Source organism: Vidua macroura, chromosome 2 (genome assembly GCF_024509145.1).
Source record: "Vidua macroura isolate BioBank_ID:100142 chromosome 2, ASM2450914v1, whole genome shotgun sequence".
Lineage (NCBI taxonomy): Eukaryota > Metazoa > Chordata > Aves > Passeriformes > Viduidae > Vidua > Vidua macroura.
The window spans coordinates 88,907,249-88,979,337 of NC_071572.1; positions in this window are offsets into that span (position 1 = coordinate 88,907,249).

The following is a 72,089-nucleotide window of genomic DNA, read 5'->3' on the forward strand; positions in this document are numbered from 1 at the left end:
AATCAGGGAAGTTACTCAACTACACAGCTAGATACTTATGGTAAAGTCATTTAAAATATTGATATGTAAAAATTAATTAATTTTATAAAAAATAATATAGAATACATATCATAAACTACTAAACTAAATGAACTAAAATGAACTTAGTTTAAAATATGGAAATTTCACACACTCTTTTTCTGATTTTACTGTGTAGAACACCATTCTTTCTTTGAGTGGTGTGGTATTTAATTTCTTTTGTATGTCTGCACCTACTGAGCTTCGCCCAAGCTTTGCATGAGACTAGAACTGGGAACAAAATGCATTGACAGAAGTTGTGACAGGGAGATTCCTGAAATGGAAATCTAATAGGTATACTTAGGTCATCAGATGTAGCTTGACCGGATTTGTAAAAGAAACTAATTTTAAAAAACTTTCCAGGTTTGATGCTCTGTTTTGCTCAGATTTTAGGGTCAATTTGTACCTGCTATTCCAATGGTAGTGTTGAGAAGAATGTGAAGATTTATATTAATATAGGTGAGAATACATAACCTAAGCATTAAACTGAGTGGCACTTGTGTTCTGCTAATCATAGACTCATTTAGAATGGAAAACAGCCTCAAGATCACCAAGTCCAACTATAAGCTATTCTGTTTAACTGAGTAATTAACCTGAGACTGCAAGCTACTCCCCTCTTTTATGCTTTTGGCCACTTAACACTGAAGGCCCTGCAGCAGAACTTATTTCAATGCATAAGAAAATCTGAAGTGATTTTTAAAAAACTGTTCACTTACAGATGCTCTGTCAGGTTATTAAGCAACACTTATCCTAACATTAATTTTCATGCTTACGGTGCTCTCCTTTGCAGAACCTCAGAGTGTCCCACACACATCAGTTAATTAAGTTTCACAATGCCCATGTGGCTGCATTGTTTTATTGTCTTAATTGAACAAAAGGGAGAAGAGAAACACAGAGAGATGAAGTGACCTAGACAAGGTCACTCTGTTAATTAAAAGTTTATTTCAGAAAAGAAGATAAGGACATCATAAGGTAAGTGAAGCAAAATGAAGGTGAACTTACAATTGCTAAGGTTTATTTGCTATCATAGAACTAACTGAAAACTCTTAAAATTTGGTTTAGGTAAGCTTCTAAAGGGGGTGCAGAATCAGAGAATGCTGACTTCTCTCACTATAAATTTTATTCAGTTCTCCTGATACTAGGAAGATCTTGGCTGCTCTTCCTGTACTGCACATGATCTGAGTGGCAGCAGCAGCCTACAGGAAAAGCAGGTAAATCTATAGATGTGCACTGTGTTAGAGTGCCCTTGGGCAAAATGGCAGAGGAGGTAGTCCCAGTAAACCAGTGAGAGATATGAGCCCTCCCAGGCTGTCATAGGGAATTCTCAGCCCCAGGGGCTGATAAACAGCCAAAGGAAGAGGCTCTCCAAAGTGTTCTGCAGACTGACAGGCTCACTGCTGGAGGGGTGGGTATGAGACACTGTGTGAAGCTGAGGAAGTACATTAGGAGATGGTAACAAGACCTTTTATGGGCTATTCAGGGAGGTGGGGAATGGGAAAGATCAAGGTGGTCTGGGCAGGAACAAATGTGCAAAGGTGAAGGCTTCTGTGTGAACAGTGGCTGGTCAGCACTGCCTGGCCTGACTTCTCATTAAACTCCATTCCTTAACTATTTTCTTGATACAGGGACTGTGTATTCTGGGGACATAGAGCTGCAGCAGCCTCACCTCTACTGAGCTCCTTGATTCATCAACGCCTAGCAATAAATATGTTTATAGATGTCTGTATATGTAGCCATCTGTTTATATATGTGAGCCACAGTTTTGCTTGTGAGTATTCCTGTCACTCAGTTGCATTTTTCAGGTGGAAAGAGGGGAGAAAACTGCAAATTAGGGGCATTTGGGAAAGCCAGTCAGCCATCTCTGTTGACATCAAGGACCTCCTTACACAGCTGAGCTATCTTTTTTCCAGAAAGGTGGCATCAAAGGACACAGGTAGTAATTTGTTTCAGGAAGGTCAAACACATGTGGTCCTTCAGAAAGATAAAAAAGCCTCATTTTGCATCACTAGGAGCCAATATTTTATATGGCTAATAAAGCTTTCCAGACACTGCTTTCTAGCATTGCAGGTGAGACTCATCTAAAATTCTTGGAGAAGAACTTTAATCAACAAGTTTTTTTCTAACACAAACCTTAAAGAACAAGCAAACTGAACATATTTACATTTTCAGCCTTGCCTTTCATGAGCAAGGCAGGGAGTATGTTGGAAACAAACTGAATGGGGCTTTTCTTCTCAAGAGGAAAATGAAAATCCAAATTGAGGTCAAAACCCAATAATCATTACTGTCTTGGAGTTGAGAAACCCATGTGTATCAGTACAAGCTCTTTTTTTGTGGATTCCTTGCACAAAACCACTGATGACAATCTGTGTGATAGATAAATTACATCCCACTCATTTTGATTACAGCTTTCCATTTCTCTTTTGGAATGACTACCTCAGTACTTTCACATGAGTGAACTAAAGGACTAGAAAAGACAAATAGCTAAGGGGAAAATAACAAAGCAACATAAGTGGTGACAGTAAATTGATGTGGTGAGTAAAGAAGGGTCATTCCCTATCACTGTGTCAGCTGGAGCTGTGGAGACTGACACAAAATTGTTCCAGGAAAAAAAGGACTAGGCCATTTCATACCAGTTCTGTGCTATGGGTAAAGGTTTGTTTATTATGACAAGTCCTCAATTTATATCCCCTTTAGAATATCTGTATTTTGCTACAGTCCATATAGTACATAGAGTAATAACACAAGACCTTCTGAAAATAAAAATGAGACTTGCTATGAAGCTGATGCAGATGAACTGATTTCTGTTAGAAGAAGATAACCTTAGAGAAGAGCTCCCCAAAGTCACGCACCAAATCCTAGCACTGAACTGTTAGAAAATATTTGTTTTGCAATAAACTGTGTAGAGCAGAGGTACAGTGTGGGTTTGTGGAGCCACAGGCTGACGTCCCACAGGACCTCATGCTGAGCATGCTGCAAAAGCTGCATGGTGGCTGCTCAGCCATGCCACACCAGGACATTGTCTCTGCTTCTCAGCAGGGGCTATGCTGGGTTGCCTTTCTGGCCCTGTTCTGGTCCTTGGGAGTGTGCCCACTGCACAGCACATGCATCAGTAGGAATAGCCACCAGATTCTGTCCTGGTCATCAGCTGGTGGAATTGTAATGATCAAGGGGACCTGGAAAATTGGTGCTTGCATTATAACAATGGGGCATCTTTCATATTTAGGCTTATTATTAAAATTTTTATGGTTCCCTCCTGCTCTGGCAACACATGAATAAATTACTGATTAATTTTACAAGTCTCAGTTTTCACTTTGCAGTATTAATATTATCCATCACTAATTCCTGGCAGGTTTGTAGAACTCAGATGAAATTTGTCTGGTATTAAATGGATCACAAAGTGATGAATCAAGGCCAAAGTTCCTGCACTATCTTTCTTCATTCTAGCTAGCATTTATGGCCACCTGATGTGGAAAACTAGCCTCTGTCCAAATGCAGCAGGGTTTGACTGTGAATGGCAAATTTAAAAGCATCTGATGAAAGTGCTTCTGGTGTGTTTGTTTTTTGAAATAGGAAAGATGCCATTTTTCTACGCAAGTTTTTTGAAATACTGGTAAAAAATTTGGGCCGACTCAAGGCCAAGTTGTTGCTTTCATGAGGCCATTTTCTGAGGCAGTCAATTACCTATAAGCCATATGTCACAGCTCGGGAGACCTGAGGCAGGTGTATGTTGGAAGAACCCACTGTTCCATCTGCCAAGTTTGTTTTAAATGTACATAGCATAAACAAGCTTGAAGTCCAGCTGGAGTGCCAAAGCCAGTGTGGCAAAGCAGATGACTCTTGAATTTCTTATGGAAGCAATGGACAGAAAATAACCCCAACAGACTGAGGGAATTTATCTGATCTTGACAAAAAAAAAAAGTTGATGTTTCCTGTTTAATACACTGAACTCTTAGCAATAAAAATGATCATGAGATTTGGTGAGAAGTCAATCTTGGGAAATGGTCAAGGGCATTTCTGTTCATCATGTGCTGAAAACCAAACTCTCATAGATCATTTTGGTTTCCTTGAACTTGTCCTCCAGTTCCCCTGCCAGGAAATGACCCATATTAGTGCAGGTGTGTTCCCCAAAGTATTTCAGTAATACACAGCCAAATCTAGATTGATTTACAGAAACTTGACACCCGGACACCTAGGTAACACCTGGGCTTCAGGCAGCATCCTATGTTCATGGCAGTGTCTGAGAGAAGGAAAATATGAATTTGATAATGATGTGAAGTGAAAAACATCTCCTTATTCTTATTTGACATTTCTTAGTGAATCCTGTCTATTATATGTCATAGTTACACACTTTCTATCACAGAGATTGTCCTTATTCTGTTTATAATACTGAGTCAAACATATTGCTGATGTTATAATTCTAGCTGCATATGTTTAAATATTCTGTGAGGGTGCCACTCACATGGGGAAATGTCAAGGCTTACCATTGGTTTGGTAGATATGCAACTGATTTAATTGCTGTTTGAAAAAATGAGCATGTCAGCAATGAGCTATTCTTTGTCATGGCTCTATCCTGTAGACCTTATGTTCGTTCATGAAACAGAAGGCGTTGTGCTCAAGCCAACCTATTAATGTGGGAAATATGTCTAGGACCAACAAAGAAAGGCCAAGGATAGTTCCATAAACCTGGTGTAAATGCAACTATTTGTAGGCCCTGTTGTTTTGGATTGTGTGAAGTGTTACCCTCTTAAAAGAAGACAGTGTGGCCATGGAGATTCACAAAACTGAGAAGTTCATGTCATGAACCTTTCCCCAGGGGCCTTGCACTTGGGTTAACTAAATGAGAACAGCTAGAGGGAGAGCTGAGCTACAGCCAATTGCACTCAAACTGTAGCTACCTGAGGTTTACTGCCAAGATGAGAGCAATATTTTTGAAGACTGGTCCTGGGTTCTAGATCTGTGTGAAACAGTAATAGGAAGATGAGGTGGAAAATGTGCTTGTTAAACTCTCATATGACAAAGACGTGTGAAAGTGCATGGAAATTGGAAATGGAATTTGTAATTTTATGGAGAAAACTGAGAAAAGTTCTTAAAGCTAATGGAGTATCTGTATTCAGAAAGGACTAATCTGTTCCATAAAAAATGAACGGGGAAAACACAGATTAAGTACTGTCTCAAAAAAAAGGGACTTGAGGTTTGTCATGGTTTATAAGATAACCACAAGTCAATATTTTTAGGCTATGACAATAAGAAAACCAAGCATTTGGTTGGGACAGAAAAAGGGATCCCTGGAAATAATCTTCTTGTTCAGAATGGATATAGTGTTTAGTTTGGGAAGCGGTATTTTGAGAAAGATGTGAAGGAATTGCAAAAGGCTTCTGAATGATGTGGTCTAAGAGTGACAGATGAATGAATTATTATAGTTTATGCCACAAAAGAAAATGCAAGGAGATGATGTGACAGCAGTCTTCAAATATGGAAAATACAGTTGTAGAGGAGAAGACAGAGTGTTGTCTTATATGTTCTCTCTCTAAACAGAAAAAAAGGCAGTGGGGCTTTACTTCCAGAGAGAGGAAATCAATGAAAGAAGGACTCCCTAAGGCCTTTTCAATAGTAAGAATGAATCCCACTTTCAGCAGTGGGTGGCCTACTGATAAGGTCTGGTACAATCCTAGCGCAGAGTCATGGAAAAGCCTTATTTCCACCAGGGGCACTCACTCCTGTTAGTAACTCTTGACATCAGAGCTACCTCCCAGTACAGACAACTAATTTTGGCAACCTTGGACTTCTTTTTTTCAATTTTAAGCCATTTAACTTTGGGAAAATGACCTATAAAACACTCTGCTAAGCTGACTATGACCATGGTAGCTTGATGTGATTCTAAATTACTGTGAACACTGGAGCAGGGCTCTCCCAGAGGACAGCCAAATCACCTTTAATTGTACTGAAGGTAATGGTTCTCGTGCCAACAGAACATCCTGCATTCTCCACTGAAATGATTGATCCAAGACAATGAATAGCTGGTCATGCCTGCTAGTTTATGGCAGCCTTAGGCTGCACTTGGTGTCAAGGGATGATGCAACACAAAATGCTGTGATGTTTGTGCAGATGACACTACACTAAGCTGTAACAAATAAACCATCTTAAATGCCAAATCTCCATGGGAAATAGGTTTTTTTTTTTTTTGTGAAGTCATGTTGATCTAATTTTTATCTGTTGAATTTGGGCAAATCCTGCCTTCATTAGTTACCTTTAGTTGATCTGTTCCTTTTTTAATGTACAAGTTAACTCAGCAAAGATAAATAACAGTTGCTAATCTCAGCAGGGGAGTCTGTAACAACACAGGGGACTGTGGTTATCTGGGGAATTTGCAGTCAGCAGCTCTAGAATGGCTGCATATCAGCAGTCTGGGAAAGTCAGCCTTCCCTCTAAGCCTGCTCTCAAACATTTTGCAATTCCTTCTAGCTTCTTTTTGCTTTCCCTGCTAGCAACTGTCACGTGATGCTGCTGGGAAAATATGTCAGGGTAATCCACCCTTGATGCAACTGCATTTTGGGTACAGCCTGAATGACGAGAAACAGCAAAAAGATCACAAGTATTTTATTTTATTTATTTATATGACCAGGAAAATAATATCAATACATTTTCTTCTCTTTACCTCCCTTCTCCACTAATTTTAGGACTGCTTCAAGCTCACCTTCAACTCATTCAGTTGATAAAGATGAATAATGTGCATGACTAATGCTAAGCACTTGCTTTTTTGCCTGAAGTCCCAAGATTTTGACTCACCTGTGCATTGCTGTTAGAGGCATGTTAGATGCAGGACCTCTGTGCTCAGTATACCACAGCTGCCTGTATATAGTGACTTCCAGAGTCACTGGGATTACCCACATAGTTGAATCAGAGATGAAATATGTCACAGGAGTCACAGAATCCTATATTTTTGATTCTCTGTTTCCTAAAATCGACCTTGGTATCGTTATCTCTCAAAAACATTGCACCAAAGTACCTATGCTGAGACATGGCAGGGATTGATGCAGAATCTTCCCAGAGAGGCAGGAAGATAGGGATGGAGAAAACCTCCCACCTGGACAGGGATGGAGAAAGCCTCCCCCCTGCTTCTCACCCCCCAACTTGACTAGACATGTTTTTGCAAAGGTGAGTTTTGTTTGCCTCAAAACACTGTCTGCAAAGTTAGCTCAAGAAATTACAGTAATTCAACAGAAATGAAAATCTCTTCGCTATCACTGAAGTCACTTTATACATCTGGCAGTAGCAGAGCTTGTGGAGTGGTGAAGTTAATTCAGCAAGAATCAGGCCCAAATATCCAAAAAGCAATTGCTCTATGTGTTCATTCTCTTGCTTTTAAAGTCTACATTTCCTCTTATTAATATAAATTTTCAAGACAATGGCTGCAGTGTGTTTATACTGCTTCCACAAATGTGGCTGCAGATCAGGGTTGTGTGTCAGAGACACCTTTACTCAGTTTATGTGATGGATCATTCCATCACATAGTTACAACAGAACCACCCTCAGCCTCTAAATACTTATCAAGGGTTCTGGCTGCCCCTGCACATCTTTTTTCATGTACATGGCAAACACTGCTGGCCTGAAAAGATGAGGCAATTATCGTCAACTTGGAAATGGTAAGGAATAAATATGCCAATCTGTAGCTGTCATTAAATTGTTCCAGGCATGAAAAGTCCCATAAAATACCACTGGCCCTACAAAATTATGAATTTCTATTTTAACACAGTGGCTGTTCTCTGTTACCCCTTCTTTACTTCATGAGACTGTGAAATGCTCGGTATTGTTGTGGGAACAGTTTGCTTCTTTTATAGATCTGGAAAGGGTGGCTGGGAGTAGCAATTAGTACAGGCTTCTAATGGATGCTGCACCTTCCTGGAGAAGCCTTCTGGCACTCAGTAACTCCATCTTGAAGTGCACTGTGTCTCTTAAGGAAAAGATACAGAGTAGGAGGGGAAAAAATATGGTAGAGAACATAACTAAGCCTCATGAAGGAACAGGACCTCTTGGGTCAGAAAGCCTTGTCCATCCCCAAACAGTATTTAATAAGCTTTTCACACGCTGAGCTCCCCACCAGACTGACCTAGCCGCACCAGTGACTTCATGAGTGACTATATGCAAATTGCTCAGTTGATATTCAGACACTCAAGTTCCCTATTTAATCTCTTTAGGAATTAAAAGATATTCTGGCCTTTTTGTCTTTAGATGAACAGCTGCTGTCTTCAGCATATCTTCTTAGAATGAATAAATGTCTCAATTGCTCCTTTCTTATTTCTGTGTCTAGAGTTCACTGTTTAATTCCAGATTATAATTGCATATTTTTCTGAGGTTTTATCAGTTTCTTGAACTTTACTGAGCTTTGGGTAACCACAGCTAGTTGAATTTAAGTAGTCCAATTAATTTTGCATAGTAGCTGGGTGCAAGTGAAGGTCATTCTTGAATCATTCTTAGCCTGCGGTAGGGCCAGGTATGACAGGGAAGTGGTATTGTGGATTGAAGAAAATCCATTCCCCTTTCTGGGCAGCGAGTTTGTTGCAAAGTCCTTGGAATGGACAGTGGTAGTGCCTGTCCCAGAAAGACCTCATCCTTGGCTGTTTTTTTTTTTTTCAATTTGTGTACAGAAAATTCTCACATTACATATAGCACACTGCACACAAGGTAAGGTTAGATATGCGGTTTTTTTTCTGGTTTTCAGAAGACCTCAATGAAGGCAGGAAACAAACAAAATATGAAATTCCCATAATGGAAACCTAAATGGTGGATTTTTCATGTGCAACCTACAGTATACTTCTGTTATTTCCTTGTAGGAGACATCTCTAGCTATGGCATTACAGCTAATTATTGGGGATGAAATGGTTTGGCTGCAAATAATATAGCCTCAGCAGCAGCTGCTTTATGAACAGTGCCCAGCTGCCAGTCAGGGATAGCAACTGTGAGGGGGTAAGTCATGTGGGGTGTCTCTAAACTTCTTCTGCCTGGCCAAAACATGAATCAGGTTGCTAGTCTTCAAAAGAAAGCATGTTTCCTCCTGTACAATCTAGAAGTGCTTGATTCATGTCAGGACACTACAGAAACTTGGCTTTGATTGGGCTATTCTCCTTCTCAGCTACTATTGCTTCTTTCTTTGAGTCAAATTCTTGAAAATCCATGCCTGTTGTATTCCATACTTGACCTGCATTTGCTTGGAATTGGAGACAGACCTGTAATACCTCTTGAAGTCCCTTCCAACCCAGGCACCTCCAACCTATGCTGTGACACTAACAGTACCTTCTCAAAAACCCTTGGTTTCTGCCTGTAACAAACACAAAGCCCAGTTCTGCTCCTATCTTGTAATCAGCAGTTGCTTTGCCACAAGTGGTCTATGTTTGACTGTTAATAAGTACAGTGAAGATATCTTTTTAAACATCATCAAACTACATGTGAAATTTATATTTTTACTGTTTGCTTCCAAATATAAAACTACATTGGAATAAATCTGTTGTCTTGCATTTCAATGACTTTTATTACACAGACTTTTTATAGAGTGAATACTTTTTGTTTTCTCAAGTTTTTTTTTTTACAAAGATAAGCAAGTGCTTCCTTTAATAAACAACAAGGTTCATATCACACAGCTATTCTGCATGCACTGTTTATTTTGTGTGTGCAGGCATAACTGTGTATTCATTATTTTAAGGACGTGTTAAGACAGTCAAATGAGATGAAAAAGTGTTTGGGTTTTTTAATGGAAAAACACATCCAAAAAAGCTTATTTTAAAATTAAATTCATATCCCTACAACATTTAAGTAAATCAAACAACAAATCAACATTTAAGAAAATTTATTCTGTAAATATTCTTCCTTCCGCTCACAATTTGGAAATGACAAGTATTTCTTGACTTCCAGATTATTGTAGAAATTTTAATTAAAGGCTAAATAGTACAGTTTAACTATTTATATAACAATGCAGGCATAACTGTGATCCCATCAGTGTCCATGGAATAAGAGCCACTGATTTTGTTAGTTAATGATTTCCATTTTAAGCAAGTACAACTAAAAAGGGGTAATCTTTTATACAGCTGAATACCTTAAATTTTTATTTTAAAAAGTTCCCATACAAATCTATTTGTAACAATGTTTCATAGAGTTGGGCTCTGATTTAGTACCTAGAGGTAGCTATCTTGAAATTGCTAGTATTTGTCACAGTAGTTTTTAAATTTGAAACTATGTTAATAGTTTCAAAAAACTAAAAGCGTTTTAGGCAGCTATGTAAACACCATCTGGGCAAAATATTTGTAATTATTTACAAACAAAAAAAAAAGCATCAAGGAAGCTTTGTCACAACACCAAGCTAGCACGTTAATCAAAGAGAATGTGTCCCTCAGTGCTGCCCATATGCTGGTTGCTCTTAGGTCAGTGATGTCCACTGCAGTTCCCAGCTGTTTTGTTTTTGCGCTTAATTATTTTGGTTTCATGAACAAAGGGAAGTCTGAAGGACTGTGCCAACGTGTACGAAGGGAAGTGCCTGGTCATTCCTATATCAATGTTCTTCCTTGGTCCATGGTGATGTAATTAGGCAGCACAGAGGTGAGTAAAACGTTTACCTTTGGAGTGGTGCAGGGTACTCTCCACCTGGAGATGTTGATGGCCTTTGGGTGAGGGGCTTCAGAACTAAGCCAAATGCTGTCTGCAAAGTCCCGAGAAGGCCATGGGGCCATGTGTCACCAAAAGAGAGGTGTTTGTAACCCTTTTGCCACCTAAAGTTTGTTCTCAAAAGTCAGTGTCGGTATAGCATCCCTACAGGCACCTTTAGATACATGTCACTGGGTGGCCGTGATGACACATTCACAAAATCTTACCTGTGATAGTCTGGGCATCCCATCTGGAAAGATGACTCAGGATTTGCAGTATTTTATAGGTGTTTAAGGAAAACAACCTTCTCCTAGAGTTGTTAATGATAACAGGGAAAAGCTTCTACATGCTAAAGCACAAATTCCAACCTGCTGTAGTACAGGTAAATCATCCAGCTGCATCTGTCCCTGAATTAATTATGCAGAGCATTTCCAGAAGCAGAAGGGCCAGTGTCCCAGCTGCTGACCTGGCTGCTTCTACCAGACTGTCCCTGGATGCAGTGGGATGTACCAAGTGCCAGCAGGACCACAGGCACCAGGGGGGCTGAAGGATGGCTGCAGCAGTCTGCCTTGCTGATCCAGTGTGTAGCCCTTCACAGCTTGAGCTTTTTTCTTTCACTTTTGGTCCTGCCAGAAGTAAGGAGATGTTTGAAGTCCTACCGTCCTGTACTGGTCTCCTTGTTCCAAGCTGCCACTCAAGGAAGAGCAGCTGGAGCCTTTGGCTGCAAAATCATTACTGAGTGATACAACCGCCTGCGGTAATTTCCTCGTGCTGTGGGGCCGATCCAAAGGCAGCAGCAGTCAGTGATCAGAGCCCCAGAGTGAATCATGCACCATCTGTGCTCGTGGGCCGACTGTTTGTGTGTGCAAAGTGTTGGGTAAATGTGTAGCCACAGCACAGGAAGGCAAATCCCCCTCACTGGCATGGAGAGGGGCATGTGCCTGTACCTTTTCACAGGTCTGAACGGGTGGGGCAGGGGATGGTGGGGTGTGTGGTGCACCTGAAGGCTCCAGGTGCTGCTCCTTGTGCTGGGTGTGAAGGGGCGGATTTGTGCTGCTGGCAATGGACATTGGTGTTTCCCACTAAACCCTGCTAACGAACAGGGAGATTAGACAGAGCCAAAACTTCTTCTGGGACTATTTTTGGAGCAAACTGGATGAAGCAGCCAGGTAAGGAGGGAGCTCTCCTTTCCTTGAGTGCAGAAGTGTAACAGGAGTAGAGGAAGGTGTATCTGATCTCTGTCCCCCAGTGCTCTCTGCTTAGCACACCTCCTGAGCACACAGCAGCTGTGAGTGGGTCCCTTGGTGCTGGATGTTTGGACATAGTAGGCAGTATGATGAGAAAGAGGTTAAAATTGAAGATGAAGGGGCCTGCATCCCTCTTTATGCTGAGTAGGCTGTGGCAGTCAGTCGTGAGCCAGAGCAGTGTCAAAAGGCAGTGTGCCCTGCCTGGCGCTGTATTGGGGACATGCACAGGAATAGGGGATGGTTTGCATGGCCCAGCTGTGCTTCTGCACAAATATGACCACAGAAATTACTTCTGTGGTGCAAAGGGGAACCTGAAGCCTCTCCGGTGTGGAGGTGGGGAAGGTACACCTGCAAATCTGTATGGGTCTTCCAGGAAACACTGGCAAAGCTTCTCTGAGTACTTCTCTGCTTTTAACACTGTGTAAAATGGGCTCATCTCCCCTGTACAGTAATAAAGGTTTCCTTTTATTTCCACTAAACCACAGGTAGGTCACCAAATGTAAATGCAAATATCTGAACAACTTTGTGTCCTGCTTCACAATAAGCATAGAATCATAGAATCTTTAAGGTTGGAAAGTACCTCTAAAACGGTCAAGCCAAACCATCCAGTCCATCACTAAACCATGTCTGACTCCCACATAGACACATCTTTTTAATACCTCCTGGGATGCTGACTACACCAGTCCCCTGGGCAGCCTCTCCCAGGGCTTGACAACAAGCCTTTCAGTAGAGAAATATTTTCTAGTATCCGACCTAAACCTTCTCCAGCACAACTTGGAGCTCTTTTCTCTTGTCCCTCTCACTTGCTACCTGGAAGAAGAGACCAACCCCCACCTGGCTCCTTTCAGGCAGCTGCAGAGAGTGATGAGGTCCACCCTGAGCCTCCTTTGCTCCAGGCTGAACAGCCCCAGCTCCCTCAGCTGTTCCTCACAGGACTTGTGCTCCAGACCCTTCCCCAGCTCCGTTGCCCTTCTCTGGACACGCTCCAGCCCCTCAATGTCTTTCTTGCAGTGAGGGGCCCAGAACTGAACACAGGATTGGAGCTGTGGCCTCACCAGTGCTGAGTGCAGGGGGACGGTCACTACCCTGCTCCTGCTGGCTGCACCAGTGCTGATCCAGGCCAGGATGCCATCGGCCTTCTTGGCCACCTGGGCACACACTGGTTCATAATCAGGGGTTCACTAATCCAAATGCAGTCAGGGATTAGGGAATAGAAAGGCAGGGACCAGAGCTGTGGTCTGCTGTGTCCCGCCATGAACAGAAGAACACACTGCCTGGGAATAGTCTGTTTAAAATTAAGGTGAAGCATGTCGTCATTGTCCCTTGGGAATTTCTCAGTTTCTAAATGAGTGCACAATTCTTAGCTTTTAAAAGATGGAGAGCTTCAGCCTCTGGGCTTCTGTAACTAAACTATTAAAAATAAATATAGTGTAGAGGAGACAAACCTTTAGGGAAAGAGCTAATTGTTTATTCTTGCACTGGAATCTTTCTGTTTTGCAAGGTTGATTTTTGTCTTGCAATTGACAGTAATTACAGAGCACAAAATGATGGAAACAGTAGCACAGAATAATAAAAATACAGTGTGAAAGATCAATTATGTCCTTATATAAGACTGCCTGCACTTTATTCAACTTCACTTTCAATCATATCAGCAAGAGAGATTGCAGATTTTCCTCTGGGAAATGATTCTTCAGTTGGGAAAATACAATAATTGGGATTTTTTTCCTGATTTCCTTTCTAAAGTCTTGTTTGCTTCATATCCTCCTCTTTCTTCAGATGCTTTCTCTAATCAATTTCTCATGCTTCTTTCTATTCAAAACCTTTAGATACTTGAAATGATACTGGCAACAATGGTGGGAGCAGATTTGACAACTCTCAGCCCTTAAGAAATGCTCAACTGTTTCATTTGCAGTTAGCTTTATTTGTGTATTATTGTGTTATATTTGTACTTTTTCCTCATTTATCTTAAAACTGTGACAAACCATCAAATTCAATAATAATAGATAATGCCCCTGCTTTTTCTTTAAATAACAAATCACATATTTAGAATGTTAATCTCGTGTTGATTGCCATGGGAGAAACTGGTAGCTATGCTTCAGAACATATGCATTGCCCAGCCATTCCTAACAGCAGGTTTTAAATTAGAAAATTTAATCACTAGATTTAATCATGCCATAAAATCCCAGAGCTGTTCACAAATACAGTACTGTTTCCAGAACTGTATCATCTATATGTTTTCATAATTTCACAAGTCAGCCTATACCTGCTACCAGTAACAGGTTTAAAGGTTACTGCTTTCTCATAGATTCAGTTCTCACCTGTCTTCTTTTTCTGGATTAAGAGAAAATAATTACAGGAATTGAGGCTGTGGAAATTTCACTGAATGTGGAGATTGTAAAACAGGAAAAAATATTAGGGAGCAACTCAGTGTACTAGTACAAGCACTGGGTTTCTAAGTCAGCATTTGCAACTTTGATAAAACTTTATTTCCTTCTTAATTTTAATCCATAAACTGAAATTTATATTCCTGATATTTTTTCCATCAGTGCAACTTTCTACAAGCTGTCATCTCCCCAGTCTAAGTGAGACGGTCTTTATGAGATAGGAAGAAACCAGTGGCAAGAGACAGAGGGTACTGTCCTTCAGTGCCAGGGTAATTTTGATCTCAGTGGGCCTCCCTAGAAGTCCTATTGCATCTAGCAAGATCTAGCAAGCAGACAATAATATTGCTCAGGCAGCAGACAAACAAAGAAAATACCAACCTGAAAAAAATTGAATGTTTTTTACATGGTATGTTTTTCAGCTGTGAAACCCATGACCTCAATGAATTCCAAAAGGGATGAGGAAATTCAGAGCTATAAAATGCAGCCCAGTGGTAATGCTCCTCTGTTGGAAACAGAGTGCCAGTAGACTTGGAGAGAGAGTGGGATGTCTAACTTTTTATTAGTATTATTTGTTTCCGAATTAAGTTTCTTTTATTGCTCAAGCTGATTGCATACTGGTGAATCAAAATTAAAAAAAAAAAAAATTGTGGGCTAAACTGGGTGCAGAACAAGGCAGTGGGCAGTGACCCCCTCCAAAGCAAACAGCTTTAAGGTACCAAGGTTACCAAGGCTGGCCCACATACATTTGTACAGCTGATTCACTTCAGACTGGAGGCCTCCTAAGGCATAAGATACAAAGCCAAAGGCCTTGTCCACTCCCTCTCTCCATTTCCTCTTGCTCTTTTCAGTTTCCTCTATCTCATAATCAATTCTTTCAATTAGATCCTTGTAAAGAACAATATCATTTGTACTCCCCTCAAATCACACCAGCCCTGGCTGCAATATGTACAGCCAGCACTGAGTAATTTATCGTGCAAAAGCAGATTTTCTTGTCATGGCTGTGTTGCTGAGACTGTCTTGCACTAGGGACAGGAATCTGTCCTAGTCTTTTTTTCGCCCACTATATAGACCATATTTGAAGTTTACTGGAATTAAGTCCCAAGGTGCTGAATAGCAACCGTTGATCACATAAGCTGGCACAAGTTAGGTTTCTTGTCAAATTGCTGCTTGCTTTCTTGGCTAGAAAAACGGCTAGAGAGATTCTTACTGAAACCTCCTCCTTCTGCATCGTTATTTCCCTATCCACCTGCTCACTCCCCTTAAAGAGAAACACCAGTGTGCTCTGGACCATCCCTTCACCTCCTGCTTCTCAAAACGACAGTCTGTGGGATGTTAAAGAGCCATGTGCAGAACAGCATGGTGCAGCAGCTCCTCCTCCCTGCTCTTCTCCAGGTGTTCTGGCATTCACACACTTGAGAGCAGCCGTGTTGCTGATGCCAGGAGCAGATGCAGGATACCAGCCCAAGTAGATGCTGCTCAATGCACCCTACAACAACCAATAGGCACCTACATGCCATGGCAGCAGAGTGATGCAGAATGTCCATCAGAATTTAAACTCTGGTGCAGCCACATTGCTGAGGACTCAGTGCTCTAGAGCAGCTTGAAGGGGCCTTCGATCTCTGTATTTTTTCCCCCTATAAGCCAACCATGCTGCAAGACCATGCTGCATGACAGAGATACCTGGTCTCTCACAAACAGCAGTAGATAATTTATTATTTATCAAGTGCAGGCATCACACCAAAATGCAGTGGAAATAAGACTCAAAAAATCCAGGAACTAGTAAACCTCTTATTCTTTCAATGTATGAATAAAGCTGAAGCCTGGTTTTGACACTTTCCCTGCCCTTTCCTTTTATTTTTTTTTCCTTCTTTCTTCAAAATGTTTCCTTAGTCCAACTGATTTGAAGCAATCAGAAAATATTTTTTTTGGATTTTGTTTTCCTGAAATGTGAAATTAATAAATAATTTTGAGTGTTTTTTTCACCTTCAGTAATTATTATTGCAAAAATGCTGTGAACTCTGAAGGTCTGCCTGAAAAAGGCCAGAAGGGCAACTCCTGCCTAGGGTGTTAATCACCTCTGATCCCATAGAGCCACCAGTCATATTGCTGGGACTGTCAATGGGCTCACCAGCTCATGCTTTTGTTGAGGGCAGGATCTTTATGTAAACTTATGTTTAGGAAAATTTGATAGAGGCTATCAATTCTTCCCATGGCAATTGAATATTGATTCATGAAGGACAAATTCTACACAGTATGTAGGAATCCAGAGCTGCAGACAGGCACCATGTGCATTTTCAAAAGCATGCAGGTCTTTTTCAGTGTCACTGTAAACCTGTAGAGCATGAGATCACTATATTGGAATCAAACAAATTACACTAAGAAAGTATCTTTAGGTGTTAAATACTTTGAAAAATTTAACTCCAGGTGATTTCTTGGTAGGATTAAATCCAAGTATGTAGATGATACATTGGTTTCAAAATAAATCTCCTCAAGACCTCAGAACTTTCTTCACTCTGCTGTCTTGCCTTCCTCCAAAGTAATCTGTACAGAGCTAATGGCATTGTATTTCTTTCTATAGCAACAACTTCTGAGAAAAAAAAATAGAAGAAACAGAATAAGTTCAATTATGTGCCATGGATGACCATTCATGTCATATCAGGTAATTGAGTCCTTAAACAGGGTTGAAAGAGGTTTCCTGTCTTTATGGCAGAATACAAAAAACATGAAGAACCTCCTTGCCAATTAGAAATAAATACAGGAATATTGACAGGAACACAAGATAAAATCCAAACTTGGCAATTCCACATATCTTGGTATGCTAAGACAATTCATGAAAGGCATTTCATAGCTACTTTCAAACATGACCCAAGCTGTTGCAGTGGTTTTATTTACAGAGAATATTTTTTTCCAGCAGTAACCACTGAAAAAATTCTCAGACAACATGAAGGTTCTTTAGAAAAATCTATGCTGGGCTAGTTTCTCAGACTGCTTTCTCACTGAAGCAAGATATGTTTTTGAATGAGCTAGATGGGGAAAACACAGCCTTATTTTGGACCAACGTCCCACAGGCTGGAAACACAATTGAAAGTGAGGTGATTCAAGTCAGAATTAGGGATTCTGCTTTAAACATGCTCCTTCCCTGGTACATTTCTATCAGTGACTCTTGGATAGCCAGTGTTTCCTAGAGCAGGGGAGCCTTTTTTCCTCTTTTACAGCTTAATATCAACACTCTGTTTTTTTAAAAAGTGATCCTCAACTCTAAAGATGTTTCTGCTCCCATTCTCCATCAACTCTAAAGTCAGCAAAGCCCAAAATGATGAGTAGGTTAACGCTACAGCAAAAAACTAAGCTCATTTCTTAACCTACAAATACCTATGGTTTGTTTTGACCCTAGAATTTTGAACTTATGTGAGAGGTGTGTAGCTAGGAATGGAAACAACTTCATTTCCTAATATGGTTTAGGATTATCTCTGAAGCCAGTCTACACAGAAAAACTCAGGTGAGCTTCATCCAGTTGTAGAGAGCCAGCACAGGGAAATACAGCTACAGGACAATATGATTGTGTAAAAGCATTTTGGAAATTCCATCAAGGTGACAAAAAATAAGTGGTCTGAACATAATGCAAAGGGATTTGCAGGTTGTGCCTCAGACTTCTGAGATCCCCATATAGTACATTCAGTCTCCAAGAAAAGATTTGCCACTACATGAGAAGCAGGATACCTAATCAAGTGCCCTAAGACTCCTGCAGTCATATAGCATGTCTACAACTCCAGAAATGTCAAGTCACAAGAGCTTTCCTTCCTATTTCTTTGTATTGCAAAGAAAATCAAAATTAGATTTACCACGGGTATTGCAGCTGCAAACTTAAACACAGAGGTGTTATTATTTCTTCATAGTAAATGTGAAATACAAATCTCTCAGCTGGATATTGTTATTGGATATTGTTAAATTCTTTCATTCGACCTAGCAAGATTTGGTTGACATCCATTTATTTAATAATTTAAAGACTTTTTTATTCTTTTTCTACTGCAAATGACTAATTAATCCCTCTGGCAATTAGAAACAGCTTGGTATTTATTTTTCTAAAAGTGCAAGAAAACTGATAGCAACAATTGTACGTGAATTTTCTGCTCTGTGTTTGGAAGGAAGAATCAGTCAACAACAAGTTTGCAAATGTTTTGCTCAAAAGCTTTCTACAGTTTAAATAAATGTTGACTGGGATCTTTAAATTATTCTTGAAAAGTATAGCCTGGATATTGTAATAAATTGGAATCCTATTTGTCTCCAAGTTTTAATTCTGTCTAATCCTTATTTCTTTGACTTCTGAAGGAGAAGATGACAGAGAGTTTAAAGAAAAAACAACACACCAAGTAAACATGGATTATTTGCCATGATTTTTTATAGCCCACAGACTCAAATCCGAGATCTATCTCTGTTTTATAATGGCTAGGAAAATAATTTCACCACAGTGAAATGATCAAGAGCTCCACAGTATTCAGTCACAGATATGTGGCAAGTTAGCTAAAGCTGAAATAGCATGCTATATGAAGAAAGAGAAAATAACTTCTCTTTCATTTACCCCATTAAATTATCTGCCAACAAGAGTGAGGGGGAATAAAATGAAGTAGCAGGAAGAAAGAAACAGAGGAAGCAAAGGAGCAAGAACCAAGGAAGGGAGCAGGGTCTGGAGAACAGTTTACTGTGCTAAGGCTTGTTAAGCTCCGTGGTGTGTTAGGGCTGAGAACAGACCTCTGCTCTCTGTCGCAGCAGAGGCTGAATGAAAACACTGCTGGCAGGTCCTCATGGTGTGGTTATCTTGTCCCAAAGGGGCAGGTCTGAAAAACATCTTGGCTTCCTCGGAGTCCTTGGTGACTAGTGGGAGGCAGCCCCTCTTGGGAGCCTGGGCGTTGACCTCACCTGTGTGACAGTGGTTATTCCTTTATGCTGCAGGGTCTGCTACTGATTCTCTGTCATCAAGGAGTGATTGTATAATTTTTATTTCTTCTTAACATTTCATATCTCATAGCTGTAGAGTAAACCAATAATTTCAACCCTTTTGACTTGTGGAGAAATGAACAATTTTCTGGGAAACGTGAGGGCCCTGTTCAAGGACACTGAGTGAGCTGGTTATAGGCTGCTTTTTCTTAGCTCTTTTCCCAGACCCCTTAGAAATAGTCCCTGGACCTCCAAAGGAGTTGTAGAACAAAGACTGTAAAGCCAACATGTAGGTTTTGAGGTGAAGACATTTGGGGGTTTATTACAACAAGCTTGGTAAAAAGGAGCCCAAATATCTGGTTGCAGGTGAGAGGTCATTGTGCAGTCTGTAAATAAACTGCTAAAACAAGTAGGAGGAAGACACAGCACAGAGGGTAGAAGCAAAGAGGAACAAACCATTCTAACAAAAAGCAAAAGGCAAAATGCTGCTTTTGACATAGGGAGTCCTTGAGTTTGTTATTCTCCCAGTTCCATTAACAGAGAGAACTGCTAGCTCAGTTGGCAACAAAATAAATAAGCTCTGATGAGCAATATGGTAAAGGAGCAATCCCTCCTGCCTCTTCCTGGGGTTCTGATTGCTGCAGAAGAAGATTCACAGGCTTAGATTGAAGGAGTTTCTCTCAGGAAACTGCTGCTGCTCCCAGGTGTGCTGGTAGGCTGATCTTCTGACATTTGACCCTAAGGTTTACCCTCAGCTGTTTCCAAGGGGCTGTCTAGATAATCACCCAGGTGGAATGCTTCCTTGGCACATCCATGGGTTGCATGCTCCCTGGGGAAGTACCCAGGGACCTGATTATTTTCTGGCATTGATCACAATTCTGATCAGATCCCAAAACCAGAAGAAAAGTGTATCACCCTAATTTGAATTCAAGCTGTGTGAGCAGCTAAATCTCTGAGTGCTGTAAGGAATCTGCAGTTTAGAAGTCCCATGTCCAAAGCTGGTAGTTAATAATGACACAAAACAATAATTAAAAGGGGGGGGAAATGTTTGCAGAGCTTAATTAGATGACAACAAAAAGTATAGCTAGCCTGTTTTCTCTTTCCTCCTCAGGTATTTTACCAAGTGGAAAGAAATCAGTCATCTACAGATGTACAAGTTTAAAATCTGGATTCGATTTTTATTCTGAATAATAGAAATAAAACCTCATTTGAAATAACTGAAATTCCATTCTATGCTGTCAGGAAGTCTTGGCTCAAGAGGGTCAGACCAAAGTCACCTCACCCTGTATCAGCCTTATTTCTTACATCCTTTCTTTGCCCCTGGTCACTGTAGTGGACAGGATAGTGGGCTCTGTGGGCCTTTGAGTCTAACACAGATGGGCTCCTGTGTTATCATAGAATCACAGAATATCTTATTGGGATGGACCAACCTCCCTGCCATGAGCAGGGACAACTTCCCCTAGACCACGCTGCTCCATTCAACCTGGCCTTGGACACTGCCAGGGATGGGGCCTCCACAGCTTCTCTGGGCAGCCTGTGCCAGTGCCTCACCACCTTCACAGTGAAGAATTTCCTCCTAATGTCTATCTAAGCCTACTGTCAGTTTAAAACCATTATGTTCTTGAAATGAATTTTCTCTTCATCTGGCACAAAGGAAAATAACCCTATTTGCTTCAAATTACCTAGTCATTAATTCCAGGGAAGAGAGGGACAGTATGTTCTGGTTTCTAGAAACACCAACACCCTTCACATAGGAAAACAGTCCCTGCTGAAACTAAACCCATGTTCATTCCATTAATGGACCTTCTATAAGGAAGCAAACAGTCTCCCAGAAAGGCAAAAGGCGGCCTGCTGGATTGCACCATGTGCCCACTCGTGATGACCTGACCAACAGGATACTAAGCAGATTTAAATGTTTTCCTCTCCAACAGAATGCTTCCAAACTGGATAGACAGCTCTTGCTAATTACAGGCTAGAGCATATTAGCCCCTGAGGTGAGGACTGCAGTAAGGCAATGCTGCACAGTGGATTATTTGCTCAGAAACTCAACTATTTGCTGAAAGCATTCTACTACAGCACTTCACACACCCCTGAATCTGTCCCTTAATCTCTTAACTCAGTACAAGAATTTAGTCCAAAAGGCATCAGTAAAGAGCATAAATTTGTTAAATCTACTGACTCTGATTTACTTTTTGTTGAGAATGTATCTGGGTCTGTAGCTGCTCTGCAAACATATCTTCATTAATGTTTGCACTCTGTGCTCAAGTTCCAGCTGCTCTGATTGGAAACACTGCTCCCGCCTCCCTCCCTCCCTCCCTCCCTCCCTCCCTTCTTCCCTCCTTCCCTTCCCTTCCCTTCCCTTTCCTTTCCTTTCCTTTCCTTTCCTTTCCTTTCCTTTCCTTTCCTTTTCCTTTCCTTTCCTTTCCTTTCCTTTCCTTTCCTTTCCTTTCCTTTCCTTTCCTTTTCCTTTCCTTTCCCTTTCCTTTTCCTTTCCTTTCCTTTCCTTTCCTTTCCTTTCCTTTCCTTTTCCTTTCCTTTCCTTTCCTTTCCTTTCCTTTCCTTTCCTTTCCTTTCCTTTCCTTTCCTTTCCTTTCCTTTCCTTTCCTTTCCTTTCCTTCCCTCCTTCCTCCCTCCCTCTCCCCCGCCCCCCCCCACCACTCTTAAGGCCTATACATCTATGGCCTACGCACCAAATTCCTGGTTTTCTTCTAAGTGGAAACTGACTTCTTTCTAAATTAAAAAAATCTCACAAAGCACTCACAAAACACTGAACACATAAAGCCTGAAAATATATACACTTATCCCCAAACTGCCTTAGGCAGGAAAATTAATAAATCTAAATATCAAGCTGGCTTTTTTTTTAAAGCCATCATGGTTGCTGAAGTTGTAGAAACAGTAATATCTCGAAATGTAATTTTGTGGACATTAGTATGATATAGTCTCATTTTTATTTTCTCAAATGAAGCCACCAAAGGGATGAAGAAAAGAACAAATTTCACTGCTCATCCATCTGCAGATATCTTAAAGCACAGTTAAGTTCCAGTGCTCAGCTCTCCAGACATTCCCTTGCAAAAGTTATGTGAAACAAAGGTTATGTGAGCATTTATCTATGGACCCTTTTGCTACAGAAATGAGCAATAAACAACTAGCCAAGCTGGATCAGAGGGAGCTGGACAGATCCTGACCTCCTGTTACACCGGGGAGGGGTTGACACTGCCCTCTCTTCCCTACAGACTAGCTGCAGTATCACCAGAAAGATGCTGCCCTAGTGAAGCACAAGTGGAAGTCTCATAGTGAGTTCTGCTCCCTGTAGCTTTACTCCCTGATTTGCCCCATATGCCAGATGTTGGAGATGGTTTTAGACAGGCATGGAGGAAACAGTCTAACATTTTCTGTAGCCTTCATCCTCTAGGTACAGAACATGAATACATGGCACAGCTGCACTTTGGAAAAATTATTCTCTGTGCTTGATTATTAAAACAGCAAAAGGACCAATTTCACTGTGGTCACATGGCACATGTACATGTTTTGCACTGGGAACTACTCCAGCTTGCAAGTGATGCTTAAAATATGTTTTGTCGTTGTCACTACCTGCATGTCCCAGCTGGTCCAAATCACTTCAGCCCCCTTGTGCCTTCAGTCCATCATCAGTGTTATCTATCTCAGCACAAGAGGTCTCAAACACTCCTATTACATCCAATTTGTCTGTCCAGCTAGGCCTAATGGATGTGACTTTGTCTCCAAGCGCTTCAGTGTGCTGTAGAAACAACTACGCAGTCTTTGTAGATTAAACAAAGAGAGAAAATAACTTCCAGGTCCTAAATACCTTTAGTAGCCTGGCTGAGGTGGAGGACATTGCTTTGGAGCTGGTTTGCAAGGCTGGAGGCAGAGTGCTAGAGTAGGTAACATACTCAGTATTCCTTTGTTCAATACTTTGTTTTTCTCATGATCTAAATGCAGTTGTTCCTTTTAGAAAACAGTATCATAATTTGGATTTTACCTCTAAGAAAGCCAATAGTGGATTTCAATACAATTTCTTCCTATTTTTAATGAATGCTTTTTGCATTTGAATCTTCTGTTTTTAAGGGATATGCTCAAAAATGAAACAGTTACATATTTTTTCTGGCTATTTATTGCTGTTTCAGTGGCGCATAATTTTTAATATGCTGAGCAACAGCATACTGAAAGTGGAGTCAGCTTTATTGTAAGGCCAGATGAAATTGTCCAGACTGAAACTTTATGGTTTTTTACAACCAACAATAGTAATTACCATATTGGAAGTATTATAGTACAAAATAGATTGTGTTGTGAGAAATGAGGCCAGATGGAACTCCAGCTGTCTCCTTAAAAAAGAAAACATTAGAATCCAATTAAAATATACTTTGGATTATGTTGCAGGAAAAGTTGTGCAATAATTAATTTCAGACCTATACAGCTACTATCAGTTTTAATTTACAGCTTAACTCTTCAAGTTATCTTTGTGCTTGGTTTCAAGTAGTGCTGTGGTGTGGTTTTTGCTTTAAGTTTGTGCTTGCCCACTATTCTCCTCCCTAATTTCCTCCCCTCCCGAGTTACCCATCTCCCCAAGCCCTTCCCTAACTTCCTCCCTCCCAAGCTGTCAATCCTCTCTATCCCTACCCCTTTTTCCAGAGTGTTCCTTGTCTATCTTGTAGTGTTCGATACCCCATTTGTTGCTTTGTATTATCCCCCTCCCCTGCTCTCCCTGATAGGTTTATAGAATGTTAGTCCTGCCCTGGATTCCTCCCCTGCCATGCCCTCAACCTCATTGGTTGGTTGCCCTATACCACTCCCCCTATACCACTCCCCCTATAAAAACCTCTGCAGACCCACCCCCCCCCAGGCTTTGTCTTGGGGTCCCAGGTCGTGGACCTAATAAATCCATCCCGTTTTACCCCAAGTCCCATGTCATCGTCATCTGTTCCTGCGCCGGACCAAGCAATAACTGGGAATAGCAGAGCTCATGGGGGGAAGGTCGCGCCCCTGCTGTCGCTGCCCAGCATTCCACAACAGCGCACTGCGACAAAGTAACAAAAGTAAGAACATCATTCTCTGTCTGGGCTGTTCCTAATTGCTTTCAACTACAATGGCAGGGTAAAGTCCTTGCTAGTTCATTGCTGGATCATGACTGAAGTTTTGTGTGTGTCCACTCAGTAGCACAGTGGAAGGTACAACGCTCTTCACATGGACCTGAGGGCTTCAGTTTCCTGCTTGGTGTTGGATCTCATGTAGTCATGGTCAAAAAGTTTTTTAAGGGACACTTTCCATTGAGAATTCTGATTCAATAATGCAAAAATTCTCTGCAGAAACAGGTAGTTTTCAAATTAATTGCCTGATTTCCAAGTGGCCTAAAATGTTGTTACTGTATTCTGTTTTATGCCCATACTGTGATAAAAATTGAAAGCAATAATTTTTAATTTGATCACAATAAATAGCTTTTCTTCATCCCAAACTACATTTTTAGAAAACATTTGTCTTGAAACTTTAGATCTTCATACATTAGTCCAACTGAAACCCAAGATGGACTTCAGAAATCTCAAAAAACCTTTACTTCCCCCTAGCATCTTTGAAGACAAACTGGTTATCTGAAGACATATCTCATATTTTTCCCATGGCAAATCACTGCTAGGGTTTTCAGTTGCCCTTATTCTTGTACCAGTGAAGCACAGATACACTGTCCAGTTTAACTGTCCGAGAATTTATGCACTGGGTCAAAATGTTCAAGCCTGGCTGTTTATAGAGACATGTAAACCCACACTTAGCACTTAAGTAGGTGGCCTCATTTTCTGAAGTACTAACTATTTATCCAGGGGCCATGTTTATTTAATGTCAGGCTCTCAAGTGTTCCAGCCTTATCTCTTTGAATTTCATGATGTTAGAAGAAACAGACTACCACAATTTTTATGCTAAATATACATGGAAATCACCCTGAGAGCTATATAGTACACAAAAGAGAGAAAAAAACAGAAACAATCCCACCACGTAGGTTTTTTATGTGTTCATGCTTCTTGGGCTGTCTCCTTGCTCCAGACAGTGAAACACAGAATGTGATGCTCTGTCTTTGACTGATCATTGATTCTGATCATTGAAAGAAATGCAGAAATTGTTATAACTTCATACCGACTACATGAAAAAGGAATAAAAAGGAAAGACAGGATGGTTGATGGAGGGCTATACATATTCTTACCAAGCACATGATTGTGAAAAATACTGTAAACCTGAGGATTCTGCAGAAAAATCTAAACAATCCTCTTCAGTAAAGGCTGCAGTCTTGAAATTACATATCCTGTGGGAAATTCCATTTTTAGATAAGTCAACTATGATTTATTGTGTTTCTGATAATGATGATTGCTGGTATTATTGTTTATCATAAAAATTATGATGCTATCATCCTGGCAATACAAGTTACAAGCATTCTTACCAAAAAATCCTTTCTTGTAGCTATATTGCAAGGCTTAATTCCTTAATGCCTCTGACACTTGGCTGAAAGATGTTACACAGCTGATTATTATGAACAGTTGACAGTCACACTTGGCCTTCTTTTCCTGTGGTTCTAATGAAATGGGAGGCATTTTCTTCCCACAAAACAAAAAAGCCCAAACCCAAAGCTCCCCCCCAAAACAAACAAACAAACAAACAAAAAAAGGAAAAAGTTTCAACATTTCTTAGTAGTTAATATGCAACTAAAAATAGCAATGCTTACAGTAGTAAAAAACCTGCTGGAGTATGATGCCGTGGAAAACTTACAGAATGACATGCACATTTAGGCAACTGCCTTTTGTAGCTGCCATTAACAGTTTTCTTGCAAGGGAAGAAGATTGGAGAAAAGGCAAAAAGTGTTGGTGAAAAGGGAACGTGTCAGCAGGGGCTGAAACAGGGCTTAATGTCACACAGCTGTCTAACTCTCTTTGTCATCTACCACATCTGCTGTAGGTGAATATTAAAACTGCTACACAGAGAGATCATTAGAAGCAACCACCCATTACCATGCCATCACCTCTCAGCTCATTACTGCTTAGTCTTTCTGCTGTAGTGCCACTCCTTCAGAGGGTTTTCCTTCAGGTTCCTGGGCAGACAAAGGAACAAGCAGAATATTGATTTTGGCAACTTAGCTACTGCTGAAGCTGAAAAGTTCAGGAGTTCATTCAGAAAGGTACAAAAATACCATGTAGATTCCTTGGCATTTGCCCTGGCTACTCCTGCTGCTGTTGCTTGTCTGTGTCTCACGCCGAAGAAAGAAAAAGATGAAAAAAAAAAGGGAAAAAAAGAGTCTTTTGAAGTCGATGTCACAGACAAGCAAAATATAATATGTGAAAAGGCCAAATTTGCTAGGAGGTGCCAAGAACAAGGGCAAGCAGATGAAGCTTTTATTACTGCAGATCACAGTTTTGCTGAACATTGCATATACTGAATGTTAAAAGAAGAATTAATAAGAGGCAGAATAATTTTTGGCAAAAGAGGCAACCAGTTCATCAGCAGAACTTACACTCAGGCCCAGATCACTCGCTAACAGCGGCTTGAGCAAAAGTGATGCTGACCTACATACTGGCAGCACAGAGGAGATTGCAGCAGACCAGTGAACAATAGGAACACAAACATGAAAAGAGCAGCTGCAAGCACTTTTAATACCAGAAGTAGTGCTCAGTGAGTGAGGAAAAAAGCTAAGAAAATAGCTAAGAAGCTTTAACAGGAGACAAGATGGAAAAGCTGTGGGAGTCATGGCAAAGAACTATGACCTACAGGCCATGAAATCCTGTGAAGACTGAGAATGTAAGAGATGCCACGAGGGACGTGTTCTCGGAGCAGATTGGGTAGCAGGGAAATGATCATTAAGCCCCGTTTCTATTCTGCAGCCTGAAAGGACAACACTTTCTTAGAAATGCACACTGAATTCGCAAAATCTTGCATTTGAAATGAGCATATTTGACAGTTCCGTGAAAAGATAAGAACAGTAGGGTTTGAGATGATAGGAAATTGAGTGTGGCTTACAACACTACAGAATACATTTTCAGGCACTTTTCTGGGAGCCTCAGAAAAGGACAAAAAGCTCTTCCACAAATTATTTTGTGGTGCTGATTCTTGCACTGTGCCTAGAAGAAATACTCACTTGGCATCCATCTGGCATATTTTTACCGCCTGGAAACCTTGAAATGAACTATGTTAAAATTTGACAATAAATCTACATTCAAAGACCCTTGACTTTCCCTTCTACCCTGCAAGTGCATAAAAAAGTTTAACAGAAGACATAGTCTTTCCCACAAGTTTGCATCTTGATAAGGAATGATAACATATGGCTGGAAATGTGACAGTCATCTGACCCTCTCAAAACATGTCTTGTTGCCCTTTATTAACCAGGCTGGTTTTAAGGAGCTGGGTAGGTTTTTGAATCCGTATGTGCTAGACTGTTGGGAAGCAATTTGTTTTTCCAGATTCAGTAGACTGATATTTTTTGCACTGTATTTTACCACAGGCTAAAGAACCTCTTCATGAGCTGAAATGGAAATAAATTGGACTGGTCAGAATATGAGCAAAGATCAGAAGTAAGCCTAAGAGCAATGCAAATACATAATTGAAAAATGGAGTGTAAAATATACTGCTGTGGGTTTCTAGTCTGTATGCATATTATATATATTACATGCATTTATCACCCACTTGCCTGGTCCATGGCTTTGGTTAACGTTGTGTGTAAGATTATGGCCTGGAAAGAGAAGCAATTAGTAGCTTCATTTACTATTTTGACTGCAGGTAATCACCAGTGACACCAGTACTGGGTCCATTCATGTTGTTTCAGAGACCCCATTTCCTGGTCCTCCCATGGTCAGAAGGACTGACCAGAAGCCTGGGCCTGCAGTGTGGGTGTGCAAGTGAAAGAGCACTCTGGAGACTGTGCAGAACCTCTGCCAGGCACGGAGGGATAAAATTTTCCTTTCCTGTTCTGGGAACATGTTGGTTCTTGTGCTGGGGAGACTGGGGCAAGCCTCTCCCTGCCAGCAGACCCTTCAGCTGTGGGAAATGCTCCTCACCCAGTCGTGGTGACCTGACTGGGAACTCCCCACTGTGGTCACAAGGGCTTGCATGCTGAGAGAGTAGAAACCATCCCAACTGTGGTAGTACAGGAGCATTTAATTTGTCTTGCATACAGTTTATTGTATGTTGTAACTGAAGGGAATAAATTCCGATCATTAAGCAAACCCTTTGGAACTGTGGTTTAGAAACCATTCCAGAGAACCAAGGTCCAACTTAAGTTGTTATGGCACGTAACAACTACTGGGAGCTTACTGTTTTGTTTTCTGCAAAACATTTAGAATTAAAAAATGAGAAAAAAAAATTAGTTTTTTATTGAAAAAAACCCACACGACAAAATCCACTTTCCACATGCTTGAAGGCTAACGAAAAGTCTGCTTTTTTAATTATTTTCATAAGGAAATGGGTTTGTTTTGTCACCCTCTGTGCATTGCGTATGCATTGAGAGTGTGTGTGGAAATATTCTTTTCCAAAGATTTTGAGTGTGTTGGCCATTCCATTAGAGTGGCAAAGGGTTAGAAATGTCAGAGGTATTCAGTATTGGTGAATTAATACAACATGTATTTTAAGGCACACCTAGCCATTAAGTATGCTTCTATAAGTTTTTGTGACATATTTGCAAATATTTTAATATTATCATTCGTGCATGGTTCTCCGCAGACCATTAGCCCAATAAAATCAAAGGCCTAGCAAAAAATTACGGCAAAAATACACAGCAAGGTGGTGAAACAGAGTATCATAAACAAGCAAATGATGGCAAGAAAGTCACTAAAATGGCTGCATTTACATAGTTTGAAATAAAAATTAGTTTTAAGAAAAACAGAATGTATCCTAGAAATTAAAGGATTTTATATTTATCATTGTGGTTGGCAAGGCTTTTTCAGGGCATGCTCTGGTAACTGTAGAATATTCTCAAAGGAAAAACTCCAAGTGTGATGTCAGAAGAATAAAAATTATATTAATTTCAAACTTAGGTAATGATAATGTTAAAAACAAAAAGCAAAATTGGATTTCGTAGGGATTGTGTTTGTAAGTGAACTTCCTAGGAAGCTGATGCTGCTGCTTTATTTATTTATAATGTTTTCTAACTGGATGACATTATGTTTAGAATCGGCTTTCTCCTTTTTTCTTCTAAAGGGGTTCATAATTTAATAAACATCTTTCATTCTGTTTGTTTCCAGTTCTGACCCTGGCTACTTGGTATAACAAGACTTTGATGGCTTGCATGGGGATAAACCTAATTGCTAAGCTGCAATGCAAGGTTTTCATGCTGTGGAAGCTCTTCCAGGGAACATACAATTTGCCCAAGTTAAAGAGCACTATAATGTGAATCTCACTTGTGTGATTGTTCAATTTTAAACAGGGTTTGGGCTCAGCAGGTCCTTTCAACAGATTTTCCCATATCTAATTCTGCTGCTTGGAACATGCTATATGGAAAATCTCTTAAAATTGAAACAAACTATTAGAGTGTTGAAGAATGCTTCAGTGCAACTAAGACATTTCAAGATGGTAATAGTGTTTATTGTTTGTAGTAGAGTATTGCCTACAGGTCCTGGCACAGTAAGGAGTGGCACTGCATGAAGAGTTCTTCAAGGCCAGACTAGAAAGTTTGTTCTTTCAAAAATCTTAATCTAAAACATGTATTAAAAAGAGAACTGTACATGCAGTTATCATGCTGTAAGGTGAGGAGGGGGCTGATGAGCGGCTCGAGACTGGCTGAGAGCAGTGCTCTTTCCAGATACCTGCAGCCAAAACAGCATGTTTGGCCTGTGCCTAACACCCACGAGCATGGGCTGTCTCTCAAGGCAGTCAGGAGCTGGAGGAGGCATTCAGAAAATGGGAAGCCAGGCTGAAGGGTCAAGGATACCATGTATACAATATTCCTGAGTGGACTTCAAGAGCATTCATATATTGCCAAGTAAAGTCGTGAGATGAAAACTAAATAATACTGAAAACAAAGACTGCAAAAGCAGAGAACAGTTTTAGAAGGGTTGTTAGCAGCAAAACCCCCACTAGAAGCACCCAGAGACTGCGTAGAATATGCATGAGCAACAAATATGATATGCAGAATGTGTCCTGGAGTTCAAGTCCTGATTTGATATTCCTTCCAATTCCTCAGATACAGGATGATTACGATGCTTTTTCCATTCAAAATGGATGTAAGCATTGCTCTGGAAGCCAAATTCTGTCTCCAAAGCAGGGAACTGTCTGCATTTACTTCTTCCAGACCTAAGTGTACTTGTCAGTGACTTAAGTCTGTGTCTCTTTTTTAGCCTAGTGAATCCAATTTTGTAATCCATTTTGTACTTTCCTACCTTTCTGTGTGTCAATGCTCTTCTGTTTAAGGAGAAATGCACAATGTGCATTATGCCTTTGGGTTTAATTTGATGACAAATATCTTGTCTCTCTTCTCCACTCCCCCCTTCCCTGTAAGTTTCCCCACTGATCCTCTGCATTTTTTCCCCAGATGTTTCAACCTGCAGAGCAGAAGTTCTTGAAAGCGGTCTTACTGAGTGATCAGTTATCACAGCTTGAAAATGCCTGCTGAGGTGTTTGACACCCAGCTACCATCCCCAGAGTGGCTGGCTGCTTCATTGTGATGCTTTAAAAATGGGTGCTAATGAAGCAGATTCTCAGAGCTGGAGCGCTCTGCAGACCTTGCTGCTCTCAGTCTCTCAAGTTGAATGCTCCTGAGTCAGAGATGCCTGCAGTCAGGAATCATTTCCATAAAGCTTTTCAGCTTCGCAGTGTCCTCTGCTAGGTTCCTAGATCAAATGCTCTTATTTAACTAGTCTGAAGGAAGGAAAATTATTCAGGAATAATGCAAATGAAAAAAATATGGAAGAGGAATACGAAGCATAAACAGTTCTTCCATTAGTCTTCCTCCCCAGACCCATGCACACAAGATGAATAGCAAAGATACCAGAGAAGAATCACAAACTCTTTCCTTTTACAGCTCTTCTAAGGCAGAAATAAGGAAGCTCTTTGTCATCCCTGTCACCCAGCTCTTTAGCATTTTGGTTCTGCCAGCACTTAGAAATTTATTCATAGCCTAGAATATCTTGTATAAAATTCAAACTTACAGTGAATAATTTATCCGAAAGCCTCTATTAAACATTTTTTTTAAAAACAAAACAAATCTTAAGACTTTAATTAAATAGAACTGAGATTAAATTAAAAAAGGAATCTAATTTCCTTTGCATGAAACAAGGTGGCATTGGAAAGTGTAACTCAGCATTGCTTCATGTGAGCGTTGCTCAGGGTATTGTAGTGAGGATATTAAATACAATGAGGAGGCCTCACAGTATTTTATGGATAAAGAATCAAATTTAAACATAAAAGTGGTAATTAAACTGGGATTTCAGCTGAGTGTTATGCATTATAGCAATCTGATAATTGCGAAAGTATTTAAGGAAACTAATATACTTTCAGCTTAAAAAAAAAAAACTCTTTCTGATACACTGAAAAGTGCTATGTTATTCACCCTTCTCATTCTCCATGCTTTGCAATACTTCCTTTATAAATAGAAAAAATTCCTATAATACAGTTTCTGGACACTTAGGGATATATTATGGGCACCTACTATGGGTGTGTTCTTTAATCCCTAAAATTAATTCTTTAATCCCTAAAATTAGGTCTGTATCAAGATTTGGTGCTCCTGGATAAAACTGGGTTAAAAGGTCGATTGAACTATATATATCTGGTTCATATCTGGTCTCTAGCCTAGAGCATGGTCTGACCATCACTTTCTGGCCAGACTTTTACTGCAGAATTGGTCTCTCTAATATGTTTTCCCATACAGTGTGTTATTCAAACTATCCCTTTACCACTGTTTTAGGTCAAATCCAAGTGATTTTTTTTTTCTTCCTTTCTTTTTTCACTGAAATTAAAAACTAACGTAGGTGAATAACATATTGTGTTTAACCAAATTATTTGTTTTTCTTAGTGAAATATTTAATTTTATTTTATATTTCCTCTGTTACCTTTTTTGTTTTAATATTATTCCTAGGGAATTTTTAGGCTTAATCATGAGGCTGCTACATTTGGAATACCTGAGGAAAAATAATTTTGCAAATTCATTTGTTTCGATTTTCTTAGTCACAGCCATTCAGATTGCATTTGTCCAGATCTAGTCTCAAGCTCATAGTCTCCTGTGTCTTCTAAAGTCTAAAGAGTCAGGATTTCCAGTGACTGTATTTAGTATCTGTCATATCAAAAAACAAAGGCACACAGAATGAGAGTGACTGTAGAAATAAGCTGAAGAGGAATCCCCTTAGCTGAGCCTTCCTGATTTCAGTGACATCCAGTGTGTCCAAGCTGGTAGTCTACACATCTTTCAAGAGCTGGACACTGTGGTCTTCTGGCAGTCACAGGAACACAGCTTTTTTCAGACACCTCTGTTATGTCATATTCAGACTCTCTACTTGGGTCCTTCTTAATGTAAAATGCAGGCACAAACATATTTAACTTCATAAATCTCTCATGTTCTGGATATAAAGCCAATTTCAAAAGTTTCAATTTATTAGTTTCACTAAAACCTCTTAAAATCTTTAATCATAAGGTATCATCTATCCTCTATCCTATTATTACTTTTTGATGCTTGGATTAAATATCTAGAAGATATTTAATCCAAGCCTTAAAGAGGTGGAAAATAATGCAAAATAATTTTTCACTGAACCTTCATCACCCTATTTGCCTATTTGTGAAGGTCAGGTTAAAAATACCCAGGCTTTTCAAAGTAGTATGCACCCAGGGGAAAACTTTTCATTCAGTACATTTTCAGAGACAAGTCTTTGTTTTGAAACTTTTCTTCTCTGAATTTGTCCTTAGTAACTTCATTTCTTTGTCCAGACTTCCCGGGTTGCTTCTTAAGTACAATTCCAAAGATTTTTTTTTTAGCAGCTCCCCCTGACATTCATAGATGGAAAGACAATTCATTAAGCACACACAAAAGTCATGCTGAGGGGTTAGTTGTAGCTCATGGATCTGACAGGACAAACTGCTAGACTCAGCTAAAACCAGAGCAAGAAGGTGATAGCAGTGTCAGTGCCAAGATGGGACATCCAGGCTACACAGGTGGCAAAGATTGGGTGTGTGAGAAACACCCAAACTCTGCAGATCATTGGTATTGGGGGTCTTTGTGAAGTAGGGCTGGGCGAGACCAGCAGGCCCAATAGGTGACCATGTCAGCAATGACATGTGGGGCCAAGAATACCCAAGTAAATGAGTCAAAAATACCAAGTCTGGTTGTTGATGTGACAGAGCTGTCACCAAGGGGGGAACGGGCTTTAGAGGAAGGTTGTGTAACTTGGTGAGGCTGGAGTCTGGGAAGACAGATACAAGCAGCAAAAGGAGGGCCAAGAGTCAGGAAGGATCAGGTTGGATGGGGCTCTGAGCAACGTGATCTAATGAAAAATGTCCCTACCCTTTGGAGGTTGGAGGTTAGAGCTAGATGACTTTAAGATCTCTTGTAACTGAAAGCATTCCATGATTCTATGACCATTAAAGGTTTGTTGCAACCCAAATGATTCTATGATTCCATAATTCTACTAAAGGGATGATGAGATGTGCAAATCCCATGATGGGTGGTGCCTGGGGGATGTGCCAGGCAGCCCCATGTTTGCTGATGGCAGCTGGAGCAATACAGACCTACCCAAACCTGCTGTCCTGACCATGCTGTGAGGGCTGGGCTGCAGCTGGAGTGGGAGCAGGTGGGTCCCTTCCCTGGCTGGTGAGTGGACAGACAAACACAGACAAACAGATCCAGCATCCTGGTATGACTGTGTTGGTGCTTGTTTCAGGCCTGATAGCTTCCACAATTTCATAGCACCTTTCCTTCACACTGTCTCCTCACACACATGAAAATGGCTCTTCTTTCACACCTGAATGTATTGCACTTGAAACTTCCTGGATGCTTTTTTTACCTTTACCAAAAGTTTGAAAGTTCCTTCTGCCTTTTCATTGCCCACCCTTGCCTGGTAGCATATGTTTTTGAATGTGCAAGAGACTACCTGCGGGGATCGGGTTCATTTGTATTTAATGGAATAAAGAGGCAAGTTACAAACACAGTGCTGTCATTGTACTGCATTGAACAGTGAAACAAAGCTTGGGTTTGAGAACAGGAAGCTCAGTCCTCAAACACTTCTGAAGTACAGTAAATCCTTTATTACAGATGCAGGAAAGAATAAAAAGATTCATTCCTTTGATGCTTTATGGACCTGGTTTACAGCTTTCATTTTTTACCTTCAGCTCAAGGAAATTTTGTAAGGAGCAATGTTCTTATTTGGCAGTCTTTCTTCACATCACTAAGGCTAGAAATTAATAGATTTTTCCGAGAAAATTGCAAAGGCTAACTAAAATATGTTGATTTTGCTGTAATTCTTCCTTCAAGACAAAGAGGGCAAACATACACAAAAGGGCAGGGAAGAGAGTCATAACGTAAGGCAACTATCTGCCCTCCTGTGTATAATTTTGCTGTTGGAGAAATACAGGGTTTGCACTCTCTTTTACTTGTACCTCATGCTAAGTTCAAGTGTTGAACTGCTTAGCCACTGCTTTTCACTTCCTCTCTGGTCCTAGGCTCTCAGCAGTTTTGCAGAAGGTACAGTGTTAGCTGTCTAAGGCATCATTCTTCCTTTTTGTTCCAACACAGAGCAGCTGGAGAGAGAAGACGGGAAGAAGAAATAATGTGAAGGGGAAAAAAGGGATCACAGCAATATACAAGTTGGGGAGACTTCAGGTGGTCCTATTGTCCTGACCTCACTCGAATACTCTCAGTTCATCTGTTACTTTCACCAGATAGTGAGCCCCCCCAACAACTGCTATGCTTTTATTTAGCTCAGGATTTCAGTGTTTAGCTTTTGTTATTCCAGACCAAATTTCACCTTAATTCCTCTTTGTATTCCTAACCTCCTGAAATCCTGCTAGAATACTTAATAATGCTACTCTTATATATTTATTATTATGGACATCTAACCTCCCAGTTCAGACTCCTTTACATATGTGAATAAGGTATTTCCTATCTATACTGCCAGGTAGTTGAAGATGTTTAACTAAACAGAACACCCACTGGTTTTGCAGCACTCTGATCCTTTACAGTTTACTCCTTTACAGTTTGTCTTTTGTTTTGGATTTTTTTGTTGATTTTCATGTACTGTGACAAAGAAAAATCTCAATTCCTCAGTGTGCAGACTTGAGTGATCCCACTTCAAGATGGTTGGGGAGATACTTGAGAGGATCCATAAAGAGGCTATCAAGATAGTGAAGAACCAACAGTGTAACAACCCCAAGGAGAGGTTGTGGTATTTAGTCTGTATTATTGAACATGCTGCAGTGCCCAGTTTGAGGCTCAGGCCTCCTATACCCCAGGTAGCCACAGAATCACAGAGTAATTCAGGTTGCAAGGTAACTCAGAATGTCTCTGGTCCAACCTCCTGCTCACAGCAGAGTCAGCTTGAGGTTGGACTAAGCTGCCCAGGACTTCATAAAGCTGAGTCTTGCAAAGTTCTAGGGACAGAGAGCTCTGGAGCATTGTCAGGGTTCAGGCCTGTTTGTGTGAGCCTTCTCCAAATCTTTGCTGCCTGTGGGTTTACAGGAGTAGTGATTGTGAAGGCTGATTATATGCAAAGGAGACTTTGAGCACTTGAAAAGGTCTTTGAGGTTGTGGGCTTTGAAGTCCTGTCTGTTCATAGCAGCGTCCCTTCAGCTCTTGTCCTACATATGTACATCCCAAACTGTGCTTGGATTATCACGGTGGTTTTGTGGGGTTAATTGAGTCCTGTAAAACTAAATTGGGATATACAGGTCCTTATTGCTGTGTTACAGATTAGGTGAGATCCATCTATGCCCACCTTGAAAAGCATTGCCCTAGCTAAACCCACATATTCTGTAATTGTCACTGTGTCTTTCAGAGATTGCAGGGAACTTACTTATATTTCTCATTAACATTCAGTAACTAAGGCACACAGTCAAGATTGGTATCTTAAAACAAAAATGACTAAAAGGAATGTGCATCAACTCTAATAACAGTGATTCAAACCTTCACTTTTTATATACTGCAATAGCAAATTTTATTTACTTGCTTTGCTAGCATTATATGGCACACAAATGTCTATATTTTTATGTTTATAGACAAATTTTTCCTCCATTGTCAGTTGTCTCTGCAGTGATGAGGGTTGCAAAATATCATCCATTTTGGTTATATTTATGCCTTTCTTTACACAGCATACAAGGATATGCAGGCTCAAAAGCTTCATGTCATTATCAGAGCAGGCACTGAAAGCTAGGAATGTCCTGCTTCTCCCTAATCATCTTTAAGGGGGTGGCCTGGAACGGGACACAAGTATAGCCCCACCAGTGCTAAACAAATACCTCTGGAAATGGCACTCCTTTCAAACTCAGTTGTTACCAGAACAACCTGCTTCCCCTTGAAGAAAACAGTACCTCTCAGACTATTTCTGAGTGTTGCTGGAGTGTGTCCAAAGCAGAGAAACAAAGATGGTAAAGAGTCGAGGGAATGATGACTGGGTGAGGGAATTGGGGGTGTTTAGCCAGGAGGAAAGGAGGCTCAGGGGGAATATTACTGCTCTCTACAACTGCCTGAAAGGAGGGTGTAGCCAGGTGGGTGTTGGCCTCTTCTCCAGGTAACAAGCAGCAGGACAAGAGGAAATGGCCTCAGGCTGTGCCAGGGGAGGTTTTGATTGGATATCAGGGAAAATCTCGTATCTGAAGAGATTGTGAAGCACTGAAAAGGGCTGCCAGAGAAGTGACTGAGTCACCATCCCTGAAGATATTTAAAGGGCATGTAAATGTTGTATTTAGGGACATGGTTTAGTGATAAACATGGTGATACCAAGTTAGTGGTTGGACTCAATGATCTTAGAGGTCCTTTCCAACTTAAAATCATGCTATGATTCTATGATTCCATTTCTCACTGACACTTAATTTATCAGGTGAGATGCAGCTGTTGGTGAGAAAATGAAGGGAAAAAATTCTCCTTCCATTTAAAACACAGTTCTGCCATGAGATGCTCTGGAAAAGAGGATCCATCACCATCCCTGCTAGTTCATGTATGGAGTGACAGGATAGAAGCAGAAAGTACCTTTTCCTCTCTTGACCACCTGAATTATTTTCAAATTTCTTGATTATAATGCTGCAGACATCCTGGGCCCAGTCCTAAAGTGTTTACTGACAGAAAGAACAGTTTTGGCTTTTGCCAAGATGCTTGGCAAAGTACCTTTTTCATGCTGAGTTCTCTGAAGCTAGATGAGAGTTTTGGCTCCCATTTCCACATTTTTGCCATTAATAAAGCTTTCCAAAGGACATAGGCAGTTGAGCTGTTACTGTCAATACTTCACCTTGGCACAGATTTAACAGAAGCAAAGCCCAAGCAGACCAACCAGGTTAATGGATGCAAAGCCTCTTCCCTGAGTAGTTTTCCCATGTGCAAGCAGATTTGTAGAGCCCCATAGTGCCAGTGTTGAGCAGAACTCTGCTCCACTCCTGCACCCTCACAGGCAGAATGGGGGGGCTGGTAAAGGGCAATTCATTTCTCTGTTGGTTTTTGGTGAGGGTAAAACCTAAGTCTGCAAAGTCAAAGTAGAAATTGTTCACTTGAAGCATTCCACTTTGCTTGGAATGACTGAATGGAAATGAAATTATTTATGCACTCATCAGCATTCTTCACATCTACACTTGTTGCAAATACTGTCAGCTGCATTTAAATGTATTTACTTACTTGTGCATTTAGGAGTCCTCAGGCAGTAGAATAAGGTAAATAATTTTCTCCTGTCATTTAAGGTGCTTCTTTAATTTTAGCCTAATTGACTTAATTTAGATTATTACCATAAAATGATTTTCACAGTATTTTGGAAAGCAAAATCAAAATCAGAACACAGTATGATTGTCTGGAGACGTGTACGTCAGTGCCCTGACTGCACTAGTAGGTTTTGGTGGCCCTGATCCCCTCTCCAGGGTTCCCCCCACCCTGCCCAGGGCTCAGGACCTTATGGCAGCTCCCCAAGACCCAATCCCTGCCCCAGTGATCCTGCAGCAGGGCCAGTCTCTGGGTCATACAGTCCTACCCTGCCTGGCCATGGGCTCCACTGAGTCTTTCCCATCCACGTGCCCACGTCCTGGTCTGGCCTCAGCCCGTCCTTGTCCCCAGTGATCCCTGGACCTGACACTGACCTGCAGATTGACCTCTCAGCTCAACCTTGGCTGTCTCTGATCATCACAAACTAGCAACCTGATTTAGAGCGGTTTTCTGGTTTAGGGTCAGATTAGAATAGTGAGCAGCAAAATCTTAGATTCCAGTGCCTGCTCTGGTAGCAATAATGACAGATGACAGACAAGAAACTTTTGACTGTGAATATCCTTGTATGGTCTGTAAAAAAAGGCAGAAGTATAACTAAACTGGAGGGCATTTTGCATGCAGTTTAGAAGAGAGGAAACAGGGGTGTTCCAGGGTGTCAGCAGATGTGCAGCTGAGCAGAGTGACCAGCTCAGGTGCTCTCAGATGTGCTCCTCTGAGCATTTGGAGATTGATGCCAATGGAAAATCCTGGCAAAATGACTAAGCCTGTGAAACCTGAAAAGTCAAGGAACCTTTCAGGCATTTGGGGATCTGCAACATTAAGAGTGACAGTATCTTCTGATTGAACCTCAGAACACTAAAATCTAAGTCTAATTTGCAGTTGTATAACCCTTCCAATTTTGAAGGAATGCACAAATATTAATCAGTGCACACATTTATATACTGAAGGAAAGGCATGTTGCCATCATCTTCTGGTACCATCTAGAGAATTCATCTTGCAACCAAGGCCAATACACTCCAAGAAAAGACTAATAACATTTCAAATAGCAGCTCAGGCTAGAGGCCTACTGCTTGTGCAAAGCTGCTGCCAGTGATGTCAGAGTAAAGCCCATCTCACAGAGCTCACATCTCCTGGGTCTGAATCCTTCAGCTGGCACTGACCTTTGAATGCAGCTCACAGTTCATGTGTGGTGTCTCCTTTAGATGGGACAGCTAGAATATGCTGTTCTGGATGCTGGCATTCTTTATATTTATCTAGATTCATTGGCTGGCCCATTTTTTAAAATCATGCTAAACCCCTGTTAGCTGGTTTGATTTGTTGTTGGGTTTTGGGGTTTTAAATACATATAAGGGTAAGCAAATTTGTTAAAGAATTTTCTGCAATTATGCCTAAGGCCTAGGAACTTTTGGATTATTTGAACCACATATATGTGTGGAATAATTTGAATTGTTATGTTTAATATATATGTGAATAAGTATTTCTGTGTATGTGTGTGTGCATGAGTGTGTTTGTATATATATATATATATAAAGGACAATAAGGTGATTAGCAGTAGATAGCATGGATTTACAAAGGGGAAATCAGGCATGACTGACCTGATATCCCACTACAGGGAGATGACTTGCTTGATGAATGAGGAGAGACCACTAGATGTTGTTTATTTTTGCTTTGCTGAGACTTTTGACACTCTCTCCCATAACATCTCATTGACAAGCTGATGAAGCATGGACTTGATAAATGAGCAGTGAAGGGCACTGAAAACTGGCTGAATTGCTGGACTCAGAGATTTGCAATCAGCAGCATGAAGTCCAGTTGGAGACCAGACCTGTACCCCAGGGACTGATACTGTGGCCAACATGGTCAAATATCTTCATTAACGGTCTCATTAATGGTCTGCCCAATGGGATAGAGCACAACTACAGCAAATTTGCAGATAACACAAACCTGGGAGAACTGTTTGATAAACTGTATGGCTGGACTGCATCTGACGGAACATCACTGCTAAGTCAAGGAAGGCGATCCTTCTTCTCTGCTCAGTTCTGGTGAGGCACATCTGTAGTGTTGGGCTCTGTGCTGGGCTTTCTGCTGTGAGAGACACCTGGACATACTGGGGTGAGTTCAGGAAAGCACCACAAAAATTAGTAAGGGATTGATGCAAGTAGGGTATGAGAGAGTTTGGGGTGTTCATCCTGTAAAAGAGAAAGCTCAGGAACATCTTACCTTTAAGTGTAAAATGTCTGATGGGAGGCAGTAAAGATGACACAGACAGATTTCTCAGTGCCCAGAGACAGGTGAAAAGGCAATGGGCACAAATGGAATACAAGAAAATTCGTTTGAAGTTTTGGGGTTTTTTATTGTGAGGGTAGTTGAACACGTGAACAGGTTTCCCAAAGAGATGGTGGAGCCTCCATCTTTGGAGACATTCAAAACCTGGATGGACAATGTCCTGAGCAACCTTTCATAGGTACCTTATTGTGAGCAGTGGAGTTGGAACAGATGAACTCCAAATGTCCCTTCCAACCTCAACAATTCTGTGGTGTTATATATGTGTCCATATATGTGTCCAAATATGTATGTGTATGTTCACATTCAGAGCATTTTATTGCTCTGTTTTATTTTCCAGCAATTAAAATTATTCTTTTCAATTCACATTACTGTATTGGTATAAACACTGCAATTTTGCTGTCAGTTCTTTCTTTGGTTCCACCAAGTCTTAGATAGAACCTGGTAAGGAAGAGTCTCCTGCAGGAAAAAAGGGTTCCTCATAAAGGGATGTAGAATCAGCTGTACAATTCTTGTGAACACTGTAGTAAATATCTGCCATTGAGGGTTGTGGATAGGATGGATACTGCATGGAGAAGAGGAATGCTGGGCACAATTCAGTTAACATCTGCTGATCTTCAGGCAGAGCAGTGACTGATAGGCTCAAAACTTTTTTTAAGGTAGCATTTCCAGCTTGCTGAGTTATAATAATGTTATAATGTCACACTAAGGTTGGTAAAGAGTGAATTAATTGCAAGGTCTGATGTTGAGGTTAGGTGGTTAGGAGTGACTCATCCCTGCTCGTGGACCTCAGTGAATCCTGTTGGACAGCTTTTGAGCAGCCATAGAGCTCCCATTGCACATCCTGGCATACTTGCTTCTCCGAGAGGGGACAAAGGCCTTCCTCTTCCTCAAGTCTTGAGCAGCTAGAGCTGAGTGGGGAAACAAGCTGTACAATAAAAGAATGTGAAGACTCTGCCCCTGTCACACAAGCATTTGTGCTGAGCAGGAGCCAGCATGTATGGTAGGGCAGAGAGCAGGCTCCCCAGTGCTGCACAGCCATAGGAGGAATATTATGAAGGTATGGAAAAAGCAGGCGGTTGGAAAGCATGGAAATTCCCAAACCTAAAGTATACAGCTTTATTCCATTCATGCTCTGTACAGGTATTATGATGCTGCAGGGATCTGGCCTCGCTCAGTAGATACAAATTATGTATGTAATTTATTATGTTCTGTTTCCTCAAGCTCCTCAAAAATTAAAATCACATTGTGCCACACTGTCTTGACCTCAATAAGCACCTTCATCATTGTCACTCCAAAAAGTTTAGTAGGACAGAACACATCAAAGTTTCCCAAAGGTTTTAATCCCTATCCAGTCTAGGCCTGCTTTTGTGGGGCTGTAAGGAAATGAAATTCTGGCAGTGTCTCTGGTGGCACGCCAGCCATCATGGCTTTGAGATCAAGGTCCAGAGACAATCTTGTCTCAGCCATACCTGTCACTGTAAATCTGGTGGGGCCCAACAGTCAGTCACTATGGCACCAGCTGTTCAATGTAAGCATTCTCTCCTTCTCTTCAGGTTCTTCCCTGGTCTGTGTTGTGGCTCAGCCCCAAAACCGTTAGTATTATCTCAGATGGCACTGACTGCTCAGCCATGTTCACACTCTACAACTGGGTCAGACAGGTTTCTATTGCAGCATCCCTGAAGTTTACTGTGCTAGTAGGAAATCTGACATTCTGTGTTAAATAACAAAACTTCAGAAACAGAGAATGAGAGCAAGGAGAGCAAATAATGGCTTAGATGTGATGCAAAATTGGGTGGAGGATGTTTGAAACTTATTTCCTTAGTAGATCCCACTGGCCTCCTTATGTCAGGATGTAAACTGTTATTTGCTGAAATGAATACAGAGTATTGCTCTTCCACATGGAAGATTCAGGCTTTGAATTCAGCTGCACACTGTAAATGGAGGTTTACTCCCACAAACTGCAGATGGAAACCTCTATCTACAACTCTGGCAGCCACCCCCTCACACCACCCCAGGGTCAGCACCCTGCATCCAGGGCCCCAGAGCCCAGCTCTTGTTGGTGTAGCCACAGCTCAGGATCTGTGGGTGCTGCACAATCATCAGGAGGAGCCACGGGGCAGCTACAGAACAGAGGTAAGAAAGGACACAAAGGTGACACTCCTTGAAGAATGTCTTTTACACAGCTTAAGATACCCAAAAAAGAGGATGAGAGGTGGTATTGTTGCTATTTGTCATTTTTTCTTTCAAATCTGTGTTCTTACAAGTATTTTAAAGATCAGAAAAATTATTTATCCTCATATATATATATATATATTTTTTTTTTAATATATTCTCATATATATATATATATATATATATATTTCTAATCTCCTAGGAACGAGATCAAATGTTGAACACAACTTAAACTTAGCTGATAAAATCATATGACATTGCACACCCACTCCTGTCTTTGTCCAGCAGTTCAGGAGCAGGACAGCAAAGTCCAGGTTGACACTCAGTTAATGTGCTGATGTGCTCTCATTGATGTCACTGCCCTGCCATGAGGTCACTCATTCTGGAGGGAGTACTTCCAATGGGATATCACAGGACTGTGGCAAGAACACTGCTAGCTGTAGCTTTGTCTCTTGGAGGAGGAACTCATGCAGAGAAGAAAGACAAAAGAGAAAAGGATATGTCTGGACAGTTTTCAGTGTTTCTTATTTGGCTTCATGATTTGAAATGGATAGGAAAAAAAAAAAAAAAAATTCAGAACATTTTAATTTATGTGCCAAACAAGAGGTTTCTTTAATTAAAATTTAGGAGCCAATTTTAAAAAGATATGTTTGAAAGAAAGCCCAGAAGAAAGAAGACATTTTGGTATGACAAAATAAACTTCAAAAAGTCAAGATCCATTGGTAAGCTGAATCTAAAATAAAGTGAAGAGCAAACCAGGGAGCAACGCAGGAGACACTAAGAGGCTATGCTGAATGCAAAAGATTTAATCCTAACAGAATTGTATGAAATCACAGAAGAGAACAAGTCAGATTTTTATCTGCTCTGGGCTAGCCTTGGGAGGCAGAGGTAATCCCTGTCTTTGGAAACCCTCTCATCCATGGCAAGAATTACCCCAGCACTTTTGCTCACAAACATACTGTTTGCTGTGATTCACCTCTCTGAGAAGGGACAGGGTACTTCTCCTCAGGAGAAGGATCCTGAACAAGCAGCTGTAATTTCTCCCTCTCAAAAAATTTATGACTTAGGGTAACAGGTGGGGGTTCAGACTGTGTCTGTGATACAAGGCTGTTCAGGATAAATTATGTGCCTGTTTTGTGCTGCCAGAATAACTATAAATAGAAGAAACAGGTATGTCAGGATTTATGAACAGATCAATAGAAAATAATAAATTTTTGGATACAGCAATATTTTGGTAGTTGCTTGAAGGTTTACAGGTAACTGAAACTCCTTTGGATAATTCCCATCTTCTTTTATCCACAATCAACCTTCCTTTTTCTGTACTCTGCTAAATACTGTCTTGGCCTGTCAGCACCCAGTCACCATGGAGTTAAAAAGGAGGTGATATTCCTATTACTGACTATGCAATTCTCTTTTCTAAATACTTCACAGGTGCCTTTCTGATACTACAGCAGCCCAACCTACTTATTTTTTCTGATTTCTTTAATGGGCTGCTTTCACTCTTGTGTTGAAAGGTCAGTTCTGAGACCCATCTCAGTTACTACCAGACCCTCATGTGTTGCAAACATTCCTTCCTAACCTGGATATCTTTCAAGCGTGTGTTTTCCTACACTTGTGCCTGCTGTCCTTTGCATTTGGGACATTCACGGTGCATTACTGTGCCTCCAGCATCCCTCTCTAGGCCTTCATAACCTCTTCTTTCCCATTAGACGCAAAATAACTCCAGACACACTACTGGTGTGCTCAAATCACCTGGCCACAGGCACAACCAGTTCTTCCTATTTATCAGTATTTTTTTGCATCCTCTGTTGGCTGTTGTTGCTGGTTCTGAATGCCTTGGAGACACCTTTACACTCTATGCTTGTACAGCACCTGGCACTATGAGCTCTTGATTCATTGCTAAGCTCTTACAGAATACAACAAGACTGACAGGAACAACCACGAGGAGGGGGACTGGGTTATGTGGAAACTAGTTTGGCATATTGACGTCATTTCATAGACTGACTCTTTGGAGTACAATGCTTTTTGCACCACTGATAACTTTCTCAGGAAAGATAAAACATGAACACTTGGGGAAATGTAGGAGCGTCTTTTCAGAGAGGGAGTTTTCTTTCAGCTGAAGTTGATATGTGAGCTGATGTGAGGAGACATTTCACTCAGGAGCTGAATAAAGTGTTGCCTCTGGGTAGATGGTATTGGACTCCGGTGCTCCCAGTAATGAAACAGGGACTAAGAAAAAGGGAATAGTTCTTCCATCTGCTGCAATATATTTAGTAACAGACCTGGCACAAACAAACAAACAAACAAACAAAAAAACCCAAACAACCAGTTTCTGTTCTAGACAGAGGCAATTTATGGCTTTTCTACTGGTTTAATCTTGGACCACAAAAATCTTTTAGTCTTGTACTATGATCAATTTTGCCATAACCCTGATGCATGGCTCACACAGAGCTGAAGGTCAGAGAGTAAGTTCCACTTGCAGCCATCTGTGTATCTTAACCTGTTTCTTAGCCATGAGTTTCTCATAGACTTTGGAGACTAATAAGGTCAGGTGAAGCCATTATGATTTTCTAGTCTGGTCTCCTTCATGACACACTGAGTATCACTTAATGATTCCTGCATCCCTCAAGGGGATGTAATGTTTTGGGGTTTTTTTGTTATTTTACATAAAGAAATGCAGTTTGGCTCTCCCTAGGTGTTATATTGTCCTACAGACTTAAACCAGTATCGTTTACTTTTGTCTAGTGTAGTTTGAAACACCCTAAAAGCACCTCACTAGCATCTACTAAGGAGACCCTTTGATCTCCTTATAGGAGATCAAAAAAAAAAACATAAAAAACATAACCCCTCAATTTTTGTTTTAGATCAGAGCTGCAATCATTGGGCTTCAGATTCTAACATTGAATTCTAAATCCCTTTGGAAATTCAGAGGGATCATCCTGATGGACTTGGGCAAGCCAAGTGCCACTGTGTTACAATACTTTTTATCGAAAAGGGTATTGCTTGCATTATCTTAAGTTCCTCTTCTCATTCATTCTGAATGCCTGCCATTTCTTCATTTTTAGTGTCCCACGTAAACAACAGAGTACAGATTCAGGAGGCATCCTTGATACAGGGAAGATTTGCTCATGGCTGGTCATTGTGCTGGCCACATGTACCACAGCATGCTGCAGTATGCATCTTTCAACCGTAACACCGCTATCATTTAGTTATACTACATGAAACTTTCCATAATTTCATTTGATTCTGTACTAAACTTAATGTATTAATCACCCAGTAGTCCAATAATTTATGGTATTTTCTTATTTGTTGTAATTCATAAAGGCCCTCATACCATTCTCCCTTGCATGATGGCGAACAGTAGAAGTGCATATCTGTCATACTTAATCAATGAGAAATATTAGGGCTAATCTGTGTTAAAGACGATCTGCTTGTGTAGCTTTTACTCAATTTTACGGATATATATATTTCTAAATGACTGCTGAAATCAATTCCTAAGAATAAAGCCTAAAATAGCATAAAGAAATCAATATGAATCCACAGTCCCAGAATTTTCATGGAATTAGAAGATATAACATGATCATTGCATATAAATTGATTTTTACAGCTGCCAGGCCATAGTATCAGTATCTAGCTGGTGGAGGCACATGCTCATATACTCTCTCACATACACACGCTTGTATATTAATATATCCATTAAACAATTATACCTTTACAGAAGTAAAGGTATAATTGTTTAATGGATTAATTCATGCTACATAATAATATCTACCTCATTAAAGCTGAAATGCACAAATTCTGTAGTCAATATGTTTTTGGAACTAGGAAAATCCAAAAGCAAAATTCAGAACTGGTGCAGTTGAATACAACTTTTCTGATTTCTATTTTACCCGTGTGTCCTGTTTCTGTTTATAGCAGGGCTGAGATTCACCTTTGTAAATCACAAGTGTTTGAAAATTGTGGAATTCTGGATGTACCCGGGTCAATTATAAATCCCAGCCTTCAGCCTTGCCAGTGATTTCTGTGGGGCCAGGATTTATGCCTGCCTTCCTTCTTAGCTCCGTGGTGAGAGTGAATTATTCACATGGTGCTCTGCAGCACCATGCTGAGGACTGGGGACTGTGGCCTTTTTCTCCAGAGAACAGACCTCTGCTCCCATCAGGACCAGTTTGCTCCAGCAGTTTGCTCCGGAGAAGCAAGACTACTTCAGGTGCCATAGCTAAAACCTACATCCAGTATTTCATTGTGCCACATACACCTGGATATTTACCCATATACCGGGTTGTGAGTCTTGGCTCCTAGAAGGTGTTTTCCCAGCCATATTTTGAATCTCTGTCTCATTCATGGTGCTGTGCTGGTCATAACACAGCAGCAAAACAAACCCAGAAAAAATTTCCAGCCATAAAGTTGTGTGGTCCTGGTTTCCTACACAAACTGTCATTGAACTCCTGAGCATGGAAAACAGCACTTTTCCTTGTGAGTGTGGTGTTCAAAACTGTGGCTCTGCTGGTCACAATTGAGCCCATACAAAGTTAAAGTAGACAGGGATGTTGGATGACAAATTAATTGGCCTGAGACTCAGTGCATCTTTTCACCAGAGGGACAGAATGGTAGCATTAGAAAGATTACTCCACTCTCCTTATTTTAGTAGAAACAAGCTGCAAATGGCCTTTTGGAAACTTGTTTCTGTTTCCTCTTGTAGTTGGAGTCTCAAGATATTTGCGTTATGAATTCATCTCTCAAGCTATAATGTTCTGCAGTGGTTTGTGCCCTGTGTTCAAAGGTCCTTCTCTTTTACAGCTCAGTAAGACATTGTAGCCTTTCACATCTCCACTAAGTACACAGACCCGTAGGTATCCACTCACATATTCCAAAAACATGGCCCAAGTAAGGACATGGAGACCAGTGGGAGTTGTGGAAAGGAAGGCTGCTTGCCTTCTTCTTCAACGTGTGCCTGCCAGGCTGCTGCACAAAGTTGCATTCACTGGAATGGGGCTATAGACCCTAGAGAGTCACAGTGAATCAATTTCTGAGCATCCTTTTAGCCTGAGTGAATTAGTAACATTGAGGAAAATAGAGCCAAGGAGAAGAGGAAACAGGAAACAGTGGTGTAAACATTTGTGCTTAGTCTTTCCCTTCTAGTGTGATTTCACCCCACTCTGTTCTCGACCCTGCCTTTGCTGTTTTGGCTTGTTTGTGCTTATTTTGGCTTGTTTTGGCTTGATTTTTTTCTTTCATAAAGACATGAGCAGAAATCTTCTGAGCTCCTGCACTTCCAAAATTACTATGACCTCGGAGAAAGAATAATTTTAAATGATGTACACTAAAGCTATCCTCATGAGTAGAAATGAAATATTTAGCATCTGAGGAAGCTTCCATTTTAGCTGTTCATCTTCTTTTCAGTGTGATATTTCCATCCACCTTCTACACACATACCTCATTTCAATTACTGGCTTAGAAGTCAGACTTTGCATAACTGCTCATAATAGCCAAATGAAAGGTTTCAGAGTTTTATCTAAACTTCTGTAACAAAGCCTACTATCCTTGCAAATATATTCCCAGTGTTTGAAGATATTTTATTTCTGAATCTTGATCAGTGGAAAAAGGAATTTGGTTTTCACAATTCTCTGGTGGTAGCTCTAATGCTAATTTTGACTAGTGGCAATCTCCACATAAATTTTTGTAGTAGGCTTTTATGTGTGCATGCATGTGTATAAGACAAGGGGGTTTTAAGAAAACACTAATACATAACTAGAATGGAGCAGGTTATACATAACAAGTAGGGTGCAGGTTTTTCATTACCAAGTCAATGGTAACAAGATTAACATATTTAGTTACTATATTTCAGGAAGTGGAGATATTCCCATTACCTTGTAAATGAGCTTTTAAACTTTCTCCTATACATTGCTTATTACTCTCAGCCCAAGATAACACATGCCTATCTCTGTAAGCTTGGGGACAAATGGGGAAATCCCTAGAGATCTACAACACAAGTGAGTGAATAAATAAGAACTTACTTCTTACCTCCTAGTGTTAGTTAAAAAAAAAAAACAAAACAAAACAAACCCACAAATATTTTTTTTTTCAAAAAACTGGAAAATAGTTACATGTTTTAAGTTTCCACAGGGCAGTTCCAGATGACCAAAAAAGGGTTCCCAATGTATTATGCTGCCTCTGCATGCTAGAATAAAACAAATTAAACAAAATGCCAGTCAGGATTATAAAGTTCTGGAGGGGATGGGTCAAAGTGTCCCTATGGTAAGAACCGCCCCTGAATTTCTGGTTATTGCAAGAAAAAATCCTGACTTTCAATTTCTTCTTGAATATCTGTTTAATTTCTTCACATCAGTCTTACATCATTGGTAGGTTAAAAGAAGAATATTCCCCTGGGTGCCAGGGGATTTGCAAATGCAAATGATCATGTGTGCTCATCAAGAATGAGAAAAGACCCGGAGATGGGTAGTGTAAGCATTTCAGAAAAATTGCAAACACCACCAAATCAGACTTCAGTTTTCAGAATTCAGTTTCTCAGACTCAAAAAGGGTGAGATTTTGTCAGCTAAAGCCATGTTGGTGACATGACCTGGAGGTCTATAAGCCAACCTTCCACCAACGTGGGACTAACTTGTCACCAGGCCAGATCGGCCAGGGCTTTATCTAACTGAGTTCTGAGCACCTCCCAAAATGGAAAAGTTTATCACACCTCTGGAGACTTTGTTCCTCTGCTAAACAATCCTTCTGCTGAGAATTGTTTTGCTGAAATCCAGTCTGAACCATCCCCACTTCAGTTTGTATCCTTCTTACCTCATCAGCCACTAGAGAAATGAGATTCAGACTGCCATCTGTATAACTGCATTTTGAGTAGTTGTCAGGTGTCACGATATCCTTCTTTAATCTTCTCCACACTAAATATAGTCATTTCCACAATATCTCCTTGGAGTTTGTCCACTTTAGGACCTTTGTCCACTGACCATTTTGGTGGCACCTTTCTGGATCCTTCTCATCTCCCCATCCCTCTTGAACACGATTCAGTGTTCTATTGCCAAGTAGTTGGCAATAACAGTAATTTCCCAGGATCTGCTGAGTATTTCTCCTGATGTTGTATCTTTAATCTAGACATATACACCTGAGCCACTTCTCCTGATTTTGTTGATAGAAAACTGGAGAGAAAGAAGCATCTCTAAGCATGATTCACCTCATATTTATGTAGCTGTCTAACACAGGTCAAATAAATCAGGTACTGGTAGTGCTTTTTACTTTCCATCAGAATAGGGAATAACTGTGCTGATGAAACATACAACGGAAATGTCTAACACTCAGAGAAATGAATGTTGCCTCTTCAGTTCCTAGGAGCATTGCTTCATTAACTAGTAAATAAGGATGACAGAGGATAGGTAATTATTAAAAGCTCAGAGGGAGAAAATAAATATTTTATCATTCCAGTGTGCTAAAGCCATGATTATGTTTTCTGTGTGTAGGGACAGATTTTCAAAGATATCCAAGCATCTAAATATACAGATAGTCACCTATTGCAGATCAGCTAAAATAACAATTGGGCAAGGTATTGAAAAGCAGTAGTGACCTGGGTTCCTAACTTGTCTCCAGGCTTTGTAGACCTCCCTAGCTATTTCAGTTCCTTTGCAAATCTGTTTTTTAATGCTCTTTTGATCATGAACTTCTAAGTTGCTTGGTTACTTTTGGGAATCAGACCCAGCAAGCCTACATTTCTTGAGTGACGAACAGAAAAACATATGATTATACAAGGTAAATCAATTTCCAAATTCTGCCTGGGCAATATCAGCTCATGGTGCATCCCCATAAAACCCACAAACACTGTGTTCTTTACTCACCTATAAAAGATGCAATCAGAATATGTATCTAGATGCAAATAAGTCTTGATGCTAATGCATTTGCACTGCAATTCCTTTCCAGTTTGAAATACCTGCAAAGAATTGATGAAAGAATTGCAATGAAAATTACATTCTCCAAGCAATTAGAGGAGAAAATCAGTTGTCCCTGACTGTCATCTCCAATTCTGAGCTTGCAGGTGGGCCACTGTGGGATTATATATCCATACTATATACGCACACTCACATTACCACTTTCTCTATATCGGGATTATTAATTATGATGTTGAAAAGACCTTTTTCAGAATTATATGAAACTCAATATTTGTTTCCCAATAAACTGATAAATGTATCCTGTGATGCTTTAAAATGCATATTTGCCGGAGGAGGACTGTCTGTGTTTGAAAACATTTACAAGAATGAACTCCAGATGGTCCCACTGTCAAGGTACAATAGGGTTTTTTTTGGCTTAACTAACATGAATTGTGGCAGAGAAAAATCAGATACTCACAAAGATGAACAAAGCACATATTCAGTGACATGTCTCTTCTTTTCTGGGCTCTTCGAGTAGCATACTTTGAACTTGAAAGAGAGAAAGAAAATAAATAAACCTTTGTGAACAGGAAAACAAGCAGCAGAACACATAAATGCTATGTTGGGTGTCATATCTTCCAATCATTCATCTATATAGTGTGGTGTAGCATTGAATGTTTATATATATGAGTCATAAGCATATCCATTAATATATGTATTTATGAAATACACAACACTTAGAAAAAAAATAAAACTACAACAGACAAGTTGAGGGTAAGAATCAGGACATTCTTTGTAAATGCAAACAGTGCTATCTGCTGCTGCCAGAATCATAATTTTCTGCCTGTAACTGCTGCCTCTGCTGCCTCTGCCTCATCACAAAGCTCAGCTGAAGGAGCTCCATGGGCAGGTGTACCCAGCTCCAGTGTGGTATCTCTGAGAAATAGGATGCAGCTCTCCTCAGTCCTTGGATAGCCTCATGAAAAAAGTTTAGTTTAGTCTAGCATATATTCCTGTATTCATTTTTTTTTTTTTAATCCACCCCACCTTTCAATCATATATTTGGAAAAGTCTTTGTGAATTTACATAGTTTCATGGATTTTGACACATCATTTTTGACAACCTAAAGCTGTTCTGGAAAGCGACCAACCATCAGAAGCCATCAGAAGCTGCAACCATCCCGTCATTTATCACATGATTGAAGGTCACCAAAACAATCCATGCAATGTTCAGCCGCCTGTCTGTGTCATCTCTTCCTAGCTATCAATCTGCAGTGATGGTGGTTTGTGCAGTACCAGATCAAAGCTGCTGGGCTCCTTTGATCTGCTTAGCTGAAGCTTTTTTATGCCTCCACAAGAGATTTACAGCACAGTCCTTTAGGAACTCTTTTGGATACCAATCCTAGAGGTGATAGGATCTGGATTGTGCTGCAGCCAGTCTCTTCTGAGATGTTGCACCCAGGCTGGCCATCACAAAATGAAATAAGCTCTGATCAACTGAGAGACCTACAGGTTTTTTAGCTGCCCATCCCAGAAGTCTTTGAGGGAGCACAGGGGAGGGACAGTACTGATTCAGTAGGGGATTTAAGAGAACAATCTCAACTGTCTCAGCCCTTCTTCATAGGAGAAGTGCTCCATCTCTCTGATCATTTTTGTGTCCCTCCTCTGTACTCGCTCCAACAGGTCCCTGTTCTCCCTGTGCTGGGACCCCGGAGCTGATGCAGCCCTGCAGGTGGGGGCTGAGCAGAGCAGAGGGGCAGAATCCCCTCCCTGGTCCTGCTGCCCACCAGTGGATGCAGCCCAGGACACGTTTGGCTTTCTGTGGGAGTGAGAGCTCATTGACAGCTCATGTCCAGCCTCTCATACACCAGCACCCACAAGTCCTTCTCAGCAGGGCTGCTCTCCATCTGTTCATCCTCTAATCTGTATTGATAGTGGGGACTGCCCTGACCCATGGGCAGGATCTTGCACTTGGCTTTGTGGAATTTCATAAGATCTGCATGGACCCACTCCTAAAGCCTATCAAGATCTCTCTGGATGACATCTCTTCCATCTAGCACATCAACTGCACCACTCAACTTCATGTCATCTGCAGACTTCCTTAGAGTTCAATCAATTCCACTGTCTATCTCAAAGATTAAGATATTTAGGAGTACTGCTGCCAGAATGGATCCTTGAGGGACACCACTTGTTACTGGTGTCCTCTTAATGTCCACATTAATCCATGGACTGTAACTCTTTGGGCATGGCCATCCAGCCAATTCCTTATGCACCTAACAGTCCATACATCAAACCCACAACTTTAAAGGTAAGAATCTTTAAAGACCTTATGGAAGACCAGGTTGACAGCGCCTATAGCTCTTCGCTTGCTCAGGGATGCAGTTTCTCCATCATAGTAGGCCACTAAAACAGGGGACTCTTTAGACAGATGTGACATTAATGACACCTGAGAACTAGTGCAAAGCAAGCATTTTCCAGTAAACCTTAAAGACAAAGAAAGGTGAGAATCTCTGAGTAGAGGTTAACAGTTCCCAGATAGTCAATCGTCTGAAAATAAGCAATCTGAACTATTTATATGGACATTATTAAAGTCCTTATAAGGGGGTGAAGAGGAGGTCAAAAAGAAAAGAAAAGGATAATGGGATAATTATTGCTATAGAAAGAATAGCTTGGAAAAAATGGAACTTTCAATAAAATCAAAAGTGGGAGTCTCAAGATCACTTAAAAGAAATAATTCATAGAACCAATAGGTCAGCTGTGGAACTTCTCATCAAAGGCTTCTTTTTGAGACCAAGAACTAACCAGGATGTTTTTGTGGGTGCCAGAATTACCAAAATTAATTATGCAAATTTTGGAGGGTTTCAGAGCTGATTATCAATCCTTGTACCTCAAATGAGAGGAGGATGGGGAGGAAAAACAGATGACCTGATACATGACTTGCTGCAGTATCTTAATGTCTTACTGTAAAACTTTTTGTCTGTCAGAGATGGAGTACAACCCACAGACCTCAGGTTCAGCCTTAGAAGACAACATCTGTTTTGCACAGTTCCACAGCCTGGCCACAACCTTCTGAGACACTCATTACTCAAGTGTTATTTGTACTGCTTGTTGAGGACATGAGAGGATTAGGACTATCTAGCAGCACTGGAGCATGAGTCACCAGAATAGTGTCTTTTCCTGGATGTACATGAGGAGCTTGTTTTGTTTTGCATCAGCTGTGATGATGACTGGGTCATCTAAAAAAGTCTGGAGACAGCCCAATCTTAAGCCTTTGATGATCCACAAATTTCCTTGCTCTCCAGTATCCCTTTTTCTGACATGAACAGTATAAATATTCTGAACTATTATTATGAAATATTATGAAACCTGCCTTTTCACTTCACTCTAAAGCTCTATCACGTGATGCCCCACTTGTTGAAGGACTCTATGAACATTACCAAGCATAGGCTTGAAATGGGTGCCCTTAAATCCCTGGAGAGTGCCTTTGAAATCAATGTGTGACTGAGGCAGGAGGAGCAAGGATGCATTCTAGTTTTGTATGGTTTTGCTTGTAGCAAAGTTAACTTGTGAGGATGATAACACACTGGAGCAGGCTGCCCAGAGAAGCTGTGGATGTCCCATCCCTGGAAGTGTTCAAGGCTGGGTTGGATGGGGCTCTGAGCAACTTGGTCTAGTGAAAGGTGTCCCTGCCCATGGCAGGGGAGTTGGAACAAGGTGAACTTTGAGGTCCCTTCAAACCTAAATCATTGTAGGATATGATTCTATGATATGATAAGAATCAAAGAAATATTGTGGGTCTTCTTCAATTTCATTTTGTGATTATTCATATAATTACACCCCTTGGACTCATATTCATTTATAAATTGCAAATGGGATAGACAGCAGTTGAAGGATAATTGGGTAGTTTACATAAATTAGATCCCTAAGGTATATCCAGGACCAAGTCAGGATATTCAAACAGAAGAAGAGTTGTGAAAAAATACAGAAAATGTTGGAATTAATGAAAAGACAACCCACTTAGTCACATTCAGAGCATGTAGCTTACTAAAACATACAACAGACCTAAAGGGCAGTAATCTATTTTTGGTTCTTGATCTAACTGCAGTCAAATGACTACAGAGCATGTATTCTGTGCTTTATCTCTATTATCTTTTTAATAATAAGGTGGTGAATGCTTGTAGGTGGGTTGTCATATTTTAGAAGAAAAATTCCTCCTGATTTCCACCTCCACCATACAATTTTCTTCTCAAGCTGGTTCTGCACTGAGCTATTTGAGTTTCACATGTAATCTTCTGTATTTTAGTTATTATCTATTTTCCCTAACCTTTTGGCATGCTGATTTCTAATAAGTTTTTTGAGATATGTATTGGCCTTCCACAGAATAAGCATCTGCAAGGTTATGTCAGGTTATAATGCTAGATATTGCCAGAGACTAGACAAGATATCTTTTCCTTGTCAAAGCTGATTATACAGGTTTGAGACACAACATCTAGGAGTAGGAGACATATAAAATGTTATTTGAGGTGGCTGCAAATAAAGAACATACTTGGACAGACAAACAACATGTTCCTTTAGTTTACTGACTTCAGCCAGGGACAAATAGAAAATAAGATGTAAGAGGTCCAATCTACTAGCTTTGCTGCTAGGGAGGTGCTTTGCTGCTATTTAGCATTTCTATTTAGGAAAGCAACTTATTTTTAAATAAGACATATTTTTATTAGTAATGTTTGTCTTGCACAACTAGTAATTAACAAGCTTGGATAGTGTAATTCTTTTCTCCATAGCAATGGCAAAAAAAAAAAGTTTGCTTTGCTTTCAGTACCTTGGAGACAGGAGAGGAATGAAAAAGAATAGCTCCCTCTCCAGTCAGCAAGTATGAGTCTGTGGTGGAGAATAGCTTTTCAGACTGCTTAAGTGACTGTGTAAATTTTGAGATACCCCAATGATGGATGTTTTATAAATGCATAAGTAGGTAGATAGATATGACAATGAGAATAGTTTTAAGTTTAACCTGAAATGAGATACTCCATCATCATGTCATCTCTGGAAAGTCACTTGACCTTCTTGTTCCTGAATCAGACCAGCTGTAAGAGATGATAAAAAGCTGCTTTGCTAGAAAACCAAGAGCTTAATCAAAACTTACTGGTTTTCAGAGAAGTCTTTTAGTTGATTCAGTGGACCTGGGCTCAGGTCTTAAATATTTCACATCAACCAAACAAGTCTTCTTTGCTGTGCCTCGTTTTCCTCTTCTGCCCTCCTCCTCACTGCCTATTGGGCAAGCACTGAACATTAGCTCCCAGAGATGGCTGAAAGGCTGGAGAGCTTGCTGGTCTGGGCTCTTGCCTTCCCTCTCTTACTCCTTGCTTTCTTCATCTTCTTGTACACATGACTTTGTTTATCGGGAGTTTAATATTTCTGTGTTTTGTAAGTGTATTGACGGACAAAGCAATTTACCCTACAGGGACAAACCTGACAGCATGGTAATTAAGAATAAAATAAATGCTAAGGGTGAGAGCAGATTGCAGTGAATGACTGATTATTTCTGATAAGGAAATGGCTCTGCTGGTAACAGAATCCTCAGTATTTAAGAGCTGAATGGAGATGCCAGAAACAAATACAAATTAATCATGTCTTCATCAGTGTAAATATATTGCCTGTGCTGTTCATCCGCCACATATAGTCTAACTGTGACAGTATCTTCCAACAAATGGGTGACCATCAAGAGAAGCTTATTATTTGCACATAGATAAATTGGTTGGCAAATTCAGAACCTCCATATTATTATATGTCTGGAAAGTGAATTTCACTCTCATTGCCACTGCAATGAGAATTAGCTATCTGGCTCACAACAGTTTGTGTGAATAATGATACCTGACATTGCTCTTTGGTAAGGATCCTGAAAGGCTTTAGAGGCATGAATGCATGAATGCCTCTGACTTCCTTGTCAAGTAAGTAATTGTTACACTCATTTCACAAATGAGTGAACCACACCAAAAAGCCAAAGAGATGGCATCTTTGTGACAGGGCTGGGAACAGCCTTCCAGAGAAGCAAGTTCTCACACAGGGAAGGGTGCAGAAAAAGCAGGTGACAGAACCAGCATGTGGAACTGTTGTTCCAGCTAACTGGTATTGAATTTATCCCATCTGAGGTCAGACTCCACAAATTCATCCATATATCTCTATTAGCCATGCAGACCTGTGAGAACAAGCACTCACTTACCAGTGTGTCTTCCTGAGCTGCATTTGGGCATTATGCCATGCAGCTCTAAATTCAACAGGATGCCCAGAGGGGTTCTAGATGCACCCTCCCTTGACACATTTAAGGTCAGGCTGGACAGGGCTCTGAGCAACTTTACCTCACTGAAGATGTTCCTGCTCATTGTGGGGGGGTTGGACAAGATGACTAGTGCCTTCCAACCCAACTATTATATGATTCTGTGCAGATATGTCAGGAGGCGTAAGTTATCAGAGAGAATCCTGAGTCTAATGACACTGAGTCCCCCTGCAACCCATCAGTGGACATCCATCAACACAGAAAAACCTCTTCTCCTTCTAAAGTATACATTGTCAGCTCTCACATGTGAGCTGTCCCTCCTAACCCAGATCTTCAAAGTTTTTAATATGTCTTGTGGCTCTCAGCCAGGGAAGCTTTTAGGATGCAGCTTGTATTCCTTGGATCAGGAAGGGTGGTCAGAGCATTAACTCCTGCTATCATCACTAAAGATTTTGTCTCCTATTTGATTAAGAGGTGTCATGGTTTGGCACTGGCACAATGCCAGTGCCCCCATGAAAATACACCTTTCCCAAATGAGTGCTGTGAGATGCGATCAGGAACAGAGCAGAGCAGGCTCAAGCTTAAAAACAAAGGGAAAAAACTTTATTAAGCTACTACTATGATAAAAGATACACACACTGAATCCAGAATGAAAACCTTTCAAAACATTCCTCCTCCCCCCACCCAATTCCCAACAAAGCACATTGAGACAAAACCCTGGATCCTTAATCCAGTTACCACCCTTCAGATAATCAATACCCAGTCCATCAAGGGAGAGAGGAGTCTCTCTTGCACCATAGACCCCCTGGAAACACAATTGCAACCTCTTGTGTTTCCATGTCACACATGGCAACTGCCTGGAGAAAATCTGCCTGTGTGACACTCTCCTTTCCATGTCACAGTGCTCTCACCACTGTGCATGGACAGACTGCCCATAGGGCTTTTTTAAGGATGCTTTGCCAAGGACCAAAAGAACAACAATTCAGTTTTTCATTTTGGGACCACAGTCCCCCCCCCTCCTTTTCCTTCTCCCCTGGGGCTGAGGGTGCAACAGTTTCTCATCTTTGGGACAACAGTCCCCTGCATTTTCTCCTCCCCTGGGGCTGAGGGTCTCAAGAACAGAGATCTTCTCCCTGGAGACAGAGGGGTACCACCACACCCTCCTTAACTCTTCTCTGTTCACTCCATTCCTGCTGGCAGTAGCAGGTCTCCTGGCTCACCATTGCATCCCCCTAAAAATGCAGTCTTTGTTGCAGGAGAAATTGGTTCAGTCTGTGGCTATACAAGAAAAGTCCAGCTAAAAGCCACTCCATCATCTCCTCCCACCTCGGATTTCTTCTTCTAACATCTCAGGTCCCAGACTGTCTCTCTTCTCTTTCAAAACAAGGAGGAGTAGCATTTTGCAAACCTTTCTCTTTTCCAGGAAAAGGGTTAAAAGTCTCGGACTCCCAGGACAGCTGAAATCTTGGCCCAGAACTCCAGCTCCCATGGCTGGGCACCTTCCCCCCCCTTCACTTTCTCCTCTGCCTGCGTACTGTTGGCACAGTCTCTGTCTCTTTCACTCGCTCTCCCTCTGTGGAGGGGGGAACAAAGGCATCTCCATTTCTCTCCACCCTTCCATCCGCAGGGGCCGGCCCAGTTCCAGTCCTTCAGCCCCTGGCCTACCTCTCCCAGGCCTCATGGCTTCCCTTCCCCTACCCAGCCTGTGGCTGGGCAGGGGAGAGTCTACACTGCACTCTGACCGGAACCAAAGAGAAAGTCCCCCTCGGAGTTCTCTGCTTTTAACTCCACATGTTTTCAGAGGTGTGTTCATGCCTTCAGTGGTCACTCCAAGTGCCAATATCCAAACCTGACCACTGATTGGTTTGACCCCAACTTCCTGAGAAAATTCACTTCCGTATCAAACCACAACAGGAGGACAACTGTGAAGTAGATTCCCACCATCACTGGTAATTCTACTTATATTATGCTATCTTTTCTATCTGTTCTATTTCTCTTCCTCTAAAGGGATGAGAAGAAAGAAAAATCAATCTGCTGAAAATACAGAGGAGAAAATAGAAACCCTTTTCTCCAACAAATCACACATTCCTAGTAGTAGAATTGCATGGCTTTTAATTCCACTGAAGGAGAGGCAGTAATTATTTATAGTTTTTCACAACCGGGGAAAGGTTTCCTGAGGTACAAACTAATTATGTTTTTAAATAAACTGATTGTCCATGTAATAAACGATCACATTTTCTAATCATTTGGAGATTTATGTTACTTTATTCAATCATCTCTGTAGAAATGAAACTATAGTAAATCAACTGGAAAAAAAATGTCTGGACTAAATTGAAAGGTCTGTCATTACAAGGCATTATGAAGTGAACCAGATAAAAGATAACAGGCTGCATGCACAGAGCTCCCCGATACACAGAGTTTCATACATTAAAAGAATGGTGGTAACTGACAGGCAAACCAGAATTTATATTCATTTAAGGTCAAGTCTTGGCCTGTGCTCCATAGATTTGACATGTATTAAAGGACAAAGGTAAAGACAGTCTTGTTGGCTAGAGGGTATCTCAGTCACAGTCGGTTGTGTAAGGACAGTAATTAGAATGAATTCAAGAATGTAGAATAGATGACTGCATATGACATTTCATTTATGACAGGCAACAAGTGACATGATCTTACCGTGAAATTAGTCATCATCATAGACATTTCATGTTGATCTATAAAATGAAATGCCATGGAGAGCAGCATATTTTTCACTGTTATGCCAACATGTCTTTTTATAATGTACATCATTAAAATAAGCCTGGGAACTGGAACATGCAATCATAGTAATAGCATCAATAATGTTTAATTTATGTGTTATGTGCGCAAAAACATTTTGGTGCCTGAAAAAACAATGACCTGAAAACACAATTTATCCTTAGCAAGGCAGCATGCTGTGATGCAAAGCATCTGTAGAGTGAGAAGAAAATCACGATATGGACTGCTGAACAGCACTGCAGTGTGGAGGTGTGCTATGATGCAGAACCATGGGTGGAGACCTCTTGCAATAGGGGCAGATCCTCAATGGCTGAAGAACTGCTTTGCGGTCCTTAGCTATGCAGTGCAGAGCAGAGAGGGGCTGGTAACTTTTACAGGAGGGCATGCCAGATTTTGTTATCTTCCACATTCAAAATCAACCCCACTGGAAGAAAATCAGTGGGAATCTGAGAGATTTTGACAAAATAACTTCTCATAGGTGACTAAGCATAGAAAACACCAGTCTAGCTTTTCCTTAATTGGAATATTTGGGGGAAAAAATATAAGCATGAAGTGAGTGTGCATGCAGGAGCTCTGGGAGGACCGAGAAGGGCAGGAAACCCCATCAAGGACTTGGTGATGCACTGTGTCAAGGCACAGAACTGCTGTGCATGGGTAGCCATCCAGTATCTGTGAGCTCTGGACACAGGACCTGCCCCAGTGTGTTACAACAGAGAGGAAGAGGCTGAATTCACCACTAACCTTTCAGGTCCATGGAGGTATATCTCTCTTCAATCCCACACCCACACATCAGTATGTCATTGATTGTATGAGCAGGACATGCTCATTCTAGTCATGTACTGAGAGATTTTAATTGGCCTTGCAGCACTGGCACACTTCCAGATTTCTCATGAAACTGGATTGCCAGACACTGGAAACAGCTACTTGAAGGTCTTGTTGAAGAGTTGATGGGCTAAACTTCCTCCTTGCTCAGATTGAAAGTGAAGGACCAGTTGATGTCCACTTGATGAGCCAAAGCTAAACTGGTAAGTTCCCAGCTGTGGCAGGAAGCCATATTGCAGGGCACATGGGAAGAATTGGAGAGATTGAGTGAAAATGCAGCGCTGGTGCATTGCCTGTGAAAAAGTGAAACAACAGAGGAGGTAAAAAGAGCTCTGGGTGAATGAGCCATGAGAGATTTCTCTGAGCAGAGCAGTTCTCTGTCGAGGCAGAGAAGATCCCAGTTCACTTCTTTGGAATTGTCTCTCCATCATCCTCCCTCACATCCTTGCTGTGACACAAAGCAGTGGGATGCTGTCAGATTGCTGCCACCTGCCAGCTCTCTGCTGCTCCTTAGTTTCCTGAGGAAGAGGCTGATAAGTAATATGGGAGCAGGTGGGACTTTTTCTCACCCTAGAGCCCTGTGGCTCTTGGCTGTAAGCAGATTTTGCTCATTGAGTAAGGATGGATGGAGAAAGGGTAACTACTCACTGAGAAGTCCTGGCTCCTCTCTGATTTTAAGAGGCAGAGACAAAGATTTAAATATAAGCCAATTATTAAAAAGCTGCTCTCCAAACCCAAGCCAGAAACCTGGGAATGTATGCTAAGTCTTATATTACACTGAATGTGTTACTCTTTCCACTCACAAACATTAATTAAATGACTAATAAGCAACAGTATATTAAAGACAAGAAATTAATTAGACCAATAAATAAGTCAACAGTAACTAATTCCCAGACTATTATCATAACAACAGCAGCTTTCTGTCTGAGAGGTGCCTCCTACCTCTCACTGCTCTATGCCAGCCCCATGTCAGACTGCCACTTGTGTTGGCTGTCATGGCTCTGCTTCCCATGCCGGGCTCTCAGAAGCGTTACTGACAATCTTGGCAGAGGATGTAAGCACCGTGAGCTTGAGGGGGAGAACGTGAGGACCAGCTTCCACATGAGGCCACCAGTCTTGTGCAGATGGACTGGGGGGCCCAAAATCTATCTCGACTTCAGACTGGTGCCACCAAGGCTGAATTGACAAGCAAAGGGGCTCCAGAAGCTCAGGTGGAGCCCTGAACACCAATTGCACTGCTTAGTTGATAATACTTTCCCTGGCTGTGTCCTCCATGCTCCCGCCTGCTCTCCCTCAGAGAAAATGGACAGGCCACCAGCTGGGTGCAGGATGCTCCCTGTCACTTGGCCTCCAGGTGTGGGTTTGGGCTCCTGACTTTGTGTTTAGCTGCAGAGATGTAAGTAGAGAGAGAGAGAGAGAGACTGACTTAAAAATTCACATGGATCACAGTGTGTCATTAGGAATCTGCTTAGATTCAGACAAATCCGGGGGTTGTGAAACCTGAGTAAGTTTCCGTTCCGATTCCAGCCAAAGTGACATTTGGCAGGTAGAAGTATTAACTACATCTACCCTGATTATACTAAATTTCCAGACATACTGAAATCATCAAAAAGTGGAAGAATTTGCTCTGATGTGCATCACATTATTTCTCAAACACCTCATTTCCAATGGGGGCAATTTTCAGGAGAGTAAGAAAATTACAATAGTTTCAAAGCACACACTTAATTTGTGGAATCAGGGAATCAGGGAAAGGTCTTATATTAGTCGAAGTGCCAACTCTCAATCAGTGGAAACTTGTATTCTGTGTACAAGGATAATCTGAATAGACAGAATGAAGTGTCTTTGGTCAATTATTTCCATTACAAGGAAATGCTTTTGGGTAAGGATAGTGAGAAGTATTTAAATGAGCTTGCTTAATTGTCACTGGAGGTACAAATTCATCTTGCTGTCTAAAAATTCAATGGTACTGTACTCTGTGATGCTAACATGCAATACTGCAGTCTGACAGGCTTTTGTAGGTGTAGTCATATAAAAATTTCTCTCATCTATTCCCTCCTCCTGCCTGTGACCCAGTTTGCAGGTCTTGAGACGATGCTCCTGTAATTTAAGCTTCAAGAACTATCTCTACTAAAACAGGCTAGAAGGGCACACACTTGATGTGTGAAGGCAGTTGTGTCCAGCTGCGGGGGAGAGAGAAGGCAAGGAGGGAGGGAATAATAGTTATCTGGAGGTTAATACCTTCTTAAACCACTGCTGCAACCCCCCATGAATCCATGATCCCATGCTGTTCCAATTACAGGTGCTCGGCACATGTTCCAAGGCACAGGTGCTTGAAGTTTTGGGTTCTGACAATAACATGGGTTGACTGTGATGTGTATTCAGCTATCATCTGATGATCTGTAAATTATTTGACAGGTTGAATCCATGCCTTACAATCTTCATTTTAGAATACACTCTGGATGAGACTGACACTAGTGTTGTGAAAAAAAATAAGCAATCATTTATGGGTAAGAATGAGGGGGAAAGCCAACAGGGCAGATATTGAGGTGTGTGTTATAGACCTTACCTAACCAGGAAGAAGAAGCAGACCAAGTATTCTGTAAGCAGCTGGGAGAAGTCTTAGGATCTCCAGCCCTGGGATGAGGAATGTTCATGTATGTTGTCTATCTGGACTTTAGTAAAGCCTTTGACACCATTTCCTACAGCATTTTCCTGGAGAAACTGTCTGCTCATGGCTTGGATGGGTGTACTTTTCACTGGGCATAAAACTGATAAAACTGGATGGATGGATGGAAGGATGGAAGGATGGATGGAAGGATGGAAGGATGGATGGATGGATGGATGGATGGATGGATGGATGGATGGATGGATGGATGGATGGATGGATGGATGGAAGGATGGATGGATGGATGGATGGAAGGATGGATGGATGGATGGATGGATGGATGGATGGATGGATGGATGGATGGATGGATGGATGGATGGAAGGATGGATGGATGGATGGATGGAAGGATGGATGGATGGATGGATGGATGGATGGATGGATGGATGGATGGATGGATGGATGGATGGATGGACGGATGGGCCCAGAGAGTGGTGGGGAATGGAGTTACATCCAGCTGGGGGCTGGTCATTAGTGGTGTTCCCCAGGACTCTGAGATATTTGGGCCAGCCCTGATTAATATCTTTATCAGTGATCTGGGTGAGAGGATAGAGTGCATCCCAGTCAGTTTCCAGGCAACACCAAGTTAAGCTAGGTGTTGACTCAGGTTGGTTCCTATGTTGTTTATTTTGTATACCCAAGACCTGATTACTGTTCTCTCCTTTAAACAAGAATGCAGACTTGTACCCATGGGGAGCCAGGGAAGGAAGGATTGTATGCATGTTTTTGGATGACTACAAATGTGTTCAGGTCTCTTCCCCAGTTGTATCCTGCCAATGGTGCTGGGCAGATTAATCCAATTACTCCAGCAGAGCTGAACTTGACTTTTTGTCCATGGGGAATTTGACCAGTTGAGTGTATGGATAGAACAACAGTCCAGTGCTTGGCTTTATATTTTGAAGAGGATTGTAGTTAAGACAGCTTTGCTAGGCAGGGAAAGAATTTTTCCCAGACCAGGACATTTCTGTAATATCCATTATTTATTCTGAACAGTCTGTTCTATTCCAAAAGCAATGGACTTGCTCTTTTGAACTATTTATCATTTATTTTAGGCAGACAAGAAACAGAACTATTGCAGGCACAAAGAAACTGCCCAAACAGTCTGAGTAGCAAGCTGGATGGCAAGCTCCTCTCAAATCCCCAGGGACCTCACTCCACCTTTTCGCTGCACATCTTGAGTTTACTCATCAACCCATTCTTGCCAGTGTTGCAGGCCAAGGTGATCTGAGGAAGGTTTAACACACGAAGATAACTATTAAAGGACTGAGGTGGGCTGAGCAAATTTTTTCTTCTTTTCCCTCAAAAACAGTATTTAGCAGATTTGAGTGACAGGGTGCTACAAAAACCTACTCCAGGTCAATTTAGTGAACAAAGTAGTACCAGCAAATGTCAAGTGCCCAGAGGAGAATATATGACCCCAAACAAGCTTCTATTGTATCTACTGTCCATTAGCTTGTCTCTCACCTTCTGATATTTCCTTGCATGCTAAAACAAGACCAGATATTTCTGCTAGCCCAGATCCTAATCACCAAGTGCTGGCCAACTTCTTGACAAAGCTGGGGACAGTCATGGCTTGTATTTGTTAAACCTCTGAGCTTATTGAAATTACTTCAGTTTCACAAAGCATTCATTCAAGAGGACACAGGAATGATTCTGTGTAGGAAAAGGTGAAGGAATAACCAGGAGTTATTCAGGAGATATGACTAAAATGAATTGATAAGCTCTAAAGGCCTTTTCTATCACTTCAGAATTTAGGATAAGATGAATCCATTTCCCAGGCATAGTGGAAATCTTCATTACAAGAATACAAAAAGAAATACACATGGCAGTCTATTAGTATGAAACTGAGTCAGACAGATGCTACAGAAAGGGATGATACATGGTACTTACAGCCTGATGGAAAGACACCACAGTCTCTGTGCTACATATGGTGTGAGAATAGACTACCAAAACCTGTGAGAGTCTGAATAAATGTCTGGATTATTGCGTTTTACAGAAAGTGGCTACAGCATGAAACAGGTACCATTAAACAACAAAAGAAACAAGTAACAAAGCAGTGGAATATCTGAGACCATACCTCATGGATATCTAAGAACAGAGTATTTCATAGCGTACGGTAGAGAAAATGACGCTGTTTGCAGTGGCATATTGATACCCTATCGCAGACTTTTGCCTGATCATCATCTGGAGAGCCCCTGTGAGATCCACCTTTGAAATTTATGTGATGATGCAGGCAAACTTGAAGTGGGAAGACAATGACTGAACTGTTGCAGAAAAGCAATAGACTTTATTGTCCATCAGCACAATGCCAGATTCCTGTCTGATAGATGTCTTCTGAAGGAAAAAGTTTGGGGAAATATGATGGGAAAGTTCTGACTGGAATTACCCAGCAATCATTGAGGGTGAAAATTAATTTTGCTGAACTTCAGCTATTTAAATGTTAGGTCAAAACTAGATTTGCTGAACTCTTCTGCAGTCACTGGAAAAGGTAGGCACCCCTAGAGGGTAAGTCCTGTGTTTTAAGGAACTCACTAGCACAGACTAAATTCAAAACACTGTGTAACATAAGTAGTCTGGTTTGGTTTATGGATTGTTGTTGTGAAGGGTTCATGCTACCAGTGGAGCAGCTTGGATGATTGTTTTTCTTCCCAGTAAGTATCGACAGAATTTTTAGCTGAGATAGTCCCCACTGACAGCTCTAGTGGGCAGCTGGTGACCAGGCACGCTGACTCATCAGGGATTCTGATCTTCCTTTGAAGACACTTCTCTAAACAGCAATAGGAACAAGCCCTGCTGTGAAAAGAACAAGTACCTCTATCCTTTGTCAGTGAAGGCATTCCTGTAAGGAAGACCATCTCCAAAACATTAGAGCAGGCAGGAAGCAGCTAAGATGAGCATCCCTGAAAAGCACAAGGTACTTGGACTTCAGCGAAGAAAATCTTCCAGAACTCAGTTTGTGCAGAGTTTTACCAGATCCAGACACTGCTTGGTTCTTCAGAGTTTTTGGCTCCTCATCTTCTGGGTAAAAGATTATATGCTACGGTGACTCCTTCCTGTACTTTTCTCCAACCTTCTGTCAATTTAGGCATCTCAGCACTTCACAAGAAACACTTCCACTTCAGTGTTGTTATTTCTCTCCACAAAGAGAAACTTGTAATAATCTGGAAAGAAAGAAGAATGCTAAGAAATTAATCTATATAAATATTTTGAGGAGCTGACAGTAGCTCATTTTAAGTAAAGCAGAATAAAGCATGCAGTGACTTGTACCCTTGCTGATCATGACTGAAGAACTAGAATTTCACTCCTTTAAAAAATATTTTAAAATTAAAATTTATAAGTGGCAAATATTTTATTTCTCATTATTAGAGAAGCCTTAGGAAGTCTTGGCCTGAGAGGTGACCCTGAGAGCAGACCCCATGCAGCAGCAAGTGCTCCCAGAGCCTACTCAGATCTGTTTGCCAGCAGTCCCCATTTCTCACATCTACTGGAGACCAAATGTTTTGTTTTCTAGGCCAAGACACCAGAGCAGGATTATCAGGCAGATATTTGATTAACAATAAAAGGATCAAACAGATGTGGGTAGGTGGAAATGATCTGTGCTCTGCTGTACTCAGTCTGGAGTAAGCAGAGTAAACAGTAGGTAAGTTGTGCCAGAAAGCCAGCACTTGAAGCTACCCTCTGTTTCTCGAGACATCACAACAGATGTCATTAGTACTAGGAATAACTATGTGGCACCTGCCAAAAAATACTCTTTTTCTAGAGTCCACCAGTGGAAGTAATTTTCTGATTTATCCCATATTCATTCTCTATATGTATTCTTTTTCTGGCAGTGTTAGCTGAGCAGGTTACCAGCCTCACATGCTCATCCCCTCTCTTCAGGACCTCCATCTCCCTGCAGCCAATTCCCCAAAGACAGTCTCAGTGTAGAAGCAAAAACTTACCTTACAAGCCATGCTCTTCCGGGCCCTGAGAGCATTGCAGTTGTCACTAAAAGGTGCAGAGATCTCAGAAGTCCCACTCATATGTTGTTGCTATCCTGTGATTCATCTCTGTTGTTTGTATTTTCCTATAAGAAATAGTCTGGGCTTGACTTTGAGAATATGTACCTGGGCAAGGATGTGTAAGAAATACATATTCTGGGAAAAGTAAGTTCCCTAAAAGTAGAGCTCAAGACCAAGGGTGTTCAGCATTTGCTTTTGGCAGCCCTGCATCTGCTGTTGGCAGATGTGCTGCTGTGTTCCAGAAATCATCACCACACACTGGTCAAAGCTCATTTGCTCATTAAAATCTCAATGTAGCCTTCTATTTTCTGTACCAGTTGTATTTAATTGTGCTGGTTATAGCTGGGATAGAGTTAAATTTCTTCACAGTACCTGGTATGAGGCTGTGTTTGGATTTATGCTGGACACAGTGTTGCTAACACAGGGATGTTTTTGTTATTGCTGAGCAGGGCTTACACAGAGGCAAAGTCTTTTCTGTTCCTCACCCCACCCTACCAGTGAGTGGGCTGGGGGTGTGCAAGGAGTTGAGACAGGGCACAGCCAGGACAATTGACTCCAACTGACCAAAAGGATGTCCCAGACCATGTGGTGTCATGCTCAGCTATAAAGTTAGGAGGCAAGGTTGGCCAGGGGGCAGCTGCTTCTCAGGGACTGGCAGGACAATGGTCAGTTGGTGGTGAAAAACTGTTTTCATTTGCATAGTCTTTTTTTTTTTTAATTTATTTCTCTTTGTTAGTTTCCTTTTCAATACATAATAGTAGTAATACTACTACTATTACTAATTATTATTATTATTACTACTGCCTTTTATAACAATTATCAAAATGTTCTTATCTCAGCCCATGAGTTTTTTCACTTTTACCCTTCCAGTTCTCTTCCTGCCATCCCACTGGATGGACAATGAGCAAGGGATTGTGTGGTGCTTAGCTAACAGCTGGGGTTAAACCACAACATTAAGCCATCTGATTCATACATTTTCTTTTACATTTTCATATCATTAATAATCTTTAAAATGTAGAAGAATATAGTAGCAGGTGAGAGCTTCTTTGTCATGGTACTGAGATCAAATCATCCTGTAAATTAAAATATGTATTTTCCTTCAAATAGATTATTATTCAGCACTGACACTAATTATAGTTTTTCTTAACTATCTTAGTGTCTTTCTGTTGCTGTCTTTTAACACCCTGTTTCTAATTTTTCCTGCTTTTCCCATCACCTAACACAAACAAAGAATACATAGGCAATTATTGGGATTTTTTAGGCAAATTTGGCAGCCTCTTTATTTACTTTGATTCAGATGACAGCCCTATCTGACAGTTTTTTCAGGAACAGTGTTTGTTAGCTGAATAAATGTAGGCTGGCAGTGCTGACAGAGAATTTCCATTTTGTTTAACCCCCCTGAAAATGTACTTCCACTCAGTATTGAACACTATTTATCTGTACAAACCTGCAGAGAATGAAAAACAACTGGAACCCACAGCATTTCTCTGTAGGCTGTGTTTTTGCATGTGATCCATCTAGGCAGTGGATGTTACCCTGCAGCTCTCTGCCAGCTGTGGTCACTGATGAGCCCATGTCCCATATTCCCCATGGGGTTTGACCATAGGCACAGCCCAGGGTTAGCATGGACCAGGGAGGACTCTGGGTACAGAATTTGGACGTGGCCATCATGGGTGGTGGTATGAGATGTCAGCTGCATGGACATGAGCTACGTTGCACCAGCTGGCCCCTGGGACACAGCCTGGTCCCTGGACATCTAGGTTCTTAGGAGAGGGAGAGCTGCCCAAGGTTGGACACCTTTTGTAACGTCATGGTGGGGGTCAGACCCTGGTAAGAAAGTGAGAGTGCAGGGTAAAATGTTGTTAAGGGCTGTGTCTGTCCTTTCACTGGCCTCTGTACATACAGCTCAGTGATTTTAGTGGGTAGCAATGAGGATGGACCCACTTTGCAATTATCTTCCATAATTTCTTAGAGAGCTACCCTGATTCAGCCCACACAAGTCTGAGAGAGGACCAAGCCTCAGCTCTGCATGTGAGATTTGTGGTGGATGTTTCTCCCCTGAGGCTGCCCACACACTTCTCACTGCACAAAGCATGGTCCTGTAGTCCTGCAGGAGCATCTCTAGTGAATTCGCTGTCCTGTGACAGGGGATGAAGATCCTTATGTAGATTGGATTTGACTGAAATGTCAAATGCTCATAGGTGTCCTCACTTTCCCCAGTGGGGAAGGAGGCAGATGAGGCTTTCTGATGTTTGTGCTGTAAAAGCAGAAAGATATTCAACAAAATGGATGTGAGGTGTAGGTGCTTCACAATTACAGCATGTCCAAAAGTGAACCTGGTTTCACAGGAAAGATGCAGATCTTTTCACAAAGGAATCCTAAATAATGACTGAATACACACGAGACTGAAAGAAATATACGTGAGCTGCTCCTCCTAAATGCCATGTTCTGAAAATAAATTCCAGGTACCTTGAGGACAGCCATTTCCAGTGGCTGCATTATATGACCCTGCAACACAACATCTCCTCAGAAAGAGCTGGTGAATTGAACTCCAAGAGTTCAGACTCATTTCAGCAGTCTTCAGCATAGGTCTTGTGGGAGAGATTGAATTTCCACCCAATCTGCTTGCTACAGCAATAGTAGGACACTTGATGAGTGTACATCGGGCCCGGGATGGGTAAAACATCACAGCAGGAAGGATGCTAAATTACTGTAAAAGACGCTCATTCTACACTCACATTTGCTGGCATAAATTTGGAGTCATTGGTGCAAATGAGGTTACTCCACAACAAATCTTGAAGGGACAAGACCAACACTGCCCCTGATTGCATTTTTTTAAGTAGGATAAGAAGATGGTGTGCTGGGTGCCAATCTCATTGCAAGTTTGTTTGCTGTAGGAGCAGACATCTGTGGAAGAGCTCTTGACAATTCTAAGCCTGTGCATGAATCACTGCACACATCACGGATCAGCAGGAGAAAAAACCCAAACAGAGCCTATTTCCCTCTGCAAGGTGTCAAGTCACATTTTCATTTTTAAGTATTTCTTAGGTTCTCCAAGGTGAGGGGAAAAAAGCAAACCCTAGGAGTATTTCCTAAGCCTGATTAGTTTCATATCTGTAGGTGACATCCACCTGCAAACTGCCAGAAGCTGCCTCTTGGACTTTGAGGCTGTGGAATGATGGACTGTGGTAGGGCACAATTTCCAATTGCTGATTCCCATCCCCTCTAACTATACATTTATCTGTCAAGGCTATTTGACAAATTGCAGGTAAGCATGTGCCCTGTCCAATTAATTGCAGGATAGCGAATACCATGATTCATCCCAATGAAGGGCTGCTCTCTGTCTGTGACTAAGCTGTACCTTGGCCTGACACTGGGTTTGTGCTCTAAGTATTGAACAGATTGTCTTTTTTAATAGGGTCTTATTAGGGGTCTTAATAGGGTCGTGTAAAGAAGTGCATGGGAATTGAAGGGAGAAAAGCCATACACTTATTTTCATAACCCCTCCTTACCCATATATAGAAGATCCCTCATAAAAGGAAGATAAGAAAAAGAATAATTTTCTTCTACAAAGGGCATGGCAATGACTAGATGGCTTTAACCACATAGAAGTCCCTTTAAAAGGATCATATTACAGTCATTTATAGGAAAAGCTTAACAATACCTTTATGTCCTCTGATCATCAGAAGCCTCCATTATGGATTCTCATGCTATAATAATACATAAAACCTTGTAATAACTGAAAATGTTATTTGGCACAGCTGTACTCCCATTCAAACAGGCTTTTGAAGCTGTGTATTAGAGCCACCATTGTCTTTTCTCAATCACAGACATCAAGGGCAAAATTGTGGACTGAATCAACTTCTACTCTCCTGCTACTTGATTATGCCTTGTTTTGATGCAAACCCAGAAAAGTCCAAAGCATGAAGAGTGTAAGAATTAAGTGGGATTGGACTTCATATGGTCGTGTTTTCTGAGGCCATCTGGTTAGCAGCATGTATTAGGCGAGCAAGACAGCTCCTCTAAGTAAAACAGTAAAGAGGATGAATGTGGCTTAAACTCACCAAGGGTTTAGTAACTGAGGATATCAGCCCAGGGAGATATTACACATGCCCTAGTAAAAAACTTCATGCCATCACCTGAAATAACTTCCATGAACTGACTTCTAGAATTGGGTCTTTTATATAATATCTTATGGTTTTGTCCAGGCCATCTGGAATACAATCTGCCAAAAGTCGTGAGAAGTTTGCTGCTAGCTTGCTTCAATACACAGAGTTGTGGATTTTTTTAAAAGACAAGAGAAATGCAAATAACCAGGTGTCAAAATATTGGAGGAGAATTTCTCTGAAACTTCACTCTAGAAACAGGTCGTCCTTTTCTTCCAAAATTTTAACAGATTGAAGTACACACACTGGAGCAAGATTTGCCATTTCTCTTCCTTGTAAGCAGACTTGTGTTTCTTTAAGATACATCGTTATCCTTCTATACCATAAGCTTCTGAAGCACAAAATACTTAAATTTTTTCTGCAGAACACAAAAATGCAATTCAGTGAAGGGAGCAAGCTTATCCTTCCTTGGAATGACTGGGATAAGTTGTGCTCTTCAATTTAGGTGTGCTCAGAAATGTCTCACTAAATTTTGGCCACAGTCTCCTCCTTCACAAAGCTGTTGTTTTTGCTTTTCTCTTCTGAGTTAGACCTCACAAAGGCAAGAGGACAGATGGTAAGCACCTGATGCAGAGTGAAAAGTCATTATCACCAGTTGTGCAACACAGCTTGGTCCAGCTGCCTGCCCACCTGACTGAAACTGTGGGTCTGCATTTGGCTAACCTGAAGCTTGAGGGAATTCGGGACACGGAATCTTGCATCCCTAAGTGTTGACACAGCTGAAGAGGTGTTAAAAGGCAAAGTGGATAGTACAGCCTGTTAATCTGTGATATGTTAAAAACTACAGAGATTTTGTGTCTGTTTACTTTTTGTTGTTGTTGTTGGTTGTTTTGTTTTCTGCTCAGATCAAAATTTGTTTACCCTATGCTTTGTGAATGACTCTGATGGCTGGAAACAAAACAAAACCAAAACAGAATTTATAAAAAAAGAAATAAAAAATTTCAAAAATAAAAAAAAAAATC